We start from the raw sequence: 63109 nt of genomic DNA, 5'->3' as shown, positions 1-63109 counted from the left end.
GAAAGTTTGAACAACACAGACCTTTAACCCATCAGTCTGATCAGAGATCCTCAGTGAGTCCAGGGAGCTGTTGAGCATCAGCTCCTTTCAACGATCGATTAGTGTTATTAATATTTACTGTTTATTTTTTGGCTGAACCGAGTCTGAACTTCATGTGACATCACAGCGACTGTTTCAACTTCAGTGAACACTAAGACACAGAGACAGTCCTGATACATCCTTAACTACAAAAGACACACACACACACACACACACACACACACACACACACACACACACACACACACACACACACACACAGGTCAGTGCTCATTACTTTGATGATCTGAAGTCGCAGTAGTTTCAACTGATTTCTTTGTCAGATTCAGTTCATCACACACACACACAGACATTCTTGCATTTCTATCTTTGTGAGGACACTCATTGGCATGATGCATTCCCTAGCCCCTTACCCTGACCATCTCAACTAGATACCTAACCCTAACCTTCACCCTAAAACTGTGTTTTAACCTTCAAAACAGCCAAAAAGTGAGGACCGACCAAAATGTCCTCACTTTACACAAATGTCCTCAATCTGATGGTATGAAACTTAAACTGGTTCTCAGAAAGATAGCTGTACCAGAACACACACGCACGCACACACACACACACACACACACACACACACACACACACTATCCTATGTATTACATATCTCTGAATAGCTCTAGAAGATATCAGTTGGACTATATCGAGACCAGGAGACTCAGTCCAGACCAGGATAGTCGATCTAGACCAGGAGACTCAGTCCAGACCAGGAGACTCGATCTAGACCAGGAGACTCAGTCCAGACCAGGAGACTCGATCTAGACCAGGAGACTCAGTCCAGACCAGGAGACTCAGTCCAGACCAGGAGACTCAATCTAGACCAGGAGACTCAGTCCAGACAAGGAGACTCAGTCCAGACCAGGAGACTCGATCTAGACCAGGAGACTCAGTCCAGACCAGGAGACTTGATCTAGAACAGGAGACTCAGTCCAGACCAGGAGACTCGATCTAGACCAGGAGACTCAGTCCAGACCACGAGACTTGATCTACAACAGGAGACTCAGTCCAGACCAGGAGACTTGATCTAGACTAGGAGACTTAGTTCAGACGAGGAGACTTGATCTAGACCAGGAGACTCAGTCCAGACCAAGAGACTTGATCTAGACCAGGAGACTCAGTCAAGACCAGGAGACTTGATCTAGACCAGGAAACTCAGTCCTGACCAGGAGACTCGATCTAGACCAGGAGACTCAGTCCAGACCAGGAGACTTGATCTAGATCTGGAGACTTGATCTAGACCAGGAGACTCAATCTAGACCAGGAGACTCAGTCAAGACCAGGAGACTTGATCTAGACCAGGAAACTCAGTCCTGACCAGGAGACTCGATCTAGACCAGGAGACTCAGTCCAGACCAGGAGACTTGATCTAGATCTGGAGACTTAGTACAGACCAGGAGACTTGATCTAGATCTGGAGACTCAATCTAGACCAGGAGACTCGATCTAGACCAGGAGACTTGATCTAGACCTGGAGACTCAGGCCAGACCAGGATAGTCGATCTAGACCAGTGGACTCAGTCCAGACCAGGACACTCGATCTAGACCTAGAGACTTGATCTAGACCAGGAGACTAGATCTAGACCAAGAGACTCTATCTAGACCAGGAGACTCAGTCCAGACCAGGATACTCGATCTAGACCAAGAGACATGATCTAGACCAAGAGACTCAATCTAGAGCAGGAGACTCAATCTAGACCTGGAGGCTCAGTCCAGACCAGGAGACTCAATCTAGACCAGTAGACTTGATCTAGACCAGGAGACTCAATCTAGAACAAGAGACTAGATCTAGACCATGAGACTCGATCTAGACCATGAGACTCGATCTAGACCAAGAGACTCAATCTAGACCTGGAGACTCGGTCCAGACCAGGAGACTTGGGCAAGACCAGGAGACAGGCGGCCTCTGGTGTCCAGTAGAAGAGCAAAGAGATGTTGTACATGTTGAAAGCTTGTGGTCAGAGACAGGAGGAGTCAACCTGCAGCCGCTGTTGGATGAAATATGACCATATAACCAAAAGGTTGGCGGTTCGATTCTGCCCTATCCCTAGTCTGTCCGTTGTGTCCTTAGGCAAGACACTTAACCCACCTTTCCTCCAGGTGTGTGCTCCCTGGTGTATGATTGTGACTGATGTTGGTGGTGGTCGGAGGCCGTAGACACATTGGGCACCCCAGGGCAGCTGTGACTACTGAGGTAGTTTACCTCCACCAGGGTGAGACTGTGTGAGCGAATGAATAATGCATTCAATGCAAAGCGAATTTGAGCATCTAAAAATAGAAAAGTACTATATAAAATGCATTAATATTATTTATTACCATTTAATAACGATCCATTCAAACCATTTCTCTCAGACTCCTGTTACATATCTGAGGAAACAGTCATAGTCACAGATCTGATGATAAAAAGAATTAAGTCTCATCATCAACAACAAAACATCAACACAATTCAGTCTTGTTTCCACCATTTTAATCACTTTGAAACACTGACTCTTGAGATATTCAGAGGTCCAAGTCACAGCAGATAGAAAAATATCATCTGGGATAATAAAAGTACAACAGCAGGACGCAGGTTTTAAAACACTTTTCATGTGGATTCTTTTTCACGCTGCATCACAGAGGGAAGATAATTCACACAGAGAAACGTTTTAAATGGTGAATGAGTCTGGAGAGAGAATAATACTGAAATTACAAACATGGAATTATCAGATGTAAAGAGTGGAAATAAACCAAAGTTTTAATTAAAGGTGCAGACATTAATACAATTTAAAAAATAACCAAACACAAAATATTGATCAATTTATAATATGGAATCTTATTTGAATGTCATTCCATCTTATTTGATTATCTTGTATACCAGCATACAAATGTGCATGGTAATAAAATAACAAAAACAATAAAAACACGCCATATAACAGGATGCATGAAATATAAAATCATAAACATTTGTGTAGAATTATCCTCCATTCCTCAGTCACACCAATGAAGAAGTGACTTTCTTTCTTTAGTCTCAACCACATTGTAAACTGGGTCCGCTGAATCTGGTTGTTCTCGATCAGTGGGTCTTGTTGGACTGAACTTCTGGTTTCTCCCTCACTGACTTTGATCAATCTTCACCTCTGACCTCCAGGAGGCCTCGGCCAAGTGGTGAATGTTTCCTCTGTTTGGTCCCAAGATGAAACTGACTGGTTACTCACTGAAGCCTTAGCTCCAGGAGTGGATCTGGATGACTCTGTCCAGGTCAGACAGTCAGAACAAACTCAGCTGGACTGGTGGAAACATTTCTCTGGTGCTCCGTTATGATGCTACTAAGGTCAAGTTTTCATTGACGTTAGAAACTGATCTGCTGAAGCTCTGCTGATCGAGCTCTGTCTCTGTTAACTCCCACCAACTAAACACTAATGTAACCAGGTGACATGAATGTATGGATTCAAATAAGTTATCTAGCATCATTTAAAATGTGATAGCTATTAGCTAACACTGTATAAAGGTAGCTAGGTTAGCTAGCACTGATAGAAACGTAGCTAGTAAGTACAGCACCAGTTTGGTTGAGCTGTCCCGCTGAGGACAGAATCAGTAAATCAGTACCAGAACATTTTGTGGATCAGATCTTCCTGCTGTTTTAACATTTCACTTTTGTCTGAAGACCATGTCTTTCTGTTACCATGGAAACCGCCCTTTGTCTCCAAGGTGTCAGGTCTGAGCTTTGTTCTGATTGGCTGACAGCAGGGAAGACAGTGAACCTTCTTGCCTTGGTCTGGTTTAGACCCAGAGTTCAGCTGTTGGACGTCAGATTCCTGCAGACACTAAAACAACAAAGTCAGTGTTAACATCTGGACACCTGGATTCTCTACACCTGGATGAAAGGTGTCTGACCTGCTGTTAGGACCAGAGGATGAAGGCCAAAGAGAAGAATAGAAACAGAAATAGAAACTGAAAGAAAACAAAAGAGCATTAGTAGAATACACCGGAAGCATTTAAATTATTTCTGTATGGGTAGCTTTGACTGTCCTCACCTTCTCCTCAAGCTCTTTGATCTGTCGTTTCTGTGCTTCAATACATTCCTCCAGCTCCTTGTTCCTCTGTCACACACATTAGCATCATGTCATTAACATCAATCTTTCAGTTCAGGTTTATTCTTCATGTTTATTATTTAGCTGTTTACCTGCTGGGTGAGCTGCAGGAGCTCCATCCTCTCTCTGAGGATCTGGGCATCTCTCTCTCTCAGCTCACACATCACAGTACGTTTCCATTGGTCCATGGCTCTCCTCAGCTCCTCCTTTTCCTCCTCCGTTAGATTCTCAGAGAGTCGACCTTCCCCCATCTTAAATCCCTCCATCCTAGATTCCTCTTCCTGCTGCAGGGCCTCAAACAACATGGCCTCCAGCTCCAAGATCCTCTGCACACATTTCAGAATAAGGACACACTCAGTTTCCAGCCAGGTAATTTCTCTAAACTAGAAAGTTTAGCAACATGTCAAGGCTAAGAAAAGCATGCATTGTGTGTTTCTCAATATGCTGCATCCTTCTCATAGTCTAGCGGTTTATATGGAAGACTCAAACTGCTTCTTTGTCTCTGTGGGCATATCTGTCCTGGAAATCAACCTGAACTTTCTCCACTCACAAAATATTAGTAGAGGAAACTTGTTCTGGAGTATTCCCATTGGGAAGTGATTCTTCTCCAGCTGAGACATGCCAGTCAGGTCATGTGGGCGGGGCTTAATATGGTGATGGTTGGAGGAGTAACAGTAGTCAAACACATCACCTGAATTAGTTTCAAATTAAATCTCTCTGGTTGGTTGGATGACTGTTCACCTGATGCAGCGGCACTTTATTCCGTGGATCATGATGAAATCCAGATGGAGAGTTACTCTGGTTCTGATCAGAACTGAGTCTAGTGACAGCATCGGCCACATAGCAATGAGATCACCTAAGCATAAAGGCATAAAGGCTGGGGAGACAGATGTCAGGTGGTCTGATCAGATGTCCTCTGGTTGTGGTATTTATCAGTCCATCTCTTAACATGGCTCGTACCTTATGAGCCTGATCCATTGACTGTTTCCTGTAGTCCAGTTCTTCGTCCAGGTAACCTTTCTGCTTACTGAACAGATCCTAGAGAATACACAGATCAGATCAGACTGTAAAAGTATCTGAATGCAGAGCAGATGGATTCTTTCAGACAACAACACCTAACACCCTAACTTATTTATTTATTAGATATGACAAGAAACATTTCCACTCGTTAAGGAGTGAAAAAAAATATAATACGATTTTTCAAATGAAGATGAAGTCATAAAAGTCTCAACAGTTGTTAACGTCATGAGCTGAGGAGCTGAGGATCAAGTCTTTATCATTGTCAAGACAGAGATCACTGAATTAAGAGACAAAAAGCTGATTTTTACCTTCTCACTCTCGATATCCAACATCTTCTGCTGCAGAGCCGACTTGGTCACTTCTATTGACTCTAGCCACTGAGACAAAGAGACAGACACAGTGAGAGACAGACAGAGGCAGAGAAGTAGATGGACATCAACAGAGTTGACGTCATTTAATTTCTTCTCCATTTATATTTATATATAAATATATATTATATAAATATAAATTTTCTATCGTTTTCTAACATCCCAATGATTGTGGAAGATGCAGAAGCTAAGACATGGAGGAGAGTTCCAGAGTGTTTAGAAAGATTGTTGTGTTCAACAGTTTCTCACCTTTTCTGCCAGAGTAAGCACCGTCCTGGCATGAATCACAACCACTTGCTCCTCATTGGCCAGATTCTACAGGAACACAGCATGACAACACATCAGTTTATATTTCATACTCGCCACTTTTTTTTTTTTTTTTTTTTACAAGTTTAAGTTCTGACATAAACAGTTTGTCGGCTTTAATCAAATTCAGTAAAAAAAAAAAAAATGTTGATCAGAATTAGAACAGTATAAGTAACATGTAAACATGTTAACATGGTGCATGTGGCTGAAGACAGGTTAATTGTGTTCTCACAAACTGGATCATGTTTCAGAGACATGGTCACTCAGGTCATGTTTAATGTAACACTGTGACAGACGCAGACATGTACAAAATAAATTCAACATACACTTACGGCGTTATCTCCCAGAATGTCCAGCTTCTTCATCAACTCACTGATTACAATGTCCTGGTTAATGAAATCAAATGAACACTTGATTAATTTAGGGTTAATGATAAAAACATAATTGAATGCATTACGTCTTCCTTTGAGATTTTACTTTGACAAACACAACAAATACATGTTAGTAAAAACTGTCACCTTTTCATGTTATCTTTGCAACCCTAAACGTTTTAGCGCAGTTATATTCTGGCATTACTCACAGTGACTCCCTCTGCTTCACAGTAGATCTGCAGAGGACTGAGGCCTTCTGGGAAATGGAGTTGCTGGAAGTTAATGGCAGGTGAGCGTCGCTCCCTCTCCTGAAAAGCAAACATATGTTTCCACAGTAACAGCAAGACCAAGTAAGGCAGCGATTCTGTTTTAGCTTGTTCATGTGTGTCTGTCTGTCAACAGGAAGAAGGTGTTGATGAGTGCCTTTACCTCCAGCTCTAATATCCTGAACTCCAGCAGCTCATTCTGGTCTTTGATGTCCTGGATGTCATTTTTCAGTCGCAGCTCTTCACCTTCCATCTGCCTCACCTGTAAAACACCATCAACATCCAGTCCAGACATGACCCAGAACATTTAATGACTGCTTACCCCAGTCTGCACCTTCTTGTGCTTCCATGATTAGTGCCTCTGTGCTGTCTGTCAGTCCAGTGCTTTCTTGATATCAGCCAGTTATTCTATCTGATGGTTGTACATGCTGTGTAGGGGCTTGGCCCTCCAGGTTGTCTGCTGTTGATCTTATACAGTTCCACACATTCCAGTATCCACGTGTGTGGCATTGAATCATAGGCTTTCTTGTAGTCAATCCAGGTGATGCTCAGGTTGGCCTGTCTGCTCTATCTAGGGCGATTGCTGTATTGACCGGAAGCTGGTGCTTGGCTCCTCTGGTGTTACCACAATTACCTTCTGAGCCTTACTCATTGAGCCACATGCTTACTCATCTTAGCCACAATGATGCCTGACAGGGCCTTTCATGTTGCACAAAGAAAGGTTATTGGCAGTTAATTGGATGCCTGTGCCAGACTTTTCATCCTGACTCCTGAACATCACTCAGTCTGAGCAGACGCACAAATATTCACTGAGGTCACACAAGGAAAGGCAGCTTTTTGTTTGCCTTGATCTCAAATACGAATAATGTTATAACTCTTTGTTTGAAATAAGTATTTGTAAATTATTTGTGCCTTTACAAATATTGTATTCAGGTTCAGCCCCACCCCTAACATATGTATGAATGTTTGACATGGCTATGGATCAGGACACTCTCTAACCCTAACCCTAACCCTATCAAATCAAATCAAATCAAATTAAATCAAATCAAATCAAATCAAATCAAATCAAATCAAATCAAATCAAATCAAATCAAATCAAATCAAATACTTCACCTTCTCCACAAGCTCCTGATTCCTCTGATACAACGCTTGTTTCTCCTCCACCCATTTCACATCCTGAGACAGAAACAAAGAGAGAGATACTACTGTTGTCATTTGAATGGTTTACAGATCAGACTTCTAACAGAACTGTTCTATGTTTTACACTCTATACTCTATATTTCCTGTTCTAGCTCTATGGTCCACATTTGTGGTTCTTGCACTATGTTCTTGTAACAGACTCTGGTTTACCCAGTGCCGCTCAAGAAAAGTAAAGAATTGTTGAATGAGGTTTCTTGTGTTCTCCCCCCTTTAGTGAATCTGATCTACGGCCATCAGAAGGATTCAATAAATAATGGAAGGAACCCGCTCTTTCTCGCTCTCTCCAATCATTGTCGTTCTCCTTTGCTTTCCAACAGCCACTGCAGGAAGAGCTGTCTTCATTTCTTAGGCTCTTGATGGTCAAAGTGGATGTGAAATGGGTGTTAAAACTGTTGCCAGGAAGGTTCCAAGACCTCTGGGTCCTCTGAGCGTGAGATGAAGACTGTCAAAGAACACGTGAAGGGAATGGACAATGTAATGTGATACTATTGAAAGAAAAGGCTGGTATATTGTGGCAGGTGGTCCTGTAGCCATATGTAAAATGAGTAGCTTTGGTAAACAAACCTGAGGCGTCTAGATAGCGGTCCACAGATTTGATGGATAATACTCCATTTGGCATGGATGGTGTTGTCTTTATTTAGGGCGTTTCACCCTTTGATGATGGTCCTACTGCAGGTTCTGATGTGCCAGTACTATTTTCTTTCATGAAAGATACAGTTGTGGTGTTGCATAAACAGTTACAGGTGTTTGCTATTAGGAGGTTGGTACTCTCTGGGGTTTGTCAATCTGAGTTGGTAAATGTCCATACAGTCTGGAGTTCATCAAATCTTTGAAGTGAAAAGTGAGACAAAACTAGTTTGACAATATGAACAATTTCAGATTTAGCTGTGCTTGGAAAACTGAGCTAATCAGCATGATGAAAATAGAACAATTTTACCTGGTGATAAGGTTTTAGGATTCAGATCCCTGGGTTTAGACTGGAAGCTCAATAGGCTAGACCTGATCTGAAAGGTTAGTGATAGAGACCATCTCATATCCATTCCACATCATTGACCACATCTCATCTCTGTAAATATGTTGAAGCGGATTTATGAGAGGAAACATGCACAAATAAAACCTCAAACTGCGACAGATTAAGTAGAGGTGTCTATGAGGAGGTGTCCAGTGCTGAAGTGACCTCCCCTTAGGCAACACACTAAGACAGAAACTGGTCCACCCCAAAGACAAAACACCAGGCAAAAACAGAGTAATGTAGTGTTGCTGTTCAGTGTAGTGAGGAATGTACAGACTTGTACATAGGGGAAACTAAACAAGCCATCCACAAACGTAAGGCCCAACACTCAGCAGTCCACCTCCACCTGAAGGACAAAGGACACTCCTTTGAACATAACAACATCAAAGTCCTGGCCAGAGAGGACAGATGGTTTGAGACAGGAGTAAAGGAAGCCATCTATGCCAAAATGGAGAAACGTTGTCTAAAAAGAGGAGGTGGACTGAGATTTAATTTACCAACTATTTACAGTCCAGTTTTGACTTCTGTCCCCAAGAGGTTTCAACACCATTCACACCTTGAGCCTCCAGGCTCCCATTGACGATAGCCTTGTTAGAGCTCTATTCATACTGTAAGTAGCCCAGGCACACAGTTCCCCTCATTCAAGGACAGGTAAGTACCAGCCATTATGGAAATAGTGACCCCAGTTTCTGGTCAAGCAAGTTTCTGGTGGGTGTTACCCACAGAGTTTATTCCTATTTAAACCTCAATTTCCCCCTAGTTTATCAGAACTGAAGAAGCTACTTGGATGAGTGGCGAAATGTCTTCGAGAAATTCTACATGTCCAGTTAACCTTATTCAGTGCTTTTTGGATGACCTCTCCTTGTGTTAACCTGGTAGTAGAGAAGGTTCAAAGGAGCTGGACAGTGCTGAAGTGACCTCTCCTTGTATTAACGTGGCAGTGGAGAGGTTTCAGAGGAGCTGCCTAGAGCTGAAGTGAGCGATTGTGGTTTGTCAGTGACTATGGACTGTGGAAATCTTCCAGATCACTTGGGTCATTTCCTGGTGTGCAGTGTTCTGATTTAGTAGAGTTAATTGATTCTAGTAAACCCTCGTTTGCTGATATTCCTTCCCAGACCCATGCGCTAATGCACAATAATGAGGTGGATGACTCCCAGCAAATAGAACAGCATCCATATGCTGTTAATCCTGACAAAGGTGGTGTGGTCTTAAGCAGCTGGTAGAAGACATGATGCTTCATGGCACTGCTGAGCCCAGTAGTAGTTCTTGAAGTTCTTCATGATTGCTTGCTGATAAAAGTGAAACAGTGAAGAATGTTTCTGTATGGTTTTCAAAAAAGTGAATGGTGCAACAAAACTTGATAGTTATCCACCTTCATGGATGGAGGATTATGTGGATAATGTTGGTGAAGCCAAATTTGTTACAAGGTTAGTCTTGCAAAAAGTCAAATTTTGGTTGATCACATTGTTGAGAACCATTCTAAGGTGATTGTAATAGATTTTTATTTGTGGTTCTATTAGATGTGTTGAATCATGTTCCACAGAGAACCATCATGCCAACATGATTCAGTTCTAAGTACTATTGTTCTACCGCTGTCTGGCTCTAATCCACTGGTCCTTTGATTAACATGAAAACACATCCCTTTTCTCCAGTGGTGTCCCCTGGAACTAATCAGAATGCAGATAATATTTTCACCTGGACTAAGGACTAGGGCGTCTGTTTCTTATATCAGTTTGAAATAAACTGTAGTGTGAAGTCTGTCTGTATAGTCTGTGGCTGTTACCAGTCCTTGTTGTTTCAGTGCTGACTCCAGATCTGCAACTGTGGTCTGATACCGGCTAATTTCACTCAGCAGCTGCTCTCTCGTCTGTAAAACATGAACAGAGTGAGTGAGTGGACAAAGAGAGTGTCTTGCTTTATAGCAGCATGTTGCAGCCTTGCTCAGAGGCAGAGTCACCTTAATCTCCTTCTCAGCATCATAGTTTCCTCCACTCGTCTCTGTCAACAGAGCGTACGCTCGCTGCAGTGCCTGATACTCCTGAGTCAGCTGACGGTAACGGAGCTCAGCCTCCTCCCGCACACACCCCTAAACCACACAAAACTGCCAGTTAGAGCAGTAACAACACCACTGTGTCTACTACGACTAGTCTTTAGGTGTTATGACTGACTAATCTCCAGGCTTCGGTCAGTAGGTTAGTGATTGGAAGAACCAGTCTCTTTGACTGATTTATGGGCATTTTGTTTTGAATTTAAAAAAAAAAAAGTTACAGTATCTGTTTTTTGTGTCTTTTTGATTTGTTTGGTCTCTGAGAGTTTGCATATTTTAAGTGTGTTGGAGGGTTTTCAGGGTGAGTACCTCGTCTGGTTCGGTATCTGGAGTTCTGTCAGTGTGAAAGGACAAAGAAGATCCATCCGAGTCTACAGACGCCTCTTCATCATAACCATAAAACGTCTCTATTACCTGCACACAGACACAATACAGTTCAAACAACTCACCAGCACAGGTTACATTATATGAGATACAGGACTACTAAAAGACCACAACTCTGTCCAGGTCCATCCTTTCCATCTTACCCAGCTTGATGGGACCACAGGTCCAGTTCTCCGCCACAGCAATCAAAGACAGATATACTGCAGATATTGAACTGAAGGTGACGTCTGTTGCACCATGAAACTCTCATTTCTTCTTAGTAATGATGAACTCTTCATGAGGAAGTTTAACCAATATGTGATTGGTGGTGCTAGTGGAGGTAGAGGGAGGTTCTGTCTTGATTGGTCTGAATTGCTCTTCTGACCTTTGATGCCAGCACTATTCGTCACTTACCCCCAGAAATTCCTTGGATTTTTCTGCTGGATCTTTCCCTCAGTTCTGTTCTTCTTAACGGTCTTAAGTCCCCCTGAATGCTCTCTGAATTTCTTTCATGACATAATTAGTAACCCAGGCATAGACATTCTCTTCTTTCTTTTCAGAGGTTAATGACTCTTTTGTAGAAGCAACTCACTGTCACAGAGGCTGATGTATTCATTTACGTACTGAAAATCATTGAGTGAATTTTTATTGTTCAAAAAAGGCTTGTGGAGTGAATTTGTAAGAATAGGTAAGTAGGCTATACATTTCTTTCATTCAAGTAGCCCTTTATTATATATAAACACTAGGTTTTAGGGTTAGTGCCACCTTTGTATTTATTTTTGGTTACTCTCCATATTGTAGATAAGAGAGGAAAAACAGTTTTTTTGTTTGCATTGTTGTTTAAGGTTCAGTCTCAGACCAGGTTCAATTTTTTTGTATGTTTTTCACTTTATTTTGGCATGACCACCTCCTCTCACACTCCTCCGAAATAGTATTCCAGTATTGGTAATTTTCTGATCATTTTCTTTTGCTCTCACAATCTTTTGACTCAATCTTGGTTTTCAATCTTGTGTTTATGTCTCCTTTCTCATTTACCATCTAAGGAGTCATAACACAGGAGAATCCAGTATGTAATGCACCTATGATAGACATCTATGCTCTATGCTCTGGTAGAAGAACTACTGGAGGCAGGAGTAACTGAAACAATCAGGTAGTGGTCCAATCTCACCCTGCACGCTCTGAAGGTCCGTTTCCTCCTCACTGACTCCTGACGTCTGTATCTTAATAACATGTCCCGCTCCTGTCAAACAAAGACAAAGTACTTCTATTATTGGGAGTTGTCTTTGTCCAGTATTCTATTATGTTTGTTTTGTTTGACTCCAAAGGGGTATCATTTAACCAACTAGTCTAAATTTAAAATTGTCTCTCAGAAAAAAAAGACGGCTTCACACATCCATCATCGAGCTGCTCAATACTTACGATGACATTCTTCACATACCCCGCTGTCTCCAGAGCCTGAAAACAGAGTTTTGCTGTGTGAATAGTTGTGCCTTGTACAGATAATTTATGGCATGTACAAGTAGTACTAGTATTGATAGTGTATAGTCTTTAGTAGTAGGAGTATTATAAGAACAAACCGCAGCAGCAGCAGTAGTAGTAGTAGTAGTAGTAGTAGTAGTAGTAGTAGTACCTTGGACAGGTCATCGATTATGTGTTGCTGCTCCAGGACTTGTAAGCGTAGAAACTCCATCTCTCTCTCATCTTGGCTGTAACCATGGTAACTGGTGGAGTGACTGCGGTCCAGATCATTTAATGAACTTGGTCTCCTCTGAGGGCCACAACAAATAAAACTGGTATCTTGTTCAGTTGATTGTTCCTGTGTTTTAACTTTTTTGTGTGAGTCCTGACCCCTACTGGTGAGAAGCAGTTACTGAACTTTAACTTCTGTTGGTCTGTATCAGCCTGTCTGAATCAGGTCAAATACAGTGTGTAGTATTTGCAAAAGTACTAAAACTATTATGTTTATAAATTAATATTTGTTGTTAATATAGACTCATTGTTCTTCTTCCAAACTGGTTTCACTGGGACAAAACTAGCATGCATAGTTACCATCTCCATGTTCTCCTGTGTGACAAAGCGAAGCTTGTTGTCGAGGCGACGCAGTGCAAGAGCTAGTTCTTCATTTTTCCTGCTCAGACGTTTGTTTTTGTCCAGAAGAGGAAGAAATTGACTCTCTGCCTCTCTCAGACGCTTCAGCTACAAGATGTACAGGACACATGAAAATACATATTAAACAAATGAAGGAGACTTTAAAAAAATCTGTCCAAAATATGTATGTCTGTGTTACCAGTTCGTTACGTTCTTCAGACAGCAGAGCATTTCGATCCTCCAGCTTCCTGACGACAGCGCTGAGCTCTGCAATCTTCAGCTGAAATCTCCGAGTGTCACGGTCCTCCTGAGACTAGACACAAGATCAACAGGCCTGATCAAAACACAAGTCCACAAGTCCAAACAACAGCAGTGGAGGCTCATGGCTAATATAAAAACATATCAGTCAGAAGCAAGGAGTCTGTTCTGGCCCTGGTCCTGGTAGTAGCACCAGGATGAAACATTTCTTTTAAAATAGCTAAGTGTACCTGATCACCTGGTCACATGATATTTTCCTAACTTTAAATTTACAAACAGTGAAGATGAGGAATGGTTGGAGTAACTGTCAAGTCTTTGTTCAACTCCTCTGCCTGGTGATTGTGGGTTTTTGTTCAGCTGCTGCTCTGGTTCATTTTGTGGTACAACTGAACCAGCACAAACAACACAGCACACATGCACACATGACGAATGAGTTAAAATCTGTAGTGTAATGGTTATTTGGTCAACGTGAACCTCTAATTGTCTTGATGAAATGGTAGCAGCCAAAGTTATACACTGTGACTGTGTCAAAACTAGAGGTGGCCCATAATAGTCTCCAATAATTTATGATACTGGATCAAATTACAGCTCAGTATTTCTAAAGGGCTGGAGATTATCTTCCTTCAGATATACTGTAAAACTGACATGAAGCAAAAGAATTGTGTTTCCATGCCATCTGAACAAAACGTGGGGCTTACAATGTGAGAAATGTTGTTGTTAAGAGTGGGACTGGGGGCAGGGTGGTTAAGCCCCGCCCTCTGTGCATCTCTCAGGGCTGCGATTTGCTGTTCAGCAGCCTGAGTCTGTAATTGAAGGCGGTGGGCGTGTCCAGCCTGAAGCCCCAAGGCTTTATCCAAAACACTGACAGCTCTGTCCTTCAGCTTTATCTCATCCATCTGCACAAAGAGGTTAGAGACAGAGAGGGACACAGACAGGGAGACAGGTTAGAGGAGGTTAGTCAGCTGATGTATGTCCATTAGCTGGAGTGGGTGGAGTCATTCAGACAGACATGTGATGGGTGGAGTTATTTAGACAGCGAGGTGGGGGTGGAGTTACTCAGGCAGACAGGTGATGGGTGGAGTCATTCAGACAGACATGTGATGGGTGGAGTTATTTAGAGAGCCTATCTGTATCCTATCAAAATCTCTTTCATCTTTTCATAAGATCCTGACATCTTAGGGTTAAGGGTTAGGGTCGTCATGGCGACGATGTAGGGTTACGAATTAGGGTCGTCATGGCGACGATGTAGGGTTAAGGATTAGGGTCGTCATGGTGATGATGTAGCTACCAATTGGACGTTATGGGTCATGTAGGGTTAGGATTACAGGTGATGGATGATGATTGTAACCAGATTGACGTTAAATCATGTAGTGGCATTACAGAGTGAGGAGCATTTGAACAGATGGACAATCAGATGCTGTGGATGATAATTAACAGGGAAATCGTTTCTTCCTCTGTGTATTAATCAAGGTCTTTCTTAATCATGTTTGTCTTCTGTCAGTGTCTTCACTAAATCTGTTGTCCTCTGTTGATGTATCATGCGTCATGTCATAGGTCCTGTACCCATGTTGGCATCATGTCTCTCTTCATTCCTGCTCTGGAGGTTAAAGGCTGTGAGGTTTGTTTCCTCTGTCTTTTTCTCAGCAGATTCAGAGAAAGTGAAATGAAGCAGTGTTCAGGGTGTAAATACAGAGCATGTTGTGTGTGGTTTAAGGACAGCCTGGTTGTGTTGTACCAGTCTGTGTTTGGCTCTCACAGTGTCTCTCCTTCTGCTGAACTCAGTTGTACCAGTCGGTGTCTCTCAATACGTCTTCCTCATGAGTTCACTCTTTAAATAATTCATCAGGAACAGTAAAAACATCTAATTTATTACACAACTTGTTGTTGTATCATGTTTCTCATAAATACAAAACTGAAAAAACAAACAAACAAACAAAAAACCCTGAAACCCCAATATACAGAACATGACTTCAAGATAAACTTTCACAAACTGGACTGGAGATAATGTTTAAGCTGTAATGAACCCGTTTTGGATTTGAGTTGCAGTTGCATAAGAGTCATCTTAGTATTAATAAGTTTTAGAGCAGTCAGATGTTAAAGATGTTTGTTTTTGTGTTGTTTTAACATTTAGTGAAACATTATTTTAAAATTAAAAGCTTTATCTTCAGCTCTATTCTTTATCACAGTTATTGTTTTCATTGAGCCAATCAGAGAAGATCAAGGAAACATTGTCAGGTCTAATCAGGGTCTAATGTGGTCTACAAGGTCCCCCTCTGCATGAACTCTGAGCACAACTGTCACAACAAGTGTCTGAATCAGCTCTGATGTTCTAATGTGACAAATGCATGTTTACTTTAGTTTAAGGACCAGGAACCAGTTATGGGAGATTCATTACTCTGGATTTCCTCTATGAAAATCAGACATTTTAAAAACATAAAGGTAAATAAAGTTAAAAAAAAAAAGTGTTCTGATGTCCTGCAATAACACTCCACCGTTGAAATTTCCAAGTATTTCAATGCAAGCCCTACATAGTGAAATAGTTGCTGATGAATCAGCTCTCATTAAAGTTAATATTGATGTTTTCAGGAGCAAGAGGACTATTTTGAGTAAAGTTATATTAACACTGTAACTAACTGTTGTTCAGGGTAATTGATTCAATAAGTTAAATAGTCACATCTAAATTTGGTTCAGTTTGTGTTCTAAAAGAAAATGAGTCTAACTTCAGACATGCCTCAAATATATATTTATTTATATATATATATTTATTACATCTGAAGGATCAGGTTCACCAACTCTTGCTTTCCCAGAATGTTATCAGGTAAACAACCTGGTGGTATAATTATAAGGTAGTTTGTGAGTAAGGTCTGTTCTCAGTGCACTCTCTAAAACTCAGGTCTCTAACCTGACTCAGCTCAGTTGATCAGCTGAGTTGTTGCAAGGGCAGAGTGTGATCGTTGTGTTCACATTAGAACAAATGAACCCACCTGGAAAAACGTAAAAGCATCTACAAATCTGACCCGTTTCTCTGGAGATATTCTGATAAATTAGGGACTGTCACAGTCTTCATTATGTTTTTTGAGTGGATAAAGAGGCCATTTGTATTGTATGCTGATAGTAATGATGTGTGTTAACAGTCACTTATATGTCACAGTGGCTCATACCAGTCTGCGGATCTCCCTTTCACAGTCTCTCTTGGTCTTGTGTAGCTCCTCCTGGTGTTGGTGATGAGCTGTTCGGAGTTCGGCTGCCCTTGCCTGGCAGGCTTGTTGTGCTGATGTTAGAGCCTCCTCAGAGCTCTTCTTCGCTCCTCTCAGCTCCTGCACTTCCTGCTGGAGGCGACAACGCTCTGCCTCCCAGTTCCTCCTCCCCTCCTCAACCTCTGCTAGTAGGGCAGTCCTCACCTGAAAAAGGAGAGAACAGATTCATTATTAATGAATCCACACCTTCAGCAGTTTACGGCTTCAACAGTGTCATTACTCTGGCTGTTCTCTCTCTTTTCTGTCTCCTTGCTGGCCTTGGGCTGATGTTCCTCCATATCAGCTTATTCTGCTCAAGGTTTCTTCCTGTTAAAAGGGAGCTTTTCCTAACACCGTCGCCTTCATGCTGCTCTGGAGATTTCCAAAAGGCATTGAATAAAGGCAACTGGACGGCAAATTTCTTGAAGACGTTTCATCACTCATCCGAGTAGCTTCTTCAATTCCAAGAGACTGGTGGGAAGTTGAGGTTTAAACAGGAAAACTCTGTGGGTAAACCCACCTAAACCTTGCTTGACCAGAAACTGCTGCCACTAATTTCCATAATGGCTTAGTGGATTACCATGACCTGGATGACTGAGAACCTTCACAAACATCTGGAGATTTCAGACTGAGTTTAAGACCGGATTTTGTAAAGGATCTTGACGCAATTTGTATTGTTACTGACGTCATGTAAATACAACTGAACTGAACATTCTCCACCGTACTATAGCACATGATTCCTGGTCCGGGAGGGGAGTGAGCTGGCATTGGCATGATGGCTGGCATCCATGTTCTTAAAGAATGTGGGGCTTTTCTTGAACCATGGAGTCTAGATGAGGAGTGGGCTGTGTTCATGTGGCCTTTTATCAGACAGACTTCTAGTCTGAGAACCTGGTCTTCTACTGGAAGACAGTGAATCGACAGTAAATCCTGTCAAAATTAGCTTCAGCAGGTCTGCATTTAAACTTCTACAATAAGGAGGGAAGGAAAAAATCCATTTCCTCACGTTTGGAAGAAAATAAAATGATTAGGCCAGTTGAAATTCACCCTTTATAATATTAAATGTTATTCAAGATAGAAATTACTTCTCAGAGAGAACCTAATGAGGAGGGGGAGGACAACTATGGCTCCTTCATGAACAAAAGAAATGTTAAATTTTCTGTGGAGGGGAGAGGTCCAAATAGTCAAATATCAAAATGGCGACAATGTGAGGCTCAGTGTCTCCACTGTATCTGTAATTTAGTAGTAATTTACCAGCTTCTTGTCAGATTGTTCATTCGAAAAAGATGGTACTTAAACATTATTGACAGGATATTTTGGAAATAGGACTGCACTGCTCCACCCATCCCTATGATCTCCAAAACACCACAGGCTACGCACTCTACCGTTCATGTAGGGCTCACAGGTGGCATTAAAACTGTAAACAAAGAGAGGTAGGTGGGAAGGACTGAGAACTAGGCCAAAGCTCACCCCACACTGGCTCTCTTTACTCGGCATTTTCCTTACCAACTTAACTGTATCATCATTATTTTCATGGAAACCTGGTAACAAAGTCGTGTACTTGACAGTGATACCCAGATACCACACTCTCCAGGCAGATAAAAGCGGTGACGACTCAGAGGCGGTGGTTTGTGCATTTATATTAACAAAACTTTGTGTACAAACTGTGTTATCACTGACAGCTACAGTTCAACAAACCTGGAATTTCTCATGCTCAAGTGTTCACATTAACATTAACAGTTCACATTAATTATGAAAACTGCTACATATATCTCACTTGATGCTAACCCTAAACTTGCACTGAAAGAACTACATATAGTCATTAAGAAGCAACAGACAGTACATCCAGAGGCTGATCTCATCGTTGGAGGCGACTTCAATTAAGTAGACAGTTTTTCCCAAGTTTCATCAGTGTGTCTGCTGCCCCGCCAAAGGAAACAAGACCCTGGACTATGTTTACTCCAACGTGGCTTAAGAAGTGCATCAAAAAAAAGGAAAAGTACTCCTACAAGTTGAAGTTCACTTCACAAATTCTGAAGCCCAATACATGGCATGAAAGTTGTCAATGACTACTGGCGCATTAACTCCTCACACTCAACCACCAATGTCTCCTTTCTTAACGAGCTAAATTATTACTTTTTGGTGGCTTTAACCTAGACAAACAAGAGCAACCCCCAAAGCCAAACCCCATGATGTCTGTGCTGCATTGAGCCAAATTAATGCACACAGGCCACGATGGCAACATGTGCAGCTTTGGGTCCTAATGGACATCTACAGCTTCTTTAGCCCAGGCAGTTGTTCCATCAAACCATCCACACGGGACCCTCACCAACTAGCCTATTGCATAAATTGGAAGTCATATCTCTAGTACTAACTACACACTCTCACATCTGGACAGTAAGAAAACATGATGTAACGTTGTTTGTTGACTTCAGTTTAACATTTGGCACTGTTATACCCTCTAAGCTTATCATATAACTTGACAGATGGATGGATGGATGGATGGGTGAAGACAGACTGGGTGGATCACCTTGTCCGTGGATCCGTCCCTCAGAGTTACCACCAGCCCGTTCAGGCGCTGAATTTCTCCATCTTTGATTTTGATGACCCTCATGAGCTCCATCTCATGTTGCCGTAGTAACGTCTCCCTTGTAACTGCGAGCTCCTTCTGCTTCTCCTCATGAAGCTTGGTCTTTAGTTCTGTCAAAGCAACTGTTGCTCTGTGATGCTCTGCCTTGAGCTCCTGACTCTTCTCTCTCTCCAGACGGCTTACCTGGGACAGTCAGACAAGGATAGATCTTATTTTAACCTTTATTTACCCAGGCAAGCAATTAAAAACAGATTCTTATTTTCAAATAGTTTAGAGTCTAACTTCAGACATGAAGCTTAGATTAATGTGATGTCCAACTCCAGAACTCATCTGCACGTGTGATGGCGAGGGCCATCAGGGGGGCTACAGTACACCAGTTTTAGAATCACTGCATTGGCTCCCCGTCTTTTTCAGGATTGATTTTAAAGTCCTTTTATTAGTTTTATTAGTGTGTTAATGGCCCTGGGCCTTCCCAATTGTCTGAGCTGCTTTTACCCTATCAGCCATTATGGACTCTGAAGTCCTCCGGTACTGGCCTTTTAACTGTTCCCAATGTCAGATCCAAAACCCCAGGGCCTCAGGGCTGCTGATGTTTTTAAGGGCAGGCTCAAGACCTACCTTTTAAATTTAGCCTTTACACATTTTATTTTTACTTATTTATGCTGATTTTATTTTGCTCTTGATGGATTTATTTTTACTCTTTCTAGTAGCACTAATTTATCTATTTATTTATGTATGCTACTTTTACTGTTTTACTGATTTTTTGCTTTCTTTTGTTTACTCTTTTTTTATTGATCCTAAGTTGTTTTTATTGTTTTTCATTCATTTTACTATTGTTCATATTTTATGCTGTTGTCTCTATTAGTTACAGTCAGTGCGTTTACATGCAGAGTTTAATGGAGCTATGCTCTAAATTCTGACTACAGTTCTTGTCCCAGTTTAAAATGCAGCGCAAGAAAATCTAATAACTGTTCTCCTCTTCCACACTAGGGGGCGATACGTGTCTTTTCAGCGGGTTAATACCACGTTAATACGGCCCGATTTCTGGTTGATCTATTACGTGATATAATAAACAGGAGTCGTTCATGTGTCAGACATTTAAACAACAACCAGATGGATAATAGAACATTTTTAATCTTATACGTAATGTTCGTGCTACTTCTGGTGCAGATAAGATCCGCGCTGTCCCTCAGACGGTTCTTCTAGCGCAGGGGTGTCAAACTCATTTCAGTTCAGGGGCCACATACAGCCCAATTTGACCTCAAGGGGGCCGGGCCAGTTACCCAATAGCTTATTACCTGGTAAATAACGAAAACTCCAAATGTTTCCCTTTGCTTTAGTGCAAAAAAGTACAGCTACATGTAATGAACAACTGTGAAATTTCTTATTTCGTCAAAAATTTTCAGATAATATCTTCAGTGTAATTTTTGCAAATTCATCCCACGGGCCAGATTGGACCCTCTGGCGGGCCGGTTTTGGCCCCCGGGCCTTAAGTTTGACACCCCTGTTCTAGCGGCTCCGTTTCTCTTCTTCTTCTTCTGTGATCGGCTTTCTTGGACATTTTTGTTCCAGGGTCACACGTCAGCGAGAGGGTTTAGAGTTCTCAATCGGACAATGAGAACTCTGATTTTAATCGGAATAACGTGTTTACATGCACTTAAGTTCTCCTGTTAGAGTCCGATTAAGGCAATAATTCATTTTTTCACGTGCATGTAAACGCAACGAGTGTTTTCCTCACTGGGCCCCTCCAAACCAGGAGCTGTGTCTCTGCCTGTGGGGGTCTCGGGGGTTGTCCTGGCCTGGAGGGTTGGGAGTCATGCTCTAGGCTTCTATGGCCCCGTCTGTCTGGGTTAGGGTCGTCACTGTTTCTGTGTTGTTTCCTCACTTGGTCCCTCAGTGCACAGCCATTTTCTATTTTGGGGAGCTTGGAGAGAATGCATGTGTGTAGTATGCTGTGTGTTATGTGTGTGTAAAGCACTTTGTTTTGCAAATTTTATGTATGAAAAGTGTACAAATAATGTGTTAAACCTGTAACAGTTTCGTAGTAGTAATGGGAGTTGTACTTACTTTGTTCTTTTCCTGCTGTAGTTCGATCTGTATCTCTGTCAGTTTGGCTCTCAGCTCCTCATTGGCTGCTTGAAGTGTTGCCATGGCATCTGGTCGTTCTCCCTTCCCCCTCCCCCCTGCTCCTCGCTTTGACATCACCACCACCACCTGCAGACTCCTCCCCCCCGTCAGTCAACCTGAAGTCTGACTACATCTGCACCTGTCCACATAAAAATATAACCACACACTCAGATTCACACAAGATCATACTGGTTGGATGAATTTCTCACTGCTCAGCTTTAACAACTTAACTACCTAGTCTTACAAGTATTAATAGTTTTACTAGTGTCAGGAGAAGAAGCAACTTCATGAACAGTTGTAGAGTTTGTAGCAGCACTAACAGAGGTACCAGTACTAGCAGCAGTACCAGTACCAGTCATAGCAGTAGAAGTAGTAGTAAGTTTATCAGTATCTGTATCAGTAGAAGCACCAGTAGCAGTAGCAGTAGGAGTAGCATCAGCGCCAGTATTATCAGTACCATTAGCAGTAGTACAAGTAGAAGCAGTAGTAGCAGTACCAGGAGAAGCAGTACGAGTAACAGTAGTAATGGTGCCAGAAGCTCTGCAGACTAATTTTCCTGAAAGAGATGTTTGATGCACCTCTGCTCAGCATATGTACATGCCTGTTTCCATGGCAACAGCATCAGTCCTCAGCATTTGTAATTCTCATCACCCCTATGAACACAGAATGAGAGAAAAGGCCTCAGTGAACCCACACAGATGAATCACTCACTGTCCAATAGGAAACCTCCGACTCTGCATAGCTGTGTCTCAGTGTGTCAGCAGATTAGCCTTCTCTCCTCAGCATGTTAGCTTCACTGCAGCTCTGTGTGTCTGTCTCTCTATCTGTCTCTGCTAATAGTTAGCAGTTAGCTCCTGTCACAGTGTTTGTGTGGCGGTGCTGTTAGCATCTCTGCATCCTCTGCGGACGTCATCTCCTCCTCCTCCTCCTCCTCCTCTTCCTCCTCTTCCCAGCATCCTTCAGTGTGACAGAGAGCTAACCGATCAGAGCTCTGTCTCCCTCTGCTGGAGGTTCACCACCATCACACCAGACCATGGTAGTTTAAAATCATTCTTCAATGGAAAATATCTCAGCTATGGACTGCTGACTTTATAATTTTACTACTACTGCTCTCTCTAAAAACCAACCTAAAGTCTGATTTTCCACTGAGCGATACTCTACCTGTTAGCAGGCTCTGTGGTCGGGGCAGAGCTGGAGTCCCTGACATTAGTAGCAGATGCAAAGACCTTGAACAAACTCTGGTCTATCCTGAACAATGTCCACCACCCTCTATCTACAAACAGCTCATTTAGTGACAGGCTGCCCTGTCCTGCTCGATGGACAGGGTTAGGAGGACGTTTGTCCTCCTAAGAAAGAGGGTTCGGGTTAATGGACTGTGGTTATTACTATATGAATACTAAACATATTATTATTGGACCCAAATATCATTTTTATCTGTTTGTATGTGATGAAGCTGCTGGACACCAAATTTCCAATGGGATAAATAAAAAATCTAATCTAATCTAAACTCATTTATTTTTAATAGAGGGTTTTTTAAAAATCTCCTAAATCTTTCTCTCTCTCTTTCTAGGATCCACACACAGTATAGGGACCCCTGAGTAACATGTGTCGGCCTGTGCATTACCGCTAGCTCACAACTCCAAGCCATGATATCATTGGACGACATGGGGTGAGTAATCGAGATAACTTCAAACCCTCTAACCTGCCGAAACCCCTAGACCAGATCAAACTGAGTAAGTCTGAGTTGAACTTGTTCAAGCTGGTTCAGACTGGGTGAATTTCATTCACTTAACCACCTTAACAATGTTTAATGTTTTGAATAAATAAATAAATAAAAGCTAACATGCTCCTCCAGTCATCCATGAAATGAAAATAAAAAAGCTATAATCCAGAGAAGCTGATGACCTTCCTGCTGTCTTCTCCATCATTCAGCTGTGGCATTTGGTAGCTCAACTGTAGATGCCTGTTTTGCTCCTGTATTATGTAGCGGTCCCTACATAAATTGCAAAAAAGACAGACGGGGGCTCACCAGAGTCACCCTGAAAAAGTCAGAGCTGAGTAGACATTAAAACTCAGGGAGGTTTGTTTTATGTCAGGATGGTCAGTTTGTGTATATACACATGGCATCTTAACTGCTGCATTGACTCTCTCCTGATATTACAAATAGCAGTCTGGTCAGCTTTTATTGTATTAAATGTGCTTTAAATATGGTTCACTCAAATAACAAATGTATCAAATAAATATTTTCCACCTCGACTGAATTCTGAGACACTGAAATACATATTTACATGTGCATTGCACTAATAGAAAGGTAATGAAGTTGAATAAAATTAAATGATCATGTTCACTTTGATGACAAAAGAGTCATGACACTGTCTGTCTCACACACCTCATTTCATTCTGAAAGAGATTCATGATGCTCTGTGGATAAATCATTCACATCACTGATTCCTTTCTTTACGGTTTGATGGATTTTTTGTTTCTTCGGGGCTCAGTTACTCGTTAAAATATTATCTTGTTTCAAACCAAACAAAGTTTTCCTTCAAGACTATAAATTCACCCAGAGGCACTCTACTCAAGGTTAATGAAGCATCAAGCTCATTAATGACAGAAACTCGCATATCCAAATGGCTATCTTTGCTTTAGTGGTACTGACAGGGATCTCCTTCTATGTAGGGTTAGGGTTACAAACTTTTTGTATTAATCTGTGAGCATACTGACAATGAAAACATTCATGCTGTGAAGTCGTCCAGTCTGCTTTTTGTCAGTTAATCTGTTTGGACTAACTGACATCTGAGAACTCCATCTTTTGAACATCAGTCTTGATCCTTTATCAGCTCTCGTCACATTTTGGGATGGTGAGAGAAATTCTTTGGATGCACCACCATGGTAACCAACAGCGATACTACATCATGATGGAACCTGTTGTTTCCATGGTGACAGGAAAGGTGGAAAAGAAGAGAAAAGCAGGAGGAAGAGAGAAGAGAAAGAGTGAGATGATTATGTCTCAGGAAACTCTGTACCAATCACAGCTGACTGACAGCTGGGAGGTAATTGGTGAGTTTTGCAGTGTCATGGCATCTGCAGCTTATTAAACAACTTTAACTATCACAACATGACACCAAGTAAAAAATAAGGTCTGAAAATACTTCACTGTAATATGTCAACGTCTCTCACTCTGTTTCTGTGTTATTCTTGATACTCAGTGTCTTGACTGAAACAACTCAATTTCACCCCTCACTAACACTGTCTGTGTGTTATAGTGTATGTGCGCGTGTGTGTGTGCGTGCATGTGTGTGTGTCACAGTGAGTATGTGACCAGAAGTCATTTAAAACAATGTCAAACCAGAGAGAGTAGAAAGAAGACAAAAAGATTTATACAGTCTTGGTTTCTTTATTGAAATGTTCATGACAAGCCTTCCAGAACTGGAATAACACACTGTTATTTATGTTTATGTTTTTATGAATTGTACCTAACATTAAGTCTAGTTAGGTCTGTCTCTACATACAGTCCCCTCCAAAAGTAGGAACAGCAAGGCAAATTCCCTTGTTTGTGTTGTTGATTGAAGACATTTGGGTTTAAGATCAAACGATGAGTATGAGACAAGAGTTCAGAATGTCAGCTTTTAAACTTTTAAACAACTTAGGATATATCACTGTATTACACCACAGCATTTTAGGTGAGCAAAACTAATGGAAAAAATAATCTTAAAGTAAATAACATTTAATATTTGGTGGCATAACCCGTGCTTGCAATGACTGCCTCAAGCCTGAGACCCATCGACACCAAACTGTTGCATTCTTCATGTGTGATACTATTCCAGGCTTTTACTGCAGCTTCTTCCAGTTCTTGTTTGTTTCGGGGGGTTTCTCCCTTCAGTCTCCTCTTCAGGAGGTGAAATGCTGCTCAGCTGGGTTAAGGTCAGATGATTGACTTCCTCCCGATTAGTTTGGATGCATTTCTCTGTAAACTGGCAGACAAAATGTTTCTGTACACTTCAGAATTCATTCTGCTGTTACCATCATCAGTTACATCATCAATAAATATTAATGAGACTGTTCCAGAAGCAGCCATGCACGCCCAAGCCATGACATTACCTCCACCATGCTTCACAGATGAGCTTGTATGCCTCTCTCCACAGTTTGGCCTTTCCATCACTTTGGTAGAGATTAATCTTGGTCTCATCAGTACATAAAAAGAAAGAACTTCTGTGGCTCATCTCTGTACTTCTTTGCAAATTTCAATCTGGCCTCTGATTCTTCCTACTGATGAGTGGTTTGCATCTTTTGGTATGGCCTCTATATTACTGCTCTCGGAGTCAGTTTCGATACTGTGATACTGTCCCATTTACCAAAGCCCCTTTCACATTGAGTCAATGACCGGGGAATTTGTTGGCTCAGCTTGACTTGGCTTCAGTGTGAACAGGAATGTTGCATCAACCCGAGATTTTGTCTCTGATGTTGATGTATCTGCCTGTTACATTCTGATTTTCTCACTCATGGCCTGTCAGACTGTATCACTCAGTGCGTTTACATGCAGAGTTTAATGGAGCTTTGCTCTAAACTCTACTTTCTGACTACAGTTCTTGTCCCAGTTTAAAATGCAGCACAAGAAAATCTAATAACTGTTCTCCTCCTCCACACTAGGGGCGATACGTGTCTTTTCAGCGGGTTAATACCACGTTAATATGACTCGATTTCTGGTTGACCTATTACGTGATATAATAAACTAGAGTCGTTCATGTGGCAGATCAACATTTAAACAACAACCAGACGGATAATAGTACATTTTTAAATCTCGTATGTAATGTTCGTGCTACTTCTGGTGCAGGTATGATCCGCGCTGTCCCTCAGATGGTTCTTCTAGCGGCTCCGTTTCTCTTCTTCTTCTACAATCGGCTTTCTTGGACGTTTTTGTTCCGAGGTCACACGCCAGTGGGGTGGTTGTGGAGCATGAACACACGCATCATCCGATTGAAAATGCGATTCAGTGTTTACATGCCGGAGAAAATTAATTCCAATCACATTATCTGGGGGTCTCAATCGCATAATGAGAACTCCGATTTTAATCAGAGTAACGTGTTTACATGCACTTAAGTTCTCCTGTTATAGTCCTATGAAGGAAATAATTTTTTTTTCACGTGCATATAAACGCACTGACTGTAGAAGCTTCAGCTCAAAAACAAGTTTCGTTCTGCTCCCATAAAGACTGATCTCAGAAGGGCATACATTTTTGTTCATTTTTTGCAATCAAACTAATCAAATGTGTTGTTGCACGATCGTTAATGGAAACGCATAGGTGAATTAGTTTTGCATCATGATTGGGGAATTGCATTGATCAGGGAATGCATGTGCGACTGTGTTTATATACAGTTTGTATAGCCATGTCCCACACTTTTTTAATGATCATGGCAGTGCTCTGCATCTGAGCAGAAGAGGAGATTCGGCAGCAGATTCTGTGCAGAACACAGTGATTTCTTCAAATATCAGCAGCCTTTTGAAAGGGCGGGGGTTCGACCGGTCCGTTCTTTGGCTGAAAATCCTGGCTCAACCTGGGATTTTCGATGTGAAAGCGGTAGAAGAGATTCCACAAGACAATAAGCATGTCTCAACTGTCAACCTAAAGTTCTGGTTTTGACCACAGACTTGTCTCAGTTCAAGGCGAGATGACTTGGTTATTTTGACTGCAGCTGGAGGGTTAGTGTCCTGATTTGGGAAGGATTTGATCATGGAGTAACAATCAGCCCTCCTCTGTGTCTCCATCATTATAATGGGATGTTTTCCCACAGCAAGAACTGAATTCATCCTCATCAACCGTCTTCTGTCCTACTTCCTATAAATATTTTTATTCAGAATTTGTTTCACTTCATCACATGCTGAGTCTATTTTAATATGCTCAGGATTTCAGCTGTAGTAGAATTCTTTGTCAATGCAAAACCCCTGCAGTCTAATTTACACCACCACGGATTAGCAGTTATACATAAAATATGTTAAATGAGATAACCTCTGGTAATTAAATCAGTTGAATCAATGGAAATTACTTATTCATTTCTGAGGTTCTGCCAGTTATTAAGCTTAACTATATAAGAGTTTTAATCTGGAGTTTGTACCTTAAACCTATTTTCTGCCTAGTATGTATTTTCACGATGAATTCTATATTTGTTTTCCCTGCAGACTTAATCTGATTATTTCCTGGTGTATTATAGCCATGTTGTGTTCAGATGTTGTGTATTTAATATATGTGTATTCGACACAGGAAATTAGGTTTGCCGGAGAAAACAATAGACTTCACTGTCATGCTGTATTCAATTGTAGGGGACGTCAATAAAGCATGGACCAGGTGGACAAGGTTCTTAAAAGCTGATATAATAGTTTAATAAACAGCTTTTGATGTGAAAGTAGAAGTATACAATATACAAAAAGAGGAAATGAGGCTGACAGAAACATCCTACTGGGGGTCTAATCAAACCCTTCGGTTTTACCTTCAGTCTCTTAAAAAAGAAGGAAGAAAGAAGTGGAGTAGAACCCAGAGCCCTAAGGTAACTAGTGGTTGTTCTCTTTGAGCTTAGGGAGGCGATATTTTAAGGGGCATTTAATCAGTTTTCGTTTAATAGCAGTGGCTCTGGATTTATTTTGATAACCCAGCTTGTAGATCCAAGCTGGGTAACAGGGTTAGAGTTAGCAGTGTTGTGTATTAACAATGTATGTCAACAGGGATGAGTCTCAATTCCTCTGTTTGTCTGAAAGGTCAGCGGTTAATCTCTTAACATACAATCATTCTGTCAATATTAGTGAATGTTTGAACAAATTAAGCAGAACTTCATGGATCAGAAACAGTTACTGATATCAAGTAAAGCAAACTTCCCTTCACGTCTCTTGGGATAAATTCAAAGGCGTAAAAAGGATCATGGTAATGATTGTGTCTGGTTTGTGTCATGGTAATGTATGTTTCTGCACTGATGAGACACAGAGTCTATACTGAAATTGTCATTGTTTGATTAACATTTTGGATATGCTAACAACACATTTCAAGCTGTGAATGAGAGGTTTTCCTGCAATAGTCTCATAGCACTGGAAGCTTTAATGTAGTAACACTATAACAAAGCATTTAGTACACAGGATGCCCCCTTCAGTGACTCGTGTTGGCCCATCTAAACAATGTCACACAGGGCAACAGACCAGTAAACCAACCGACTGCTGAGCAAATACGTCCATAGATGATACTGAATTACCACATGAGTTTACATCACATTGTGTAACACGTCAAAAGCTCAGGGATGTAGCAACAGATCATCTGAAAGTAGATTAGCAGCATGACTGTAGGCAGGAAACGACAGTGGTTGTCTTTAGAGATGTCTCCATTTTTGTCTCTCTTCTCTTTCAACATCAGTGACTAAAATGTGTTGAGCTGCATGAAGGACTGCATCTGCACTTCCTGGTGATCTGGAGGCAGCTGGACCTTCCTGGCTGAGAATCTGTATCTTCAGGCGTGTTTCCTGCGTTAGGTTCCTTGTTTTAGACGTTTTAATCGCCGAGAACTCCCAGATGTTCTGTCTTTATTTAGACACAAAGCACGGCAACAGAAAAATTAGTTTTTGAATAAAAAGCACGGCCTTCATTAGTGGATCACTGGAACCAAAATAACCCAATACTCAACATTTCTGATGTGTTTTCATGGATCCAATCAGTTTTAAGTTCTTAATGGCTGTTTTAGGGTTTGCTTAGTATTTCTGTCTGTGACAGCACTAAAAGAAACTGCACTTGAAAACCTAAGAGTGATTCTTAATGCAATATTTTGCAAATGCATGGGGTGTCCAAAAATGTTTTTCCACCACTATATATATACATCCGTAACATTATGACCACATTCATAATATTGTCTACGGCTCTTGTGTCTCCAAATCAGTTGTGACTTATCAGAGAATGGACATGGGCCTTGTGAGGGTTTCCTGTGGTGTCTTTCAGGCTGCATCCTGCTGGGGATCAAGGAGGGTCATTGTCATGGGGTGGGGGGTCTGGGCTGCTCTAGTGTAAATATTTTACACCAGCTACCAGGTGTGATCAGGACAATAACTGCTGATGAGCATTTTTAAACATCATGATTTCAGTTTTCCCTAAAAGCTCTCACACAATTCAATTAACAAACTTTTTGGATAAACTTAAAGTTTTGTGTGTTCAATTATGTGTGAATAACAATATTTTTTTCATCAAAAAAATTAAAATTTTAAATTTGTATAATAATATTTTCGGTGGGTGTGTACATATTCATACACATACACATACACATACACATATCTACACACCCACTGGCGACTCTTTGATTGAACAACGGCTCCATTTACCGGAGCTATAATCGGTTTGTACCGGACACGACGAGGGAGAGAGAGAGAGAGAGAGACTCCGTGCCTCCGAGCCTATTTTTTTCCATCGTCTGCAGAGGAGACACGCCGGGTCTGTCCCTGTGCACCTGGACTCTCTCTGTCCGTCTGTCTGTCTGGGGTTCATTTCTCCTCCTTTACCAGATGGAGGAGGATCTGCAGACCTTGTCGAAGTCCTCCTGAGCTGCAGCTGCAGGATCGAGCCGACGGTCGGGACGTGCCTGGACCGGAGGCGCTCGGCGTTCGGTCCCGGTGTGAGGAGCAGTTTACCGAGGTAGAAGCTGGAAAAGCTCTGCAGGTACTTGATCGTGAAGGCTTTAATGAATCCGTTAATGAGACGTGATCGGCGGGCTACTGCTCTCAAGTATTAATCATTTATTGTGCATTAACTTCATCAGTTCAATCATGGACCGTAAACCCCAGCTCTGATTCCTGAGATTTGTTCTGTTCAGACACAAATGATTGATTATCTTCAGCGTCACGTCGTGTTGGTTAGGTCGTTAGTTTTTTGAGGATATTTTGTCTCATTTTAATGTGATATTTGAGGTAAACGAGAAGCTGGGATGTGTGTGCTGATGTGTTGGGGTGTGGATACAGTCAAAGATTCAAAAGAACCTCCATGAAGAGTTGGAAAATCGACAGACTTCATCTGTGAAGTAAATTAGAAAGATGGTGATATAGATTAAGTTGATGCATTCAGTTAAGACTGAGTTCAAATACATTTCATTTACATTTAATGCTATCATTTTGACCCTCTTTACTTCCATCTTTTAGTTCTTTAATCCTATTTTAATCCTATTTATCAGGTGTGATCAGGCCAATAACTGCTGATAGGCATTTTTAAACATCATGATTTCAGTTTTGTCTAAGAGCTCTCAGCTGACTGACATTTACACCGCGTGTTGGCTGTGTGACTTCATTTTTAAGTTGTGTTTTATTTACTTCTGACTCTTTAAAAGCTTCAGTGGAAATAAATGTTAGTACAAAAAATAAGATCAATCAGTTTAAACTTTTTGCAATGAATTCAGCAAAGTTTGGTGTGTTTCTGTATATCTAGCAGTATTTAAAATTATTTAAAATATTTTAGATTTAAAATTATTTTAAAAATATTTTAAAACAAACATTATATTATTTTTTATGACAGTTACAAAAATAATCAATAGTCAAGTCAAAGTTTATTTCTAAAGCACATTTTAAAACAACCTCAGTTGAACCAAAGTGCTGTACAAGCAGAACAATAGAAATAAATCAGCAATCCCTGTTAAAATAAAACAAATAAATATGAGCTAAAACCTGTTTGAATAATAAGCTTAATAATTCATTCTATGTACAACTATACTTGGCAACAAAGTCTTTTCTGATTCTGATAAAATCCAAGATATCCTGCTCAACTTGGATTGAAGGCCAGTGAGAATAAATGGATTTTCAACAATTATTTAAAATGCTCCAAACTCTGGGTGGGTTTGATATGAGAGGGTTGGTTGGTCCAGAGTTTGGACTTTGGACCTTTGGTCCTTATCCTTGATGTGGGATAACACATACTAAAGCAGGAGGTGTTACATGTTGTTGGTTTACTACTATGATGCAGCATTAATGTTCAGTTCTTGATGAACTCTTTGAATCTTTTACATTAGGGATATAGTATAATATCCCAACCCTTTGAAGTATTCCGGAAACATGTTGCAACATTTTCAGAGCCAGCTCTAAAACAATGTAGGGTTAGGGTTTGGGTGGATTTTAACATGTTGTGCTATTTTTATTTTTTCCTGTTCAGACTAATGTGTTTTGACTAAATATCATCACTACCCATGTAAATGTCTCTCAGATGGGGAATGATGCTGCCGGTCTCCAGGTTTAAATGTCAGCCCTTGATAACCACCCCCACACCTTGGCTGCCCATTAACAGTGACCCTGCCCCTCAGTGCTTGTGGTTGGCCAGCTGGTCAGCAGCAAGATACCAGTCCACACCTCCTCTGGTACTCTATTCCCCCACCTGGTGGATACCTGAATACACACACCTGGTACAGGTGAGCCATGTCTGACGCAATCAGTTTAATTCAAAACAATGTTGCAAGTTGATATCTCTCAGGTGAGAAGGCTGAATTTGACATGTGTCATAAACAATGGAAGTCATGTAGTCTTGTATGAATGGACACTGAAATCAACAATCATTGGGTATCAGGTTGCCCAGTAGTCGAGGTGTAGAGCTAACCCTAAGTCAAACACAGTCACAGAAACACTCACTTTGTCAGAGCTGCTCCTTATTTATTACTACGTCATCAGTGGAAGTTCATTCATAAAACTAGGCATTTCCTCCCTGGGGTTGGACAGCTGAATGGGAGCAGCTGTTGTTATGGTTTACGTATGCATGACATCACATCGAGTTGGACTGATTCATTAATTCATTAATTCATTCCAGAATGATGAAGTTGAATTCACCCGTGTAGAATATGAAGGCACATGTCGTCCTTCATCTCATCTGTTAATGTGATGCTAACTGTCAAACTGAGTGGAGAGTGTAGATTTATATTTCAACTGATAGGCTAAAAGACTTCTGTCCTTACCTTGCTTCTGCAGTCTGATCTGAAGACTCTGTAAGTGAGTTTGGCCGCCTCTGCAGTCTAGAGATAAGATGAAATTTTAATGATCCCCGAGGGCAAAGTGAATAATTGTCTATTAATTATTGGTGGCATGTTAATTATCTTATGGAGCTCTTCTTTAATTCTTTCTGCTTAGAGGCCAGTGAAATCTTATCAGTGGTCCTTCTGATGTGATTTTGTCTTTAAAGTGGGTTTTTGTTGAACAAGGAAACCTGACTGGAATTCAAAATTTGACATTAAACAGACCCTAAAGAGATTATTCTTGGTTTAAAGCTTTAAGACCTGTGCTCTATAATGTCTGTAGTTTACGTTGTTTGTTTCAGTGGGAATGTCCAGCTGTTGAAGTCATTCCTTTACTCCCACCGTTCTATCGGTCTTCACCTCTTCATCCTCATCACCCTCTCCCAAAGGTACACACACACATGTTTGTATGGCTATCTTGTATGGCGTAATGCATTCTCTTGCCCCTTACTCTAAACCTTAACCATCTCAACTGAGAACCTAACCCTAAGTCTTACCCTAACCTCAACCATAACGTAATTGTAACCTTAACCCTAAAATCGAGTTTTAACCCTCAAACAGCCTCGTAAAGAAGTGAGGACCAGCCAAAATGTCCTCACTTTGCACAAATGTCCTCAGTCAAACTGGTCCTCGGAAAGATAGCTGTACAAGTACACACATACACACACAGATGCTGACAGATGTGTTAACATGTTGCAGCTCGGTGAAGGCTGGATTTCACCAGAGGAAGTGGACATATTCCAGAGGAGAGACAAACCGCACCTACTAACCAATCATATTATACAGAGGCCAGATGGACATGCACACAGGTCACGCCTGCTGTTGCCTCCATCGCTGCTCTCAGGTGAGACATCCTGGTATTCATTGTTTGCAGCTGTAGTTAAGTTTTTGTTTGAGGTCAGGTTTTTAATTCCAGCCAGGTTCGTAGGGGTCAGAGTTGATACTAGCTGTTAGGGGTTAGGGGTCCAGGCTCCCATTGGCAATAGCCTTGTTAGAGCTCTGTTCATAGAGTAAGTAGCCTAGGCACACAGTTCCCCCCATTCAAGGACAGTTAAGTACCAGTCATTATGGAAATAGTGACTCCAGTTTCTGGTCAAGCAAGTTTTGGATGGGTTTACCCACAGGGTTTTCCTATTTAAACCTCGGATGAGTGACGAAACGTCTTCAAGAAATCCTACAAGTCCAGCTGACCTTATTCAATGCTTTTTGGTGAATTGTTCATCCAGGTAGGAGTGGACAACTGCAGGAGGACATGAAGACTGGGACAGATGTAGTTTATGGAGCTCCACAGGTCTGATACACAGACTCCAGACCATGAAGACTGGGCTGGTTGATGAGGCCACGGCAGCAGATGTAGCTTAGAACTCCACAGGTCAGATATTCAGCCTCCGGACCAGAGACCCTCACAAGAAGATGGAGGGGAGAGAGGGAGACACAGTGGTTAGTAAATTATAAGAGACAGAAAATAAAATGATAAGATATTAGAGGACAAAGAGGAGAGGACATGTCCTCAGTGCATCGTCCCCCTGCAGCCTAGGCCTATAGCAGCATAACTAAGGGATGGTTAAGTCCAGCTCTAACTATAAGCTTTGACAAAAAGGAAAGTCTTAAGCCTGACCTTAAACGTAGAGACGGTGTCTGCCTCCAGAACCCAAACTGGGAGCTGGTTCCACAGGAGAGGAGCCTGATAGCTGAAGGCTCTACCTCCCATTCTACTTTTAGAAACTCTAGGAACCACAAGCAGACCTGCACTTAGAGATCGTAGTGATCTGTTGGGACAGTATGGTTCTATGAGGTCTTTCAAATATGATGGAGCTAGGCCTTTTAGGGCCTTGTATGTAAGGAGGAGGATTTTAAATTTAATTCTAGATTTTAAAGGGAGCCAATGAAGAGAAGCTAATACTGGAGTAATATGATCTCTCTTGCTAATTCCTGTCAGTGCTCTTGCTGCAGCATTTTGAATCAGTTGGAGGCTTTTAAAGAGTATTTGGAGCCAGACAGTAACGAGTTACAATAATCCAGCCTGGAAGACACAAATGCATGAACTAGTTTTTCAGCATCACTCTGAGAAAGGATGCTCCTAATGTTGATGATATTACGAAGGTGAAAGAAAGCAGTCCTGGTCACCTGCTTTATGTGAGAATTAAAGGACATATCCTGGTCAAATATAACACCAAGGTTTTTCACAGTAGTACTGGAGGCCAAGGTAATGCCATCTAACAAAAGCAGGTGATTAGATAATGAATCTCTGACATGTTTAGAGCCAAATACAATAACTTCTGTTTTGTCTGAGTTTAAAAGTAGAAAATTACAGGTCATCCAAGCCTTTATGTCTTTAAGGCGCTTGGAGTTTAACCAGCGGATTAGTTTCAACTGGTTTCATGGATAAATATAGCTGGGTATTATCTGCGTATCAATGGAAGTTTATGTCGTGCTTTCTAATAATATTGCCTAAGGGAAGCATATATAATGTGAATAATATTGGTCCTATCACAGAACCCTGAGGAACTCCATAGCTTACTTTGGTATATATAGAAGAGTTGTTGTTTACATGGACAAACTGGAATCTGTCTGACAGATATGATTCAAACCAGTCTAGTGCAGTTCCTGTAATCTTGATCACACTTTCGAGTCTCTGTAGTAGAATACTGTGATCAATAGTGTCAAATGCAGCACTGAGATCTAGCAGGACAAGTATAGAGACAAGTCCATTATCTGAAGCCATGAGGAGATCATTGGTAACTTTAACCAGAGCCGTTTCTGTGCTATGATGAGCTCTAAAACCTGACTGAAACTCTTCAAACAAACCATTCCTGTTTATATGATCAACCAACTGATTGACAACAACCCTTTCCAAAACTTTAGAGATAAAAGGAAGGTTGGAAATTGGCCTATAGTTAGCTAAAACACCTGGGTCAAGAGTGGGTTGTTTAAGTAATGGTTTAATAACAGCAGTTTTAAAAGACTGGAGCACATATCCTGTTAATAAAGATAAGTTTATCTGATTTAATATGGAGGTATTCATTAATGGATAAACCTCCTTGAGCAACTTAGTTGGGATGGGGTCTAGAAGACAAGTTGATGGTTTGGATGCTGTAATAACTGAAGTGAGCTCAGGAAGATCAATTAGGGAAAAAGAATCCAAATACTGACTCGGTCCTACAGAGGTTTCTAATGCCACTGTACTCACATCTTTGACAGATGGAAGGGTGCTATGAATTTTATCTCTAATGCCAACAATTTTATCAGTAAAGAAGCTCATGAAGTCATTACTGCTGAGGGCTGAAGGAATAGATGCTCAACAGAGCTGTGACTCTTTGTCAGCCTGGCTACAACTGAAAAGAAATCTGGGGTTGTTCTTGTTTTCTTCTATTATTGAAGAATAATATGCTGTTCTAATCTTACGGAGAGTTTTTTTTTTTAATAAGTTGTTAAACTATCTTTCCAGGCTATGTGAGCTTCTTCAGAACTAGTGGAATGCCAAATTCTTTCCAGCTTTCGAACTGCTTTGAACTACGCAACTGTGAATTATACCACCTTCGATTTACCACCTTCTTTTTAAGAGGAGCAACTAGATTTAGAGTTGTACTAAGTGATGCTGTCGTGCTGTCAACAAAATAATCCTTATTGTGATTGAGTTAGATTGTGGTTGCTGACATCCACATCACTAACATAAGGGACTGAGGTAAATACTGAAGGTATTAATTCCTTATATCTAGTTACAGCATCATCAGATAAGTGTCTACCATAACGAAATGTCTTTACAATTTCTGTGTAATTACTTATAGTAAATTCAAATGTTACAACCATTTACATTCTGAGAAAAGCCAATTGAGTCTAATAATGACATAAATGAAGAGCTAAGACTGTCACTGCCAACATCAACATGGATGTTAAAGTCACCTACTATAATGACTTTATCTGTTCTAAGCACTAAATCACATAGAAACTCAGAGAATTCAGCTAAAAATTCAGAGTAAGGAGCAGGTGGGCGATACACCACAATAAAGAGAATTGTTTTTTTGTGTTTTCCAGTCTGGATGCGCAAGACTAAGAGTAAGGCTTTCAAACTAATTAAAGCTTTGCTTAGGTCTAGGATTAATGCATAAATCAGAGTGGAAGATTGCTGCCACTCCTCCTCCTCGGCCTGTGCCTCCAGGAATGTGATATTTACTATGACTGGGCGGCGTGGACTCATTTAAACTGACATACTCATCATCCTGCAGCCACGTTTCAGTCAAACTAAATAGATCAATCTGATGATCAGTTATCAAATCGGTCACTAAAAGAGATTTAGATGAGAGAGACCTGACATTCAAAAGACCACATTTCATTTTCTTATTGCTCTGTTGTACTAGTGAATTTGTGTTGATTTGGATAAGGTTCCTATGAATCACTCTTCTATTATTATTTTTCTGTTTAAACATCTGTGAGCAGACAGCACATCTATGGAGTTTGGGGAGTAATAGATGTGAGAGTTGATACTAGCTGTTAGTGAATCGAATATGACCACAGACTGTAGAGGAAAACTCGTTATTATGTTCATGTAAGTATAAATATGTTTTAAATCTGAAAGTTTAACTGACATCAGATGAATCAATCATCCAAAGTTCTAGGAGCAGTATTGACCTTGTTCTTTCACTTTCAGTATTTCACTGCAGCTTTAACAGAATCAATTATCACAGCTGAACATTGACTGCTGGTCAGACTGCATGAGAAGAAAATTGTTCAGGATGATGTTTGTTCTTGTTGTGACTGTTGTGATTTGTACCTTAAATGACTAAATTGTTTTGTTTTTACTGACATTTCTTCTTGCTCTGTAGTTTTTATATTGTGTGTGTAATGATGTTTTTTTGGCATTGTTTCTCCATCAACTGCTTCTGTAGATAGGTCTTGTCGCAGCATCATCAGTGTCAGCTGAAGACAGTTCATGTTGACAGAGTTTCTTTGTGTTGCTTTGTCTGAGTGAGTTAAACAAAGGAAGGGACATTTGTACCCTGAGTTTGTATTTAAGGGAGCACTTCCCAACAGTTTCATGAGGATACTCATGCTGCCTTTGAGGCGAACAAAAGTCAGTGTGCAGTAAACAGACAGACGGTAACATGAATGACTGCAGAATGAGCATTGATGCACACTTCCCTTAGTGAAAGAGATACTTTGTGATTCTTACTTCAGTAATAAAGCAGCATTTTATTATACTCACAGATGTTGATTTGAATGAGAAGAGGACTCAGATGCAGCATGACACAAATGGAGATTAAATTTCCTTTTTTTTTTCAGCCATTGGTGTGTGTTTGTTGCCGTTTTCTGGCAGAAGCTTAGCTTCTGTTTAGTTTACATCTGTCTTGATTAATTTCACTTTAAACTTTCTAAGTATGAAATTCAGTTCTGCTAAATTTGGAAATAAAATCGCAAACAGAGAATCAACAAAGTGACACCAACTATGAGCCTACGTCATAAAACTAATGCAATTTGTTAAATTAAGCATGAATTACTATCACACTAGAAGAGGGAAAAGCCAAGATGACAGCTGTCCACGTAGAGGTGATTAGTGTCAGTATCTACTAAAATCCTCAATGCTCATAAAGACAACATTGAATGTAGTTTCATGATGTATTCCACTAGCATAGAGCCAGGCTCATATACTGACATATTAAATACTATTAAAGTGGCTTCTGATCTTGAATATATTCCTGATGTGATGAGTGTTTGTGAACACAAGCAGAGTTCTAGCTACGTTTAACATTTTTACACAGATGTTTTAGTGTCACCGTGATGCTGCTGCTGCAAACAGATTTAGGTCAGTGTTTCCTGAAAGAAGCGCCAACGTGTGGAGGCGGATTGATGAGCCACACACACACACACACACACACACACACACACACACACACACTGTGAAGGTTTGGAAGAACTTTCATTAGTGACAGACTGCAGGTGTTACAGCCACAGAATGAAAATATAAATCTACATTGTGATTGTCAAACCACATGGTCTGATGTCAACAGTGACTCTGAGACACCAGGGAAAGAGAGAGACAGATATAGAGAGACAGAAAGACAGAGACAGAGAAAGACAGACAGATATAGAGAGACAGAGAAACAAATAGAGACAGAGACACAGTTGATTCTGAGGACAGGGATGTGTGAATAGTCAGTCTTTGAAGTGTCTGTTCTGATAAAGCTCAAGATCATCTTGTTTGTCTGTGTGCAGTTTGTTTTAGAAAAGACGTTTCAAAGACCAGAGACACTGAGTCAGAAAACTCTTCAGCTTCATCATCCCACTCCTCTGTCCTCCCAGTGCCCCTCGTCTCTGTGTCTCCAGTCCACCTGTCTCCCTGTCCTCCAACAGGTAAGTAGAACTTTAAGTTCTCAGGCTAAAAACACTATATTCTTCTCTATTCTATTGATCTACAGTCTGCTTCTGGATCAGTACAGTACAAGAGTCTGATTTGTTGCTGTATACAACCCTCAACCCAGATCCATCAGAAAAGAGACAAGACATGAATTAACTGAAAAATAATTAAACTCACTTACATGCAGAGGTGGGTAGAGTAGCCTGTACTGAAGTAAAAGTACTGTTACTTCAGAATAATATGGCTCAAGTAAAAAGTAGTCATCCAAATAATTACTTGAGTAACAGTAAAAAAATACTTGGTGAAAAAACTACTAAGTACTGAGTAACTGTTGAGTAACGCCTGATTTATTTGTTAACACAAGCATACAAAATAATCATCTTTAGGCAAATTAGAGTTTATCCAATCAATAAAATAAATTAAAATGAATGAATTAATTCTAAAAATGCTTATTTAAAATTTATATAACCCAGGTAAATTCAAGTACTTAATGTAGCTGCTGTTTTGCACTTTTTGTAGGGCAAACATGCTTTCAGTATGAGGCTAATGGTGTTCCTCCTCGTCTGTGTCTACATTTCCGACCATTGATTTTAACATTTTTCATCCGTTTCTCTTTTTTTGTTTACTGCCACTGTAAATTGTAAAGCTAACCCGTAACCCGTCCCGCCGCTGAGGTTGAGCATGGTCACGTGACAAGACTGCACGGCTAAGTTTGATTGGTGAAACACAGTCACATGGTAAATCCTGTGACGGAAGTCTTGCTCTGTCAAATTAAAATATTAAAATGAGGGGGAAAGTAACGAGCACATTGCAGCCTAATGTAGCGGAGTAAGAGTACAGTTTCTTCAAATCTACTCAAGAAAAAGTATAGAGATTTAAAAGTACTCCTAGAAGTACATCTCTTTCAAAAACGTACTCAAGTAAATGTAATGGAGTAAATGTAACTCATTATAATGAGGTATACAGCCCACCTCTGCTTACATGTGTAGCCACTTCCTGTTTACACACCCCTCTGTTTATTTCTCTGTTGGATGTTGCTTATAACAGTAACGATGTCCGTCAGTCTTTTGTTTCGTATCAACAACGTTCTGTTGGTTCTGGTCTGACTGTAAATAAAGGGTTCTGCTTGGATTCACATGGACTATAGACCAGTCTTTAGATCTTCTTTTGGTTCTGGTTCAGTTGCAGGTCTAGATTTGGTTCTGGCCTGTTACATGTTCTGGTTTTGTTCTGATTCTCTTACACAGTAAAAGTAAAAGCTATGTGTCAGATATTCACAACTAAAACATACAATAAGGCCATTACTGGAACCAACTGAGGTTTAGGAGTGTCTTTAGAGTTGTGTTATTTTACTGCTGCAGTTGAAATCATGGAATAAACATCTAAGGGCTGTTCTCTCTGCTTCACAGTGCTACACATTCAGAAATGAACTCAGCTACTGAGCATGTTCAGAAAAGATCCAAAACTCTGCCTGTCTGTTCCAAACAAACAAACAAACAAACAAAAAAAATCAGGTGCTGTCAAAGAGAGACAGGTGATTCTAGTTCCTCCTGAAGCTAGGGAGTCAGCTGCATTGTAGGACATGTATTTTCTGTGACAATGTTGAGCAGCTTGTCTGTCATCTCCAAGATTTTATTTCTCCTCAGGCCTCTTCAGCTTGGTTCTTTACTTTTCTTCTTTGCCAATTAACATCCAGCCTGACTTGATTTCATGCTGCGATGGATCTGCAGCCACAGCGGCTGCTCTGTTTCCTGCAGCAATGAGACAAATATGCAGCTCAGTGTGACATTATTGAAAATGAACTGACAAACAGCAACACAGAATCAAATCAGACAATAAACAACTGCAGAGAGTTGAACATCTAGTCAGGCATATAAAGAACTAATGTTTTTAGAGTTTAAGACCCAATTCAAATTATTATCTTAACCCTCAATCTTAATCCTGAAGCTCAATCCTAATCTTAACTGGTCCTCAAAACCAAGTGTTGAGGGTTATTTTGTCACTTAGAAACTGGACACCCCTTAAATGCAGATATGTCTTCACTGTGGGGGGCAGAATAATGCGAAAGCTGCATCCAGTCTATCAACTCCAAAAAAGAAGAAGAAGAACACATTTACGTCATCCGTACTCGACCATTACACGTGTATCAACACAAACAAAACAGTGACAATGCCACCTGTGTTGTCTCTGTAGTCCCTGAAATGAAACAAGGATAAAATTAATGTTAGTTTATTATTGTTTACATATATATGTACAGCTAACCATGTAAGCCACAAATACAGCTATCATTGATCGGTCCATCAGATCCGTTTGTCAGTTATTACGCTGCAAAAAAAAAAAAAAAATATATACCGTAATAGCCTATCAGTTAATTATAGGATGATACTCATACAAATAATCTGTATAAATACCACAACCATGGACATATTCAGCTGACAGTTACTGTGCACCACGGCTTACTGATAAGTAAATGATAGCAAACAACCGCTTGTCCGCACTGGCCGGCTATTGACAAAAGATTGTAAAATAAAAAATAAATGTTACCCAACAATGACGTAAGTAATCCATAAAATGGGCCCAAACCAAGATAATACAATGGTTTTCCTAATTTTTACATCTCTATTAACAAAGAAAATACTTACATTTGTAGCTTATTTGCTTCGCTGCTTTCGGCGCCATCTTTGTTGGGTCAAAAAACACAATGCATCCTGGGTAGCCCTTACTCCCAAGGGTGGTCTCGGAAAATCTCCATATTGGGACAAAACAGCCCTTAAACTTGCCCCTCAACTTAATTTTTCTGAGAATTGGGACAGCACTTGCACTAGCGGGAACGCACATTTTTGAGATTGAGGGTTAAGCAGGGAATTGGAATTCACCCTAAGAACTGATTCTGACACTAAGTTTTGACCAAAATCGAAAGGTGACACGTTCATGACTTTTCTGACCAATCAGATATTTGTTTGACGTGTAATTTGTTCATCCCTCATATTTGTGACATGTCTGAGAACCATTATACAGTCTTTTCCCCCAAATTTCTTGTCATCCATTCATCTGTTGTCTTTTTGTAGTACTTGATATAAACTGTCTGTCATTTAGAATCTATACATATGGTTATTGTACCGTCCAGATCTTCAGGTCCTGACCACACCCATTATCTCCACTTGTAACCCTAACCACAACATCTATCACACACAGACACACATACACCCTTGCGCTCAGTGTTTTAATGGCTCCAGTGACAAATTATTTTAATTCCAGGTCCTTCAATCAATCAGCTTCTTATCAATACAGACTCAGCTCAGCCAATTACTCACTGTGTGTGTGTGTGTGTGTGTGTGTGTGTGTGTGTGTGTGTATTCAGCATGTTTGACTCATTAGAATAATTTGACTCATCATTTTTCTGGCAATGAATTAAGACAGTTTTGGTTCCAATAAAACTGACCTGAGATCCTGAGCCCTGTGTAGCAGCCAAATGGTTCCTCCTCTGGAGATCAGGACTGTTATGACACAACATGTTGTTAAACACGGTTTGAACTTAAACTTCTTTTACTCACTATTTGGGTCATTTTATTAGAATATATCATATTAGAATATGTACCAGCTCTCTTTAGACAAATCTCTCAACATGCACTTCTCTAAACAGCGTTGATGTAGGGGAGTCAGGTATATACATATATACAGTTATATTCAGTTATTTTTGTCTATTCATGGATTTAGGAGGCCTTTACTGATTTGTGCTTCTTAGTTGCAGCTATAGATGAGTTTTCAGCATCTGAAAATAGAAACTAATTATAACTCTTCTTTAGTTATGAAACATTTCTCCCGTCCCTCTGTATCTCCTTCAAGCTGATTAAGACATGAAAGGAAAACCTAAATAAAACATAAGGGAAAAGGTACAACTCCTGCAGGTTCAAATTTTTGAAGTTATCCAAATAATAAGTTTGATTCTGTCCCTGTATCAATAAAGATCATGTCCCATGATCGGCAGAACTCTCACTGGTCACATGATTATGTGATCCTTTAAAAGGGACCAATCATCAGAACATTCCTGGTCCTCAAAGGACAAACACTGGATGCCACATCACAATTTCCTACAAACATCCATCTTTAGTGCCCTCCTCCTCCACTTCCTCTTTATCTCATCCTCTCCCCATTTTCTTTCTTCTTTTTCTTTATTCACCCCCTCTCCTCTCTATTTCTTATCCTGTACTTGTCTCTTGTATCTAAGTTCATGTAGGGACATACTTAGACTTATTGTTTTTCTGAATAAAATTAGCAATCACCATCTCGGTTTATAAATGCAACACACACAGCAGGTTTCTTCATTACAACGAGGTGAGATTGTTCACTGATTAGACCAGTGTTTCTCAGTTCTGGTCCTTGGGACCCACTGCCCTGCATGTTTTTGATGTTTCCCTCGTCAAACACACCAGATTCAAATGAATGGCTCCTTATCAGGCCACTGCAGAGCTGGATGATGAGCTGATCATTTCAATCAGGTGTGGTGGAGGAGGGAAACATCAAAAACATGCAGGGCAGTGGGTGCAGAGGACAAGAATTGAGAGACACTGGAGCTTGGGTCTTCCTGGGGGGAGTTTGCATGTTCTCCCTGTGTTTGCATGGGTTTTCTCTGGGTACTCCGGATTCCTCCCACTGTTAAGTTGATTCCAGATTGACCCAAAGTGGTTGGTTTGTCTTTGTGTTAGTCCTGAGATAGTCTGGAAACCTGTCCAGGGTGGACCCCGCCTCTCGCCCAATGACAGCTAGGATAGACTCCAGCAACCCCCGCGACCCTTGTGAGGATAAGTGGTAGTATGAAATGAGAGTGTGGGAAAACATTCTGATATGTTCAGAATGTGTATTACATCTCAGTCTACTGCCTCAGTTAAGAACATGATTTATGACAAACTTCTCACCGGAGCTGGCCCAAGACACAAGCAAACTGAAAGCCTGCTTAAGGTTTGTTTGCATGTCTTGGTAATGGAATGTTCTCTGTACAGTGGAGCTTTTCCAAGCTCAAAATTTAAAATAAAGAACTACTTGAGATCTTTCATGGCACAAGAAAGACTGACTGGACTGGCAGTGATTAGTATTAACAAAGTCGGCCAATAGATTTCTTACAGTGACGTCATAAATGACTTCGCCTCCAGAAAGTACAGATTTTAACGAGTGGGTTGAGAGTTGATTTTTATTTATTTATTTATTTTTTTTATACTAAAGCTTGTGCTCATAATTACATGCATTTCCATAGTTTTAAGACCTAATTACCCAATGGTATATTTGTTTTTAAACCATTTTTGTTGCCCTGTTTCAATTAACTCTGTTCATTCATGTCATTAAAGTATCTGCTTGATATGTTATTGTTTATTTTATTTAATGCTATATCTTTTATTTTCTTATTTGCTGTTGCACTTTATTGTTGTTCTTTCACTATAAATCATGTTTGCACATTGCCATTACGTAAATAATAAACCAAAAGTTACAATGGCTGCATATTTTAACTGATTCAGAGTAGTTTTGACTGTGCTTGCTGTTGAGTTGCAACAAATATAAACATCATTACACCCGAAACAACAGCATCATTTCAGCATTTAACACATACATGTGTAAAAACATGTCAAACTGAAAATAAGGTAATCAGAGCTGCAATGAGTTTTATAGTAGGTGTGTGCATGGCCCCATGGAGGCTTAGGCAGGCTCTGCTTCTCACCTCCTCCTCTACATCATCCTCTTCATACTCTTTGTATTCATCCTCCACCTCTTTGCCTACATCCTCCCCCTCCTCCTTTTCACCCTCCACCTCTTTTTCTTCATCCTCTTCTTCATTCTCCTCCTCTTCTGTATAACAAGAACATTCAAAAAACAAACATGATGCTTAGATAAAACACTACGGCATTGTGATCCTCCTCTTTGACAGCATTTCTCTCCTTTCTTTCTAATGCTCACACGGATTAAAGACCGATTAAAACCGTGTGCTCTCCTGTCATTCCCTCTTCATCCAGTAGGTGAACAACCTGCCTGTTGTTTCAGATGATTATATATGACCACACCATGATCTGATCTCTTCCTGTTTGTGACTGACTTATTTGACACCTGCTGACCCAGGTGAACCATGACAACCATGTCTGTGATTGGTGGGTCCAACCAAGACATTCATTCCTGAATTTACCTTTTATGAAAACCTTAAATGGTATGATGAAAGAAAGAAAGACTTATAAAGAAATGTAGGAATATGAGGAAATGAATGGGATTAGGGAAGGAGGGATGAAGAGAAGGAGAGAATACTGAAGACTGAAATACTTCAAACGGTAGCTACCTACTTCTTGGAGATTTTAGACTGAACTGCTTTATACACATACACACACACATTGAGTTAATCTCCATTCAGATGCAGATGAATCGTTCTTTTATTTCCCGACTGAAAGCACTGAGAGATGTTGATACTCAGGGAGAAAGAGACAGAGAGACGATGGAAGCCTTTTCCCATGATGCCATTTATTTAGCTCAGGGAGAATTTGGCTGCTTGTCAAAGTAGCAACATACATCAGTCAATTTTCATCAAGTGGTGTGGTCTCATTATAGATAGGATTATTGATTATAGACTTTCATCTCAGCCTCAAGAGTTGATAAGCTGACACTTGTGTCATCGCTGTGTCATTATCAGGATTATTTCTGTTCTGAGACATTACCCTTCACATTCCTGATATCATTGAAGATGTTCATGCTCTGTTCCATTTCTTTTAAATCCATGATCATCAACATCAACATGAAACAGCCTCATTGACACAGATTTTGAGAGAAGGACTGGGATTGGTTTCCACCTGATGTCCATCTGTAGGGACTGATGGGTGTGATGTCCCTCTGTCCATCAATCTGTCAATTGTAGCAGTCCTACTGAGGCAGTGATCACTTAAAACTTAAAACTCATTTACTTTATTCCATGTCACTCATAGGTCATTCTGATATCTGATTGTTAGCAGACTGTGGTCTTAGTTTCCTTCTGCAGTTACGTTACCTGCCCGCCACATCCGCTTCACTTGTTACCTATCTTTCTTGTTCTCCATCTACTGTGATAATAAGTCATTCACATTCACAGACAATCAAATAAAATGGTATACAATAAATGAAGTGCAAGTCAGGAATTAATGTCAGTGGATGTGATTAAATTCTGTTCTGCCTTCAACAGTGCAGACTGACATTATTGTCTCCAAAGTACAAGAGTAACATCTAATGTAATTGCACCTTCATTCAAATCAACAGCCAAAACATTTCTTTTTCAGGGGGTATGAAGGAAGGGTTAAAGTGTTTCAGTCATAACTGAAGATGCTGCAAATCTACACACATTCTTCTGCTGCTTCTGCTGTGTGTTGCATTTAAATGTGACACTGATTAAAGTTGGCAGCAGAGAAGAAGAGCAGCAGAGAGAAGATGACCTGTCATTCATCATCAGAAAAAAAACACACAAACACTGTCTTTTTCATCCCTTCCCTTTCTTTTGCCATCTTATTGCCCTCTGCTGGTTAAATCTGGTTTTTACACTGACCTGTGAGCATCTGAACAGGTCCAACTAAACCTGAATGCATCTTCACCCCACACTAGAGCTGACTGTTGTCAACAAGTTCAGCTAAGCTAAAACTAAACTGGGTGTCCTATTCAGTCTCACCTTCATAGTGCACTGGACATTGCTGACAACATTTCTCAGCACAGTTATTCACATTGCATAGTTCAACACTGACTACAACTGTTCTTTGTATGTAGAAGAATAATCTTAACATGATCAGGTTGAACACTTCAGTGTTATGTGCCAATAACCAGTACTAGAGCTATGCTGGTTTATCTGAAATAGGAATAACAGCCCTGTATTGTTTCATTTTCATTACAATGCTAAAAATAATAATAAATAACTGTCAACTGAAGTCCATCCAGGAGTGTTATAAATGTTATCACAGAGAGTACATCTTTTTTTAAAGTGGATGTTTTCATTCATGAGAAAGATTTTAAAAATATGAATTAATGGTCTGATCAAATAATGTATGAATCCCTGAAATAATGACTGTACTGTAGGTGGAACTTGCTGTGAATGGATGGGACTTCACACAGAGAAGGAGGAATGGCTTATCAATCAGCCCCGTCAGCACCAAAGAGGGGAGTGGCTACGTCCAATACTCAGCCATGACAGAAGAGAGTCACCACCTATACAGGTAAATGATTAAAGTATGTTAATCCCTGGATATAGTACATGTAGGGAGACACACGCAATACTGGTTAAAATCTGGTGACTGGTGAAACAGGTGAAAACTGAGGGTAAGCTCATATCAGACAAGTTTTGGTGCATCCCCTGTGAACTCTGGGGACCCCAGGTTGAAAACCACTGGTCTAGAAGACAAGTTGATGGTTTGGATGCTAATTTTAATAATTAACATCCAAACCATCTACTTGTGAGCTCAGAAAGATCAACTGGAGAGAATAATTAGTGATTAGGTCCTCCAGTCAGACTTGAGAGGAGCTGCTCCTGTCATGATTGCTAATAATACATAGTTTATTATTGAAGTTGCTTATTGCCCAATTCTCCAGCAGTCCACAGTTTGAAATGATGTAGTTATGATAGAGGATAGTGTTGCTGAGAGGGTTCTTTTGTTTGGGGTATTAGAAGCTCAGTCCAGAACCTTGAGGTTTGAAACCAGATCAGTGATGCCGCTCCATGGAGGACTGGGAGGAAAGTTAGAGAAGGAAGGGTTAGGAGACATGTAGAGAAAAACTGATCCATGCGGATAGACTAGAAGTCAGACAGGTTAGCATGTTGTTGACAGACTTAAGTAAAACCTTCTCTTTATGTCATACAGCACTATATACTTGGACCTGTCTATCCATCTCAACTCTACTCTACTCTTGACAAGTGGCCTGCCTTTCCTCTTGATGTGAGTTGATCTGTGTACCAGCCTATATGTCTTTCTGTTTGTCTAGTTTATCCCACTTTAATCCCTGATTCCTCAATTTCAGGTGATGAAAGAAGTCCAACCCTCTTTTTGGCCGCCAAGGTTTTTTTCTAAATACACTCTGCTGACAAACTTCAGACACAGTAAGAGATTGAGTCTCCTGGTTTGTCTGTGGATCCTACGTACATTTTTTTTTTATTGTTTATTTATTTTATTTATTTATTTATTTTTTATCTGCCCTAAAGCAGGGCGATCCTCTGAGAGATGCATATTATTTGTTCCTCAGTTTCCACACCACCAGACAAGGACCTATAATCTGGATAGTAACTTGGATGCCTTTGCCTTAAAAAGTGTAAATGTCAGGATGTGTTTCCTGTTACTGTATAGGTTGATCAATGTGAAGTTGGCCTTGGTTCTGGCTCAATGACAGAGGAACAACTTATTCTGAGTCTGAGTCACAAGTTGAAAGATGGAAAGTGACTGCAAGCATAGTCTGATCTTGATCTCCCTACAGGACAGCATGAACAGTGTAGCATTAGGGTTGAATCCTTTAACTTCATCAACATACCACTCAGGCTAAACCTACTGAGGGTCAAGATAGCACTAATGGTGATGAGGAATAACTTTGAAAATAATAATCACAAATAGAGGAGATGGATTACCCTGGATAAACGTTCTGACACTCCGTGACAGTGTTGTTTTTGGCAGCCATTTTACATTTAGTCTTAGTCTCCTGGAAGAAAATGGTTATTCGTTTTTGTCACATTTTAGTCACTGCTATATGTGATAGTTTGTGTAGTTTTAGTTGACAAAAATGTAAAAAAAAAAAAAAAAAAAGTTTTAGACTAGCTTTAGTCAGTTTTAGTAAAAGAATATATAGGTCCATAAATATTGGGACATCAGCACAATTCTAATCTTTTTGGCTCTATACACCACCACAATGGATTTAAAAAAACAAACAAACAAGATGTGCTTTAACTGCAGACTTTCAGCTTTAATTTGAGGGTATTTACATCCAAATCAGGTGAACGGTGTAGGAATTACAACAGTTTGTATATGTGCCTCCCAGTTTTTAAGGGATCAAAAGTAATGGGACAATTGGCTGCTCAGCTGTTCCATGGCCAGGTGTGTTATTCCCTTATTATCCCATTTACAAGGAGCAGATAAAAGGTCTAGAGTACATTTCAAGTGTGCTCTTTGCATTTGGAATCTGTTGCTGTCAACTGTCAATGTGAGATCCAAAGAGCTGTTACTATCTGTGAAGCAAGCCATCATTAGGCTGAGAAATCAAAACAAACCCATCAGAGAGATAGCAAAAACATTAGGTGTGGCCAAATCAACTATTTAGAACATTCTTAAAAAAGAAAGAACGCACTGGTGAGCTTAGCAACGCCAAAAGACCTGGAAGACCAAGGAAAACAACTGTAGTGGGTGACAGAAGAATTCTTTCCCTGGTGAAAAAAAAACCCTTCAATCTTCAACAGTTGGCCAGATCAAGAACATTCTCTAGGAGAAAGGTGTATGTGTGTCAAAGTCAACAATCAAGAGAAAACTTCGCCAGAGTGAATACAGAGGTTCACTACAAGATGTAAACCACTGGTGAGCCTCAAAAACAGGAAGACCAGATAAGAGTTTGCCAAAAAAAAGTTTGTCTAAAAAGCCTTCACAGTTCTGGAACAACATCCTACGGACAGATGAGACAAAGATCAACTTGTACCAGAGTGATGGGAAGAGAAGAGTATGGAGAAAGAAACGAACTGCTCATGATCCAAAGCATACCACCTCATCAGTGAAGCATGGTGGTGGTAGTGTCATGGCGTTATCTGCTCATGTTCAGCCAAATGCTTCAGAACTCATTGGATGGCGCTTCACAGTGCAGATAGACAATGACCCGAACCATACTAGAAGTGGAATGTTATGCAATGGCCAAGTCATCCACCTGACCTGAATCCTGAAGGTCTGGCAGAGCATCACCAGGGATGAAACCAGCGTCTGGTGATGTCTATGTGTTCCAGACTTTGGGCTGTAATTGACAGCAAAGGGTTTATAACCAAGTAAAGTCTGCAGTTAAAGCACATCTTGTTTGTTTCATTTCAAATCCAGTGTGATGGTGTATAGAGCCAAAAAGATTAGAATTGTGTCGATGTCCCAATATTTATGGACCTGACTATATATATATATATATATGTTAGTTTAATAAATAAATTTAGGCCAGTATTGGTAAGTAGTGGTTGTATCAAGTGTTGCAATTCATAAAACAACAGTTAACCCTAACATCATTGGTCTTGGGCAGAAACCTTTTCTCTCCACAATTCAATTTATGTTTTTTCATGAATTGATGCCCTTCAGCGTCATACCAGAGTGTCACACAAAAGCTGTGAAAATGGCGGATCTACAAGATCAACACATCACAACACATTGTGGGCTTGTAGATAGTGTATTTTCACCAATAATTACAATAATAAAGGAATGGTTTTAGACATACACGATTTCCACCCAACAGCAAATACTTTCTGATCTACTAAGGATTGTGCATTACACCCAGATAAGGTGGTAACAATGGAATCAATGTTCATTACTCCAAAAAGAAACAAACAAACAAAAAAAACAAGAACAAAAAAACAATGTTACTTTGGCAATTGTAGTTTTATTTCTGACAATTTGCTAAAGTGCAATGGACATACACATGACCAAAATAAGAGCAGCGGATGAGGAACACATTTGCTCGACTTGACCTTCTCTGCTAGACCAGACAGTCACTGAACGTAAACATAGCTAAACATGCTGCACTCACTTGAATATGGGTCAGTATGACAATGAGTAATACTTACTGTATGTTCCACACATAACAGTAGCACACGCATAGACTAATGAACTGGCATTAGCACAACCAAGCTAACTTTACCTTGAAGTTGTCTCAGACATCCAAGTCACGGTAATCGAAAAGGCATCGAATAAAGGCAATATAATAGCTTCTTCAGTTCTGAGAGACTGGTGGGAAGTTGAGGTTCAAATGGGAAAACTTTATGGGTCATTGTCAGTGGGAGCCACAAGTCTCAAGGTGTGAATGGTGTTGAAACTTCTTGGGGACAGAAGTCAAGATAGTATTGTAAATTGATGGCAGATTAAATCTCATTCCATCTCCTCTGAAGGTTTTTCCACTCTGACATAGATGGCTTCCTTTACTCCTCTGTCAAAGCATCTGTCCTCTATGGCCAGGACTTTGACATTGCTATCTTCAAAAGAGTGTCGTTTGTCCTTCAAGTGGAGGTGGACCACTGAGGCGTGGCTCTCCTGTGTTGGGCTATGCGTTTGTGGATAGTTTGTTTGGTTTCCCCAATGTACAAGTCTGCACAGGGGATGACGATGTTCTTCCTCTTGTTGTACTCCACTTCCCTGTCCTTTTTGGGATACCCTCTTGAGCTTTTAACAAAGACCCAGTTGGGGTCCACGTGTCTTGAGGTTTAGAGACAAATATAGTGACTTGTGTTTTGTCTGAGTTCAGAAGTATAACGTTCCAGGTCACCCAAGCCTTTATGTGTTGAAGGCGCTTGGAGTTTAACCAGCTGATTAGTTTCATCTGGTTTCATGGATAAATATAGCTGGGTATCATCTGTGTAGCAGTGGAAGTTTATGCCGTGCTTTCTAATAATATTGCCCAAGGGAAGCATGTATAATGTGAATAATATTGATCCTAGCACAGAACCCTGAGGAACTCCATAGCTTACTTTGGTATATATAGAAGAGTTGTTGTTTACATGGACAAACTGGAATCTGTCTGACAGATATGATTCAAATCAGTCTAGTGCAGTTCCTGTAATCTTGATCACACTTTCAAGTCTCTGTAGTAGAATACTGTGATCAATAGTGTCAAATGCAGCACTGAGATCTAGCAGGACAAGTATAGAGACAAGTCCATTATCTGAAGCCATGAGGAGATCATTGGTGACTTTAACCAGAGCCGTTTCTGTGCTATGATGAGCTCTAAAACCTGACTGAAACTCTTCAAACAAACCATTCCTGTTTAAATGATCAACCAAATGATTGACAACAACCCTTTCCAAAACTTTAGAGATAAAAGGAAAGTTGGAAATTGGCCTATAGTTGCTAAAACATCTGGGTCAAGAGTGAGTTTTTTAAGTAATGGTTTAATTATAGCAGTTTGAAAAGACTGGAGCACATATCCTGTTAATAAGGATAAGTTCATCTGATTTAATATGGAGGTATTAATTAAAGGAAAAACCTGCTTGAGCAGCTTAGTCGGGATGGGGTCAAGTTGATGGTTTAGATGCTGTAATAACTGAAGTGAGCTCAGGAAGATCAGACTGTATCTGGTTTCCATTAGTACAAAAGCTTTAGTTTCTCAACAAAATCATCTACTCCATCACTTTTAATCCTTTCTGTGAAGAGCAGGTTGAACTAGATTTACTTTGGTCTGCAGTTTGAAATGGAGCCTGATCCAACCAGATTCTGTCACGGATGGTTTCTCACTTGATCATGTGTGTTGTATTTCATTGTTTGCTTGTTTTTTTTTTTTTTTTTTTTTACCATAAGTTTATATGCTCACAGTCACACTCAACCTGAAAGACTGATTGATCTGAACTGAATAGATAAATCAGTGTTCCTCATCATTTCAGTGCTGTCCCCTGAGTTCTTGTATCAGTGTAGATGCACATGAGCTTTTTACACAGATCAGTTCATTTAAAACCAGCTTCATCTCAAACTATGATCACAGATGACACTAAACTACACTCAGGGCTGTTTAGCAGATTGACACAAGCTAAAACAGACCACGATAGCGGTGAGGTGGTCTCCATATGTCCAGTGGAGTATTGATAAAACACAAAGCATGGGTTTAATAGTAAACAGTAGAATTGTAGACAGTAACTGTTTAATGTAAAGTTTTATTTGTTTTGTTAGAGAAGCAAGGGATGCGACAAGGAAAGGTTTCTTATGGAGGGGCATTGCTGCTGAGGACAAAGAAAATGACGGACAACAACAAACAGGTAATTTTTTTGCATAAATACTGAATGACAAATAGTGATGATTAATGACTGGCAGCTCAGACTGTATGAGATTTAGTTCAGCTGAGCACTGAGAAATGATGAAAGGGCAAATAATCTGTTTTCAGACAGTGGATCCATGTAAAGTATTATCACACTCTGCAGGCCACCTCCACCTCCCTTTTTGCGTGTGTTCAATATTTTTTTTTCCCCCGTGTTATTTGACATTATTACATGTAACTTAGTTTCTGTATTTTTTTTTTTTTTTTTTTGTATGTATGGATTATTTGGGTTGTTAACCTTTAGAAATGTTTTTACTATGAAAAATTGTGATGAGTTCAATACTTATTTTACCCACTGTATGCACATATATATTCAGACACCCCATACATTCGTGAAATATTGCATACATGATCACTCTTAGGCCTTCAAATATTTCTTTTAGTACAGTCACGGACAAAATACTAAACAAAGCAGCCATTAAAAACGTAAGTTTGTGTTTGTCAGAAATACATAAGAAATTTTGAGTTTTGGGTCATTTTCGTGCAAGTGATTCACTATTGAAGGTCATGCTTCAATGCTTCCTTTAGACATGTTGCCATGTCTAAAGCCAGTATATTTAAAAGTTCTTCAGAGAAAAATGGCTAAAACAAGGAATCTAACCCAGGAAACACCTGAACATACCACCAGATCCTTCCTGCCAGAAAGTGCAGATGCAGTCCTTCAGCAGTTGGATCTACTCTGTAGAAATTCAGATGAACCAACAGCTTGCAAGACAAACAAAGATCTGGGCATCCATTGGATTCTTCAGCAAGAAATGAACTCATCCTGATCCACATGTGCAGGGAAACCTACCAAATGTCATCACAGGAGCTCCAACAGCAGTGGTCAAACCAAACTGTGTCCAGTGTTCCACCTAATCCTTACCCTAACCCTGACGAATGTGAGGCAGAGGTTAGCCTGGCGTTGTTGGGCCCAAGCACACAAGAACTGGAGTACTAAATATTAATTTGATGATGTGATGGTTTATTTAGTTTTTGTTCAGTTTTGAACACATTCTCTGTTATTTGTTGACCTTGATACAGACAATGTTGAGAACTGACATATTGAAACTGTCAAGAATTTAGTTTTGTTTGATCTTGACCTACGTGTTTACCATGCTACAAAAAATAACACAACCTTGTAAATCTGGGACCATTCAGATAAATGTAGTAACAATAAAGAATAAAAGATGGAGTTACATGATCAGATCAATTATTAATGAATATCAGCAGATAGATTGACGTACTTGTGTTTGTTGCAGTGTGTTTGTGTGTCCATGCCCAGAGGAGAGGGAGAAGAGGAGGAAGAGGAGGAGGGAAGTGAGGAAGGAAGGAAAGATAGGCGCCCTGTCGCATCCGCTCCTGTCCCAGGGTCGCCATGGTAACTGCATCCCTCTCTCTGTTTCTCACGTGGATGTTATCAGATTTTTGGTCCAATCCATGAAGAATGAATGTGGTTAATTACTTTCTGTGAACATGTCCAATGTCTCTAATGTCTCAAATCTAACTGGTGGTGTTATCGGAACAATTGTCTCAGATGATGGGCTGTTGTTTTAATGATTGGGTCTGTGTAGATGGAGGGACAGTCTCTCTGTCTCCTTGTACTCGAGAGTGCTGTTCTGTTGAGGTGGCTATGCTGATTCCATGTGGCTCTGTTGTGTATGTTCAGGTGTGTGGTGTGGACCAAGGATGACCAGGTGTTCTTCTTCAATCCAACAATCCACCTATCTGTCTGGGAGAGACCAGAAGAATTAATGGGTCGAGACATCAGCAGAATTATTGAGGATCCACCCCACAAGAGGAAGAAAATGTGTCTTGCTGGTCTGTCATTTATTTTTAATAACTTTATAACATGTTCGTCTTTACACATTCACTGAAGCTGCTGTCTATGTGACAGGCAGAGGCTCCAGCTGTCAGTCATCTGGCCTCCATGGTAATGGTCATAGTGAAGAGGATGACAATAAACACAGGTCAAAGAAGAACAGGTGAGTCTGAGGAAACAGAAGGTCAGAATGTGGTGACATTAATTTGCTGTTGTGCTCGAATCTGCTCGTCATCACTTTACAATGTTTGTGTTTCACCGTAGAACAGAGGAGCCAATGTCCCTGGTTCCTCATCCTGGAGAAGTTAAGCTCCTTCCTCTGGAGCTTCGGATTGCTCACTTTAGGGAGATGATGCTGGAGAGAGGGGTAACTCTCACATTCATGCACATACAGTATATAGAGTATATATACATAGTGTTAATACACATACAGACAGCCTACACCAATCGGTTATAACGCTGACCACTGACAGGTGAAGTGAATAGCACTGATTATCTCTTCATCACAACACCTGTAAGTGTGCAGGAAATAACAGGCAGGAAGTTAACATTTTGTCCCCAAAGTTGATGTGTGATTCTTGAAACAGGACAAAATGGCTTAGGAATTTTGACAAATTCTGACAAAGTCATCAGGAGACATGGACTAACTTTTCACAGTTTTGTTGATGATTCACAACTATACATCACCATGTCTCATGACGACCCAGGACCGATTGATGTCCTTAACTGTATTTTAGATATTAAGACCTGGATGGCAGAGAACTTCCTACAGCTCAGCCTAGACAAAACTGAGGTTTTAATTATTGATCTCAAGGCTCAGAGAGAGAAACTTTTACCAAAATTACAAAGTCTCTATCTCCTTCATAACAGGTAAAAAAAAACATAGTTTAGCTTCGTACCTCACATTAAAAACATAGTAAAAATTGAATTTTACCACCTCAAGAACATTGCACAACAACATTTCTGCAAGAACCACATGCTAAGCCTAATGTGCAGTCAATACTCCATGCCAGTTGGCTGGAGATTCAGGAAAAAATATCCCTTTCACTCAGAAAACAATTAAAATGGATCTCAAAGGAAGATATTAATTCTGTACCAGTGACCTTGGTAAACATATATGACCCTAATTTTGATTGTCTGGAGTTCTTTCAAAAAGTTTTTAATTCTGTTCTTAATTTAAACAATACAAATGTTATAGTTGCTGGTGGAATTGTGTACTGGATTCAAACTTAAATAAATCAGCCTCAGCTAAACTACAACAGTCAAAATCTGTACAGTTTTGAAAAACTACATTAAAAAATCTCAACATTGTGGATAACTGAAGACCAGTATCTCCCAAGGAAAGACAGTATTCATTTTGTTCTCCAGTGCACAAGTCATACTCACATATCGAATCTCTTTTTTTTTTTTTTTTTGTTTTGATTCCAAGATGCCAACTACCATGCTATTCTGATTTCAGATCATAGTCGAGTTACACTGGATTTGCAAAAGACCTGGCGTTTCGATCCAACACTACTGAAAGAGGAGGGTTTTCTTAAGCAGATGGAGGAACATATTATATATTTTTTTCTTAAACCAAATGACAAAGGTGATGTCAATGACTCACTCTTATGGGAAACTGACTAAAGGCGGTTATAAGGTGTCATATGATGTCTTATATATAAGCTAAGCATAGATCACAAGAAGAGGCTCTCAGAAAATAAGACTAATTTATACTTATTTTTATACCACACTAAATTGGATAAAGAAGCAGTAGCCAACCTAGAAGCAGATTCTATGTTCAAAGAAATTGAAGCAGCAATTCAGCAGTTCCCAAATAATAAGTTGAACCACTCCAGAGAGGTGATATCTATACCAAATTCATAATATCATTGTATTTCGTTATTACTGAAAAAAAGATTGCAATCCTACTTTAGTTTTCTTGTACCAGCTTATTTCTGTCATTTCAGCCGAAACAAATTTAATAAGTAAAATTTCAGCAAATCATCTTAAATGTCACATTGCTAAAAATATACATTATGACAACACTTTTTATTATATATAATCCAAACTGCTGCAAAGTAAATTCAGTTATAATTTCTTATGATGCTGAAAATGCATTTGATCAAATAGAATGGCCTGATATGTTTTCTGTTTTAGAGAAATTTGTTTTTACTGATGTATTTATTAATTGGATTAAGATCATTTATAAGACCTGTGTCATAACAAATGAAAATATTTCTGATCCCTTTCGTTTATACAGAGGCACTCGTCAGGACAATCCATTCTCCCATTTATTTTTGCTTCAGTGTTCTCTTCCATGATCAAGCCCAGAGATACACCCAATAATACATCAGGTTACCTTTCATAAGATCTCGGCTTATGTTCATGTTGTTATTTGGTTTGTTTCACATGTTATGACTGGCTGGTAGGCCGCAGGAGATGTACCAAACTGTAAAACACACCAATCCATAGCACCACACAGAAAACGTGTCACAGTCTGATTTGATCAGAATGTAATCTTCTGTCCAATCTGTCAATTTTTTATTTTTGTTTATTTTTTTTATTATATACATAACACATGGAACACAGATATGATGAAAGCTGTGCTTGTCCTCAGGTGTCAGCATTCTCATCTTGGGAAAAGGAGCTTCACAAGATGGTATTTGACTCACGTTACCTGCTGCTGACTCCAGATCAAAGGAAACAGGTTTACAGTGGTTTAACATCAGTTACACATTTATTTCCTTTGCTTTGTTATTTAGACACCAAGATAGGACTATGACATCTTTGTGTGTTGCTGCAGGTGTTTGATCAGTTTGTGAAGAGCAGACTGAAAGATGAGTACAAAGAGAAGAAGAAGAAACTACAGAAAGCAAGAGAAGAGTTCCAACAGTTGCTGGAGGAGGCCAAGATAACCAGCAGGTATCTCCATCCATTATTCAGCTCAGCTCTCTTAATTATTCAGCTGTGTTCCTGTAAAATCTGACCTGAGTCTACCTATTTCTTGATGGCACAATTTATTCTGTCATTGCTTCATTCCGTCAAACCCTAACCCTAATCCTAAAATGGAACATTGAACATTTGGGAAAATTTTCTTGTGGGATGATTCAAAGTCTGAGTGTTGTGTACATAAATCCACTGTCTGCAAAAAAACCCTTCCTGAAACTGAGGATGGACTAGATTAACCCTGATGAACAAGACTGCTATGGTCAAAATTTATGAATACATAGTATGATGTTAGTTGTTAAAGTCTGATTTCCTCCCACCTACAAATACATGCTTCTTAGGCTAAGTGGTGACATTAAACTGACCCTAGGTGTGAGTGTACCAGAGTGTGAATGGTTGTTTGTCTCTGTGTTAGCCATGTGAGAGACTGGAGACCCCCCCCAATGCTGCCTCTCCCCTGACAACAGCTGGGATAGCCTCCAGGAACCCCTGTGACCCTAGTGAGGATATTAGATAGTAGATAGTAGCACACTCACCCACACTCACCTAGGGTCACCAATTAACCTAACAAATTGGAGTACCCGGAGAAAACTCACAAGGAGAACATGCAAACTTTACCCCAGCTGCAGTCAAACCTGGACCTTCTCACTGGGAGGAATCAGTGCTAACCACCAAACCACTGTGCCACCAACAGTATAAATGATAAATAATATGCTGCAGCTGGTCTGTTTCTTCCCTGTGACTGTGAACCTTTGTTATTAAGTATATTATTCATTTTGTTTGAATTTTTCTCTGTAGGTCAACCTGGAAGGAGTTTTGTGCTCGTTACCGTGGAGACCAGCGTTTCAATGCCCTCAACAGGAAAAAGGAACAGGAAGTTCTCTTTACCCATTACATCACTTCTTTAAAGAAACGAGACAAAGAGAACAGAGCACGGCTGAGGAAAATGAGATGAGAAACTAAATCTTACAGAACCATCTAGAACCTTTCTAGTACCTACCAAGGACCATCCAAAACTATTAAAACCACTTTCCAGGACCTCTGGATGATGTTGGGGTTAACCCTGTGCGGGCTGCCATTAATAGATCCTGGTTTCAGACAAGTTCTGTTAGAGGAATGTATACCAGGACCAGACCAGAAATCAACTATAACAACATTTAGAGCACAAAAGTAGGTGTTCATCTGAAAGACTTATTATGGTGTGGTCCAGATTCATTTGTGTAGGTCCTTCTCTACAGGTTTGCCAGTCATTGTTGCAGTTTAATTTGGGTAAGGGTTAGGGTCCACAACTGTAACTAAGCACATTAGAAGTAAAGCATTTTGACGCACAAGTAAAGTAGCAAATGATGTAAATGTTGTTAATGTTTTATTTCTTAACAAAACTCTGGATTCTTAAGACAGTAAATCACATACCAGATGGTTATATCCACATGAGGGAGTTAGAAACTGAAACCTTAAGTGGTGCTTCCAGTCAACAGACTGACACTGAGACAGACCAGGTCTCATACCACATCAACTAGGAACCATACAGACCAGGAACCCGACAGACACGCGTGACTCTAAATACCACGACATCCATGAGCCTGAACTGCTGTTGCCATGGAAGAGAATCCAGGGGTGAAGTACTTCTCCACTCTGCTGTTTAAATGTTCTCAAGATGATGAACCTGACGTATCTCTGTGTCTGCTGTGTTTAGTGCGAACGTGTTTGTTGTCATGATCCAGCTGTAACCCCCACCCTCTGTCACCTGTCAGCATATGTCATTGGACAGGTTTAGTGTGCTCAGTGCTCAAATTGGATATTTTATTTTTTTGTGTCCAGATTTCTGTCAATGGTGTCTTTGTTCTCATGGGTTAGGGTTGATCTCTCTTCTGATGTTTCATTGGCTGTTGTTCATGATGCCCCCCCCCCGCTTTTTTTTAAATTTAAATAAAGTGTAAAAGTATGTGTTGGTCTACAGATATGTTCTTGGCTGCTCTTGGCTTAAAGAAATTAACATAGTCATTTTTTAAAATTGGACATTTACTGAAATGCTCCAAACAATGCTCACGTAGAATTAGCTTTACTAGCAAAGGCTGGTGAATTGGTTTCACTCACTGAATATTTTGAGGGAAATCTGTGGACATAATCCTCCAAACAGATAAAAATAAGCTGTATTTTTAGTGCACATTTGAACACAGAGTCATTTTGACAATGTAGCTAGAGAAAACACAGAAGAGGAGCAGATAAGGATGTAATAAAGAAATAATGAAGTGACAACTCTTTGTCTCTCTCTTTCTCTCTCTGTAATCACAGTAATTCGGCCCTCCATTGCTCTTTGTCTGTTGCCATGGCAACCTGTGATTTCACAGATTTGTTTTTCATAGAGAAAAACCATTATTGGCTGTTAGACTGAACACACAGAGAAGAAGCTGCATGTTTGTGAGAGTCTGTTGGTCCAACAAATATAGAGAAATGTGACCTTGATTTAGAACACTTGTATTTTTCAAATTGTAATTAAAATGTAAATCAAAACAGATGCAGAATACAACCAGAACCAAAATCAGAATTGTCTCATTGTCCAAAGATAATAAATAATATATATGAACCAGACATACACATCAGAATAAAAACTAGAAAATTCCCTCTGGGACATTTTCAAAGGGCAATGAGGAGCTACTGCCAGGAGTACCGTCTTTGTCAACATGAGACACACTTAATGTAACCCTAACCCTACATTTAGCAAAATTAGCTTACAGTTACCATACTTAACTCACATTTAGCACACTTAGGGGTTAGGGGGTCAGGGTTAGGGTTAGGGGTTAGGAGAGGGACCTCGAGCCCCTCTCCTTGAAAAGGAGAAGGGGGAGCACGGTCCATCCGTCCCGGGAAGTCCCCGTAACCCTGGCCCCATCTGTAGGCGGGGCGGCGTCTCCTCCCATAATGGACAGTGGTCCACTGTCCATCCATGTCCAATGTTTGTCTGTTTAGTTTTGTCTTTAATTGTTTTTTAATTTTTTAGTTTGTAAAAAATGAATTAATCAAAGAAAAGCGCTATCCCAAAATGTGGATAGGATAAAACAACTCAAATTGGACTCAAAAAGTAATAAAAAACTAAAAGAGGAGACAAATTGTCTTTAAAAATAAAATAAAAGTTTTATTTAAGTTTAAATTGTTAAAAAATACAAAAAGAAGTGTGCCCAAACGACGTTTCGGCCACGTGGGGCCTTCTTCAGGTGCGGCACACTTAAAAATGAAAGAATGAATGTGGCTGCAGAGAGGAGGGTGTTGTCCGTTTGAGCGTCAAAGCAGAAATGAGCTTTCTCGCTCTTGGCGCTCCTTTTATAACCTCTGTTTCCCTTTCATGAATTTATCGCCTAAATGTTTCAAATGAATTTTAAAAGTTTCCCTATGACCCCGCCCACTGTTTTTTAACCCCATAATGCCCAAATAAGTGTTTTTAATGTAATTTCTTCATGAATTAACTGGTAGATATATATATTATGAATTTATTAATAGTTTTTTAGTGTTTTTTAATAGTTTTTAATAATAAATCAATTCTGAAAATAGTTTTAACTCCTATAATTATTGTTGTAAATAGTAGTTTTAGCCCCCATTAATTATATATTTATATTTTTGATATCATGAATAAATTATATTGATTAGGGTTAGGGCTGGGGGATGAATTGATTAGGGTTAGGGCCAGGTGATGAACTGGTTAGGGTTAGGGCCAAATGTTTGGGTTAGGGCTATGAAAACTAATGTTAGGGTTAGGGCCAATTGTTAGGGTTAGGGCTGGGGGATGAATTGGTTAGGGTTAGGGCCGGGGGATGAATTGGTTAGGGGAAATTAAACCTTTCTCGATGCTGCACCCTGGGCTGCCAAGTGACTCACCCAGTTTGGAGTAGTGCAGCAAAGGTCTGGCACTGGCCGACGCATGTCACTCAGGGTCCTTCAACCACAATGTGGATCCGAAAAAGAATTGTGAAGATGAAGTGAGGAATGCGTCCAGGAACTCCACCCCAAAGCAGGCACAACCCAACGCAGGCACGTCATCTCCTAACGTGATAACAGTCCAACCGACGGTCAGGGATCAAAGATCCGCGCCCAAGAGGAGAGAGACAGAGAAGAGAGACCAGTAAAAATGAAGTAAGATCCAGGGAACAGTCCCAGGCCAGGCCCAGTGCCGTTCCAGGTCAGGCGAGCCCGAACCCCCGCCGGAAGTCCCACTGAAATAAAGACTGAGTGCGACCGGAAGATCAAGGATCTCCGTCACACAGACAGGAGGAACCCAAAGCGCCAGAGAACCCGGGGGATGTCCGCACATGGCCAACGAGCGCCACAGGTCCTCAAGCGGAACCGGAGACCAGCAGGAAACGCACCGCATTTCAATCACCGGTCCCCTTGAACAGGAAGGATACACAACGTCATAAGGATCCGAGCCATGACCCATGTACTACAGATCCCTCTGCCGTGTCAGCATCCGAAAGGGAGACTTAGGAGAGAGAAGAGGGGAGCAAGACGCAAGTCCCGGATACTCCAAGACCGGGCAGACGGAACCATAATTAAGGATTAGTAAAAGGGACAATTTTAAAGGGGAACGGAGAGGGCATAAAGTCCGCCCGAAACATCCGGGGACAAGCCCCAGCGGAGATAGGTCTATATAGCCTCACCTATTTAGAACTATTTTAAGCCCCATTTGAGGTTGGAGTCATAAACTAAGATAAACTGGCGTGGATTGTGGAACACATCATCAGTAGTGAACCCCAGGATCATCGGGTGTTTCGGCCATTACCACCAGACACCCTCCCCCAAGGACGGCCCAGCCAGGATTGATCAGGTCCTGGAGTGTGTTCCATAGCCAATTGGTGTAATGTTTAAGGTTTAAAGAGAGGAGAGGAGTTAACAACGTAGTCAGACCCAGACTAGGGTTAGGGTTAGGGTTAGGGTTTAGGGTTAGGGTTTAGGGTTAGGGTTAGGGTTAGGGGTTAGGGGTAGGGTTAGGGGTAGGGAGAGGGGACCGATCCCATCCCCGTCTGGGCATGGGAGGTGCTCGGGCCTTCCACTCCCCCCTCCCGTAGTCCCGAGGCGGCTGGCGACGCTGTCGGCGGCGTCCGCCGCGCTGGACGAGGGTCCAGCCGTCATCATAATAGTCACCCATAGCTATGGGTGACGTACTGGTTTTTAAATTCAATTAAAACAAATGAAAATATGAATTAAAAAACAAAAAATGACTTATTTTATAAAAAAAACAACAAACAACTAAAGGAGGGTGTGTCCGGGCGACGTTTCGACCCTTTCCGGGTCTTCCTCAGGCCAAGGACACACTGAAAACTCACTCGGGTCAGGCAGCTGGAAAGCGATGTTACCTCGTCGAGCGTCAGAGCAAGAATGAGCTCCTAATGAATTCGCTCGGCTTTTATAAACTCTGTTCGCAAATTGTCGTTTCTTGTTTTTAAAGTTCGCCAAATGTAATATGAACTCCTCTCTTGTATTTTTTAACCCTCTAGTTCCCAAATCAAATAGATTGTAATGAAATTGAATGAAAGTGAATAAAAATGAATGAAATTAAATAAAATAAATTAGAATAAGTGAAATGTTTTTAATAAATGTTTTTTTACAGAAAAAGTGATTAGGGTTAGGG

General features: G+C 40.4%; 2 protein-coding genes across 8 annotated transcripts; one reads left to right on the top strand and one right to left on the bottom strand.

Moving 5' to 3' along the window:
• Positions 1 to 2377: 2377 nt before the first annotated feature.
• On the bottom strand, positions 2378 to 22319 carry jakmip3 (Janus kinase and microtubule interacting protein 3). Of its 5 annotated transcripts, none has more exons than XM_047608899.1 (24): positions 22117 to 22319; positions 21346 to 21544; positions 19219 to 19461; positions 16614 to 16853; positions 14151 to 14348; positions 13394 to 13507; positions 13156 to 13302; positions 12737 to 12874; positions 12526 to 12561; positions 12275 to 12346; positions 11053 to 11157; positions 10654 to 10782; positions 10480 to 10563; positions 7598 to 7660; positions 6648 to 6746; positions 6428 to 6526; positions 6174 to 6233; positions 5791 to 5856; positions 5482 to 5550; positions 5114 to 5191; positions 4246 to 4479; positions 4097 to 4162; positions 3957 to 4013; positions 2378 to 3886 (listed from the first exon to the last, which is right to left on the bottom strand). In XM_047608899.1, the coding sequence occupies exons 2-23, from the start codon at positions 21478 to 21480 to the stop codon at positions 3963 to 3965; spliced, it is 2526 nt and encodes an 841-aa protein (XP_047464855.1). In that variant the 5' UTR covers positions 21481 to 21544; positions 22117 to 22319; the 3' UTR covers positions 2378 to 3886; positions 3957 to 3962. The 5 variants fall into 5 exon arrangements, with proteins under 5 accessions (XP_047464855.1, XP_047464856.1, XP_047464857.1 ...); XM_047608900.1 differs by having other exon boundaries at positions 2378 to 3877; XM_047608901.1 differs by having other exon boundaries at positions 6180 to 6233.
• A 7476-nt stretch (positions 22320 to 29795) lies between these two features.
• On the top strand, positions 29796 to 59433 carry tcerg1l (transcription elongation regulator 1 like). Of its 3 annotated transcripts, none has more exons than XM_047608398.1 (16): positions 29796 to 30081; positions 31609 to 31810; positions 32707 to 32793; positions 33104 to 33248; positions 38702 to 38752; positions 46821 to 46957; positions 47600 to 47674; positions 47757 to 47835; positions 52613 to 52698; positions 53999 to 54117; positions 54406 to 54557; positions 54634 to 54721; positions 54823 to 54925; positions 57158 to 57247; positions 57344 to 57462; positions 58285 to 59433. In XM_047608398.1, exons 2-16 carry the CDS (start codon positions 31616 to 31618, stop codon positions 58439 to 58441), a joined length of 1683 nt encoding a protein of 560 aa, XP_047464354.1. In that variant the 5' UTR covers positions 29796 to 30081; positions 31609 to 31615; the 3' UTR covers positions 58442 to 59433. The 3 variants fall into 3 exon arrangements, with proteins under 3 accessions (XP_047464354.1, XP_047464353.1, XP_047464355.1); XM_047608397.1 differs by having other exon boundaries at positions 38615 to 38752; XM_047608399.1 differs by lacking the exon at positions 32707 to 32793 and having other exon boundaries at positions 38615 to 38752.
• The last annotated feature ends 3676 nt before the right edge of the window (positions 59434 to 63109 follow it).

Source organism: Mugil cephalus, chromosome 16 (genome assembly GCF_022458985.1).
Source record: "Mugil cephalus isolate CIBA_MC_2020 chromosome 16, CIBA_Mcephalus_1.1, whole genome shotgun sequence".
NCBI classification, from domain to species: domain Eukaryota; kingdom Metazoa; phylum Chordata; class Actinopteri; order Mugiliformes; family Mugilidae; genus Mugil; species Mugil cephalus.
This window is presented reverse-complemented; position numbering and strand designations above follow the sequence as displayed.

Coding starts and splice junctions, on each gene's coding strand:
- tcerg1l (XM_047608397.1), top strand. CDS start 31,616: ATGATGCTGCCGGTCTCCAGGTTTAAATGTCAGCCCTTGATAACCACC. Junction 52,699..53,998: donor TGACGGACAACAACAAACAG/GTAATTTTTTTG, acceptor TGTTTGTTGCAG/TGTGTTTGTGTGTCCATGCC. Junction 54,558..54,633: donor GAAGAAAATGTGTCTTGCTG/GTCTGTCATTTA, acceptor TCTATGTGACAG/GCAGAGGCTCCAGCTGTCAG.
- jakmip3 (XM_047608899.1), bottom strand. CDS start 21,480: ATGTCAAAGCGAGGAGCAGGGGGGAGGGGGAAGGGAGAACGACCAGAT. Junction 11,158..12,274: donor GGACCTTCAGAGCGTGCAGG/GTGAGATTGGAC, acceptor GTCTGTGTGCAG/GTAATAGAGACGTTTTATGG. Junction 6,234..6,427: donor GTGAAGCAGAGGGAGTCACT/GTGAGTAATGCC, acceptor TTCATTAACCAG/GACATTGTAATCAGTGAGTT.